Source organism: Strongylocentrotus purpuratus, unplaced genomic scaffold (assembly GCF_000002235.5).
Source record: "Strongylocentrotus purpuratus isolate Spur 01 unplaced genomic scaffold, Spur_5.0 spur5_scaffold_14, whole genome shotgun sequence".
NCBI lineage: Eukaryota > Metazoa > Echinodermata > Echinoidea > Camarodonta > Strongylocentrotidae > Strongylocentrotus > Strongylocentrotus purpuratus.
The window spans coordinates 17,164,471-17,236,309 of NW_022145599.1; the positions used below are offsets into that span (position 1 = coordinate 17,164,471).

At 38.1% G+C, this 71,839-nt stretch overlaps 6 protein-coding genes across 6 annotated transcripts in view; 4 read left to right on the plus strand and 2 right to left on the minus strand.

Moving 5' to 3' along the window:
- The first annotated feature begins 3,039 nt into the window (after positions 1-3,039).
- LOC577210 (tektin-4-like) lies at positions 3,040-7,834 on the plus strand. Its single transcript, NM_214622.2, has 7 exons — positions 3,040-3,194; positions 3,845-4,437; positions 4,751-4,821; positions 5,146-5,289; positions 5,672-5,894; positions 6,489-6,643; positions 7,031-7,834. The coding sequence occupies exons 2-7, from the start codon at positions 3,859-3,861 to the stop codon at positions 7,245-7,247; spliced, it is 1,389 nt and encodes a 462-aa protein (NP_999787.1). The 5' UTR covers positions 3,040-3,194; positions 3,845-3,858; the 3' UTR covers positions 7,248-7,834.
- Positions 7,835-12,184: 4,350 nt separating this feature from the next.
- LOC586459 (NADH dehydrogenase [ubiquinone] 1 beta subcomplex subunit 10) lies at positions 12,185-18,502 on the minus strand. The gene is made up of 4 exons (XM_030984338.1): positions 18,357-18,502; positions 16,283-16,421; positions 15,412-15,551; positions 12,185-13,742 (listed from the first exon to the last, which is right to left on the minus strand). The coding sequence occupies exons 1-4, from the start codon at positions 18,427-18,429 to the stop codon at positions 13,639-13,641; spliced, it is 456 nt and encodes a 151-aa protein (XP_030840198.1). The 5' UTR covers positions 18,430-18,502; the 3' UTR covers positions 12,185-13,638.
- A 166-nt stretch (positions 18,503-18,668) lies between these two features.
- Positions 18,669-26,333, plus strand: LOC586477 (60S ribosomal protein L3). Its single transcript, XM_786257.4, has 9 exons — positions 18,669-18,724; positions 20,642-20,834; positions 21,590-21,758; positions 22,367-22,502; positions 22,875-23,061; positions 23,597-23,859; positions 24,280-24,375; positions 25,138-25,257; positions 26,089-26,333. The coding sequence occupies exons 1-9, from the start codon at positions 18,722-18,724 to the stop codon at positions 26,134-26,136; spliced, it is 1,215 nt and encodes a 404-aa protein (XP_791350.2). The 5' UTR covers positions 18,669-18,721; the 3' UTR covers positions 26,137-26,333.
- A 5,679-nt stretch (positions 26,334-32,012) lies between these two features.
- LOC115923796 (actin, cytoskeletal 3) lies at positions 32,013-35,022 on the plus strand. The gene is made up of 4 exons (XM_030985120.1): positions 32,013-32,042; positions 33,800-34,046; positions 34,375-34,828; positions 34,910-35,022. The coding sequence occupies exons 1-4, from the start codon at positions 32,013-32,015 to the stop codon at positions 34,971-34,973; spliced, it is 795 nt and encodes a 264-aa protein (XP_030840980.1). The 3' UTR covers positions 34,974-35,022.
- Positions 35,023-53,271: 18,249 nt separating this feature from the next.
- On the plus strand, positions 53,272-59,939 carry LOC105440778 (lactadherin-like). Its single transcript, XM_011671308.2, has 7 exons — positions 53,272-53,341; positions 54,116-54,286; positions 55,272-55,594; positions 56,489-56,642; positions 57,979-58,208; positions 58,650-58,799; positions 59,790-59,939. The coding sequence occupies exons 1-7, from the start codon at positions 53,272-53,274 to the stop codon at positions 59,937-59,939; spliced, it is 1,248 nt and encodes a 415-aa protein (XP_011669610.1).
- Positions 59,940-69,773: 9,834 nt separating this feature from the next.
- The window catches only part of LOC752825 (neurocan core protein-like), a 5,404-nt gene continuing 3,338 nt past the window's right edge, over positions 69,774-71,839 (minus strand). Inside the window, exon 3 of the mRNA XM_011671298.2 lies at positions 69,774-70,233. Coding sequence (XP_011669600.2) covers positions 70,058-70,233 — 176 coding nt within the window. The 3' untranslated portion in view covers positions 69,774-70,057. The remainder of the gene's footprint in view (positions 70,234-71,839) is intronic.

Genomic DNA, 71,839 nt, shown 5'->3' on the forward strand with positions numbered 1-71,839 from the left:
TTTTGTTTTTGTTTAAAGGAATGTTATTTATCTAGTAATTCAGCATTCGCAAAATGTTATACAAAGTTTTGCAATTTTATACAAATTTCTTCAATTTTATACAAAGTTCTTCAATTTTATACAACATAATACAGTTTTGTACAAATATACTCCTTATCCGTCAAACCATAGAATGCCGGATGAATTTGTTTTGGTTGATGTCATCATGGAGTTTTTTTTAGGTGATTCGAACACTATACGAGAGCACAATTAAGACGGTGCTACCAACTAGCTTCAATGAAATTCATCACCTTATCGTTCTTTCCTTATACAGCTATCACAATGTAGTTGACAACAAAGATAACCAACTTGTTTTTCGTTGTTTAATTGGTGATATAAATACTCTTAGGGACTAATTATAACTCGTCAGATTGGCAATTTTAAAAAAGCTGTCTATTTTGGTGTATGTGTACTTAGATAACAATCTCTTGGATTTGTAGCTTTAAAGGTACTATGTCCCTTTTGCAGGCCAACAAAATGACAAGGTTAAATTTCAACGGCATTTGAAAGCTAATACTAATTTAGAACTTTCCCTAAAAAAAAGGAGGGGCCTGAAAATGTCTTTAAGTGGGAAAATAACGACTATTAGTTGTCGAATCGACTTAGGAGCTATAGAGCCAGTAAGTAATAGTCTGATTTTGCAGACCATTGTACCGAATGGTCGCACGTTTTATGCTGCGCAAAGATTCAATCGGTTTAATTTTGGCCATTACAAGAAGTTATTGATGTAGAAAAATGCTCGCGTACCCTTTACAGCTCATTATATGTATGTTATTACCAAAGAAGAAAAAGGCCAGTCAGTCACTCAATAGTGTCTTACAGTGAAGTCTAGCAAGTAAACGTGTTTCCTTGCATAATTTGAATATTAGGACACTGCTAACGTTTAAATTTCACAGATAGGACATACATGACATATTCATAATTCCTGCAAAGTTCTACAAAATTTGATGTTGGCTGCAAAAGGGACACATAGTATGTTTATCTTTTTGTAATGAACCGAGATATCTGTAAAAATGTGTAGAATACTTTCTGAATGCCAGATTAAGTAATAATAATAATATTTAATTTTTATATAGCGCTTAATTACGTCACTCTAATATTTACACATTTTCAAAAGATGGTGGACAAGGCCATTGAAAATACATGATGTGATTTATCAAAGGTGTTCGTGATTATGGCACATCAACATCGATGTGCCCCTATCCCTTTCAATACAAAAATATAGTACATGCAATATGCTATGAACCATAATTAGCTCCTGCTATACATCATGCACCTGTGGCCACCTCTGAGTGATAACGCCATCTTCGGCGGCTTATGAAGAACCGGCCATCATGCTTTGCACTTGGGTGTGATGGTCTGAAAATTCATTTGCGAGCGAGGGAAAATTTAAAGATTTGTGAGGTCACAGTGCGAAAAATTACATCTTATTACGAGGGGAAAAACGATGCTGATGGGGTTATAAGCACATTTTCAAAACGGAAGACTGAAAAGACCTTTGATAAGTAACACCGTTATATCATGAATCTAAATGCAAGCGAGCTTCATAATTGGGGGAAATTGCTCTTCTTCGCTTGAAATTAGGGGCGCGTTTAAGAAAAAGGAGAACCTGTTCAAGTAATGTTAATTATCAGAGGTGAAAATGGGGCTTTTCTTACACAGCCCTATACAAAAAGAAGCACTCACTAGGGATGAAAAAGGGCACTTATAAGAATGGGAAATGGGCACGAATCATTGTTAAAAGGTAAATTATCAAAGGTTAAAAAAGGACACTTATCGCACTTGAAAAAGGGGCACTGACCAGATATAAAAAGGGGCACTTATTGAGAATTAAAAAGGGGTGCTGATAATAAAGGAAAATGTGCATTATTTGAAAGAAATGGGGCACCGATCAGATAGTAATAGGGGCAGTTATCGGAGGTGAACGGAGGCTTTCATGAGAACGAAGCACTTAATTATCAGAGATGAAAAGGAGTAATTATGAAAAGGGGAAGGAGCACTTCCTAGAAGAAGGAGTATTTATTAAAAAAAGGAAAAGGGACATTCATCAGAGATTACCAGGAGGGGAATGGGCACTTGTCAAATTAAAACGAGTAGCATATCTCTCAGATTTGAATAGGGCCAGTTATCGGAGGTGAAGGGGGCGCTTAGCTGAAGTGAACAGGCCTTCTTGTAACTGAAAAGGGTCATTGACCAGAGATGAAAAGAGGCATTCATGAGAAGGTGAAGGGGCTCTTTTTATAATAGGGGCACTTATCATTAGGACAAGGGGCACGTATTAGAAAGGAAGAGGGGCACTTGTCAAAGTAAAAGAGGCACTTATCCAAATTGAAAATGGGCACTTCTAGGCCTACCTGAAAAGGAGCCCTTACTAGAGATCTAAATTAAGGGGCACTTAATGATGATGGAAAATGGACACTTATTGCAAAGGAAAATATGGGAAGTTGTCGAAGAAATAGGGGCACGTTTCCAAATAAAAAGGGGCACTTAACAGAGGTGAAAAGGGGAAGGGGCATCGCAAACTCATAGGCGCACTCGTCGAAGTATTACAAAGAGTTTACTATATAAAAAGGCACTTCTAATTACAAAGTTAAAGGGGAACTTTTCTTATGTAAGAAGGGTCTTTTTGGGGGATACTGGGGGTAGAACTCCCCCCCCCTTCAATTGTGAATTTTGATGGAACCGTGCCCCCCCCCCCCCCCCGCCCCCCGCTTATTCAGCGGCTGACTGATGAGGCGTTGCGAAATTTTCGGCCCGATTTAAAAATGTTAACCCCCCCTTGAAAAAATCCTGCGCAAGCAACTGTATCCCTCTATCTAATAAATACCTCTACATGTCTAAATCTTGTGACAAACAATGAACCATCCTACTGAAATTCTCGCCGTGCACGACATCGCGTGCACGAGATTCATCTAGCGAGACAATAAGGCCTGTAACTATGGCGATTCCCATAGTAACGGACAACACGTAATACAGCTGACTCGATCGCGATGTAAACAATGCATGCACACATGTGATTTCCGTGTACACCGCGACTGAAGCGTTCAAGTGACCCGCGGACCCACCATTCACTTCGTACCGCAGCAACTGTTTAGATTTGAGATTTTATTACCGACCAAAACTACTCAACTCTATATTTTTAATACAATCACTGGGTAAGTAAATGAATTATCAATTTTCATTGTAGATAGAGCTTATTTATGATATATAAGTTTGTCAAAACATTTTTTTTTCTTCATCGTCGAGTCAACCCGCTTCTCAATCTAGCACTAGCAGCCAAGCTAAGGCAGCACGCAATTTTACAGTGCGGGGCCAGCGCCAGGCGGTCGGTGGAAAGGGCGTTGGCAGCCTCGATGTTAATGATATTTTTGGTCAAATGTGGACAACAGTGCAGTGCGAATAGTTAGTAGGCCTAGATCTATGGATCAGATCTTGATTTGAGATCTTAAATTTGATTTTGAGTTGTAGACTAGGGTCTAGGTCTAGTTGCATGATTGATACTGTCTGTTGCATGATGCATGATGCTTGTTACAAAATGTTAGCTGTGCTGAAGTAAAAATTGAAATGTTGTTTGACTTTGTCTTTGACTGAGTCCTGAGAAAATTAACAATTCATGAATTCTACTGGGTATATCGTACATGTAGCTTTTTTGGAAGAATCCGAGAATGAATGTTAGACTTCATGTGTCAACTTGATTTTCTATTTGATTAATGAGAATTTTGCCAATTTTCACTTTAAGTCTGTTTGTAGTAAGATTCATACAACAAAGTAACAAGCATGATTTTTTTTCTTTCTTTCCAAACAGCAAACAATTCCATCATGGATGCTGGTGCAACTCTCCTTTCCAGGAGCTATGCTCCAACGATCCCTGTCTATCCAACACAGACCACAGTAGGAACCAAGACAGACCAGGCCCTGTCTCAAGATCTTGCCAAGATGAGTGGCCTAGGTGAAACCGGGGTCTATGGTGTTCCCACTGGGGCACCGGCCGCACAGGGTTTCCGCTCCGGCAAGCACACCACTCAGGAATGGCACGAATCCAACTACAACAAATATTTCCAGAGTTTCACAGACCGCGATAACGCTGAGAGGCTATGCCACGAGTCCAAGCAGCTCTCGAACGAGACCCATGCTCTGACCATGCGCACACAGGCCGACGTCACAAAGAAGCTCGGGGACAGGATGAACGACATCAACTTCTGGAAGTTTGAGCTCAACCGTGAGATTGAGGAGATGATCGAGGAGACAGACCTGCTCTGTGCACAGAAGAAGCGGTTAGAAAATGCGCTGGATGCAACAGAAGTGCCACTGAAGATAGCTAGGGATAATCTGACCTGCAGGTCAAGGAGGCAAGATATTGATCTCGTTGGAGACAGGGTAGAGATGGCTCTTAATAAGGTGAATAAAACATGCTTCAATGATGTAAGAAAATTTAGTATTGTCTGTATGTGAGGCACTCTAGGAAAGTGTGCAAGTGACGCGGACGAGTGATTATTAACTGGTTATACTACAGAGTAGATTTGATTTACCGGTACCAAAATATAACCCTGCTTGCATTTGGTCTTTGGTCTTTTTCTCTCTATCTCTCTCATTTTAATGAGGATATATAATCCTGAATCAACATTTCATTTGTATACACTTATCAAAAGAAAATTACTAAATTACATTTGTAATAAACCAGTTCATTTTTCATTTTCTTTTTCTCTTACAGGAGGTAGATATCATCACAAAAGTTCAAGATCTACTCAAGAGAACATTAGAACAATCTGATAGACAAATCAAGTAAGTACTGTATATCTGACAGTTCAACTATTTCAACTTTACCTCTAACATACATTAGATCTGACGATTCGAATCAAAGAACGTTTGCTTCTGATATTTCGTTTGTTTGCTTCACCAAAAATCTTGAGATGAACCTTGTTACTCTATTGCAAAAGTAATATCACTTTTGGGAACATTCAGTCAATGTGGATATTGATGTTATTAATCCTCTTATGTACTTCATTGTGATACTTTAACTGATATGTCAATTATCTGAAGCAGTGACAGGCTTACAAAATGATTTATTTTTTATTTTAATCATTGTTATTATCTTTTTCTTCCCAGGCTCAACCGTGGTTCAAAGCACAAATTGACCATGGACTGGTCAGATAAACTCTCTGCCTTCAAGATTGATGAGAAATGTACTGGACTTAACAACAATTCAACCGAGATCCAGTACAAGGAAGGATCAGCCAAATTTGAGGCAGTGTAAGTTTTTTGCATTAAACTGGTAGTTCCTACAAGCTTGCAAGCATTACATCATCAAATACAATCAGAGCTAGATGAATATCTAGTGAAAGAGTAATGATGACAGTTCTTGTTTTATCATTGTACTTATAAGTATTAAGTCATTAAGAGTGATAAGAATATAGCATTTAGAAAGCAGAAATATGTTTTTGTCTCATTAACTACACACCTGTATGTGATCCTTGAAACTCTAATCATTACAATAAAAGACTGATTTTTGTAAAAAATCTGCCATATTCGAAGTCAAACTGCATCTGAAAGTAACTTCTAGAATCTACTGCTATATACTGAATATCATGCATGTATTCATCAACATGTTTTTACATATTTTTTATTCCAACAGTCAAACTAACCCACAATCCTGGGCAGAGTTTTCGCATGACAACGTTGTCCGTGCCGAGCACGAGCGTCTTGCTTCCCAGCAGCTCCGCAACCTGATAGACCAGATCCTCACAGATACCTCCAACGACATGAGGGAACAGTGCAACACCGTCAACACAGAGTTTGCTCGCCGCATCGAAGAGATGAATGATGCCAAGACAAAGATGGAAAACCACTTGCTGAAGGTGAATATTCCTTTCTCAATTCAATTCAATTCAATTCAAATTAGGTTTTATTCAATATCTCGTCAAAAATCTAAAAGTGTGGGTTTACATCAAACATACAATATAAAAAAAAAAGCATTCAAAAACATAAAGGAAAAAATAGCAAATGGGAAAAATTAATCAAAAGTAATAAATGTTTACATCAAAGCAGTAACAAACCATTATTCTCGACCCATTTGTTACGGCATTAGGTGGTATTAAACCACGTTTCAAGTCTATGGGAATTTGGTAATATAATGTAGTTGTCAGCAGGTCCTAACCAAAAAAAAATGATAATTGTTAATGCTTAAATTATGATCCTTCATGCCTGTTTATGATTGTTTTACAAATCCTTGGAATTCTTTTAAAATCAATTGAATGTGTGATTGGTGGTGCAACAAGATTGAGTGACTGACGTACTCGGTGCTCTGTCTAATTCAAATTAGCAGTATATATCTCTGTCTTAAAAAATAAAAATTCTTGATATTGCACAGAGCTTTATCGATAGTCACAGAATGAAACTCCAGTGGTGATGATTCATTTGTAATTCTATAATCGATGCTTTCTTGTCAACAGACCGTTGAAGATATCGCTGGCATGGAGAAGAACATCAAGGATCTGACCCAGGCCGTCAAGGACAAAGAGGCCCCAATGAAGGTGGCCCAGACCAGGTTGGACCACAGAACACACAGGCCCAATGTGGAACTCTGCAGGGACCCAGCCCAGTACAGGTATGTCCATGGTGCCAAATGCACATTCATTTAGAAATAATTTGCAAATGATCATTTGTTTGTTACTTTTTCTCTTAGACACCATTAATTTTCTCTTACTGGTATAAATCCACAAGAAAACAGCGATATTATTCATGATGTAACCACAATGGTTAGTAAAAAAAAACTTGTGCGACAGTCAACATCTTCCGATTCAGATATGGGATGTAGCTGTCCTTGGGATTTGCCCAGAATGCGGGTACTTTGCATTGCATGTAGATACTTTTTTAGTAAACAAACAAGGAATTGGACCCTTTAAATTTGGATAAATTAAAACATGAAAATATAAAAAAATTAAATTTTGAAAAAATCTAACCTTGTTTCTCTTTTATTCTCGCTCCATTCCAGGATGGTCCAAGAGGTCGGTGAGATCCAGGACTCCATCGACAAGCTCCAGCAGAAGCTGGCTGAGTCCAAGGCCTCGCTCAAGGACCTGATGGACACCCGCATGGCCCTGGAGAAGGAGATTGCACTCAAGAAGAACAGCATCTTTGTCGACCGCGACAAGTGCCTCAAGTTCCGCACCCGTTACCCATCCACCTCCAAGCTCGTTGGCTATCAGTAAACTGTTCTCTCATGTGCTCGGTTTGTCAGAAATAGTAAAATAATGACTACAAAAGTGAGCATTTTCAGTGCCTCAAGTTCCGCACCTGTTACCCATCCACCTCCAAGCTTTTTTGCTATCAGTAAACTGTTTTCAGTTGTGCTCAGTTTGTCCGAAATTGTTAATACCACGACTACAAAAATGAGCATTTTCAGTATATCCTCATCAGTCCATGAAGGCAACGAAGATGTGTTTTCATAACTTATGGCAACAAGAATCAATGTCAATTGACTATCTGATATGTTATGTTTATTGGAATTTAGTTCAAAGGCAAATAGTGAAATATTAACCTGTATTGAAAACAAAATACAGCATTTATTTTTAAAGATATACCTGAACCTTTTGCTCATTTTTGTAGTTGTTGAAAAACAGCAAGCCCTAAGTTTTATTTATTTATCTAATATCTGAAACAGTATTGGCCATTCAAGCAACAGCTGGATTGAAGGAGTGATAAACAAAGCTACATGAAAGTACCATGTCAGTTGACCCCTTGATAAAATGAGGACTGCTAGGTATTTGGACTTGGTTAGAATGTAGTAATATGCTGGAATGTGCGCTAACTTGCATATCCATGCAGGACATGAGGGAAATTTGTCTTACTAGGATGGATGTTTGTATATCATGTCAACAGCAATTCAGAGATGTGCATGTTTTTTTTAGTATTGACTTGCTTGAGTACTTAATACTGATAGTTTTATTTGTATCAATGAAATATAGTTTTTGTCATTCCAAAGTTTCATTAGGAAACGAATACATCCGTCCTTTGATGCACATAATCTATCTCGTTGTCGATTCATGAACAATATATATTTCTAGTTTCATGGTAATAGCACATTCTTAGCTGCAATTTCTTACTTGCAATAACATCTTCTTTAGGTATATATTCATTAGGTTAAATGTTCCCCTCTCTATTCTATTTTCAAGATTGTTTTCTATATATATTTGTGCCATGTATTATAGTGTGTATATATTTTAAGAGAAGTCCTTCAATTATGCCGATTAATTTGTACCTTCGTGAAATTGTGAATCATGCCTTGACTTGAGTGATCATAATAAAATTATATAAAAATAAAGTAAAATATGATACGGTGAGATAACTCTCAACTTTATTTACTGTATGTTTTCCACATACAATTGGAAGTATTGTAGTTGCATATCCTGTGGTAAGCACTGGCAATGATAATAGAGATACAGAGAGAAGAAAGTATGTGTACATGATTAGATTAGGAAGTACACATTTATGGTTAGTTTTGAGAGAGGCAAAGAAACAGGGAGAGAAGAGTAAGAATGGACATACCTAACAAGTTTGTAAAAAAAAAAGGCACATCAAACCGGTTCTAAAATGTAGCTAATTCTTAAAGGTTGTCCGTATCACAGGATATAAGGTCGGCATAAGCAATGTGTATGAAACGCAAGAAGAGAAATTAATGACAAGTGGGAGAGAGAGAGAGACAGGCAGGGAGGAAGAATGGGTGCACCAGATGGAAAAAAAACACCAAATAGTAAACAAATGATGTGCAGATTTGAAAGGGTCGATTAGAATGATGTGAACAGATGGAACATAAGGGAGCTAATAAAGATTTACAATGATGACATTGCTTCAGATAAACTGATAAGCATTGCATAATTGCCTTACATTTCTCTTGTCTTTCACTTGGTCTCTTCCTAACTCCACATTTTTTTCTTATTTTTCCCCCTTTTACTATTTTGTTTCTTGCTTTCTTCCACAAACTCTATCTATCCTCTTTCCATTTGCATTTTTGTTCCATTAATACTGATGATATAAAACCTCTTCTCTTTCCCTTTCTTACTCTCTCTCTCTCTCTCTCTCTCTTTCCATCATCATCATCACTGTAACATACATGTACTTCACATTTAACAATCGATAATGTAGTATCAATAAAAATGCAGATAATCCTTACGTGCTTGCTTGCTTACGGGCATTAACATGCATGTCACCTCAATAACTGGAGAAATGCATGGAGAGCAGAATTTAAACCAGAACATAAATGACGTAGCACTCATCCGCATCTCTCAACAACAAATATCGTAAATTTTATGTGGTACACTTTTGAACTGGTCAAAAAATAAAAATTGATGCCCTGGAAGGGACATTATTTCATTTAGCTGTACAAGATTAAATAGAAACTAAAAGAAATGTAAATAGAAACTAAAGGAAATGGAATTTTTGATATTTTTGGAATAAATTTGCATAAATTACCATAATTTATTAATGGAGAACAATTTCAAAATTCTGTGTAGAACTTTAGTGTACCAAAGTAAGCTCTACAATATAAAGCAAACCAAATCAAAATCGGTTGAAATATGAAGGAGAAGAAGCATTTTTTGTGATTTTTAAATTATTTTTTGAATAAATTTGCATAAATTACCATAATTAATCAATGGAGCAAAATCTGTGTAGAAGTTTAGTGTACCAAAATTAGCTCTACCAGATAAAAAAGCAAACCAAATCAAAATCTGTCGAGAAATGAAGGAGAAGAAACATTTTTTGTGATTTCGAATAAATTTGCATAAATTAGCATAGAAAATGAATTTCACAATGCTGTGTAGAAGTTTTAAATCCCCCTCCTAGCCCTATCATATGAAACAATCAGAATCAAAATCGGTTGAAAAACGAAGAAGCATTTTGAAAACTGTGGACGGACGGACGGAAGGACGACGGATGCCACGGCATGGCGTAAGCTCATCAGGCACTTCGGGCCGGATGAGCTAAATATGATGTTGGAAATATGAATTTATGGCTTGATCAATGATCTTGATGATCTTGATTTCACTAAAATTAACCTAACTATGCTAGTAAATATTCAACTTTCAACCCCCCCCCCCCCTTAATTGAAATTTGAATTGAATTCTATGTGCAATAGCACAATATAACTCTATTGTAAACATGGTTGGCATAATTGTAATTGCTAAATGATGAAAGCTCAATATTCTTCATGTCTTTTCTCTCTTCTCTATCTCTCTCTCTCTCTCTCGTATCTAAGTGCGTAGAGAAAATTTTGTAATACGCGCTTTATAAGAATTGAACATTATTATTATTATTTTTTATATTTCCCGCTTCGGAGGCTTATTTCCCGATATTTACCACTTTTTACCGGAAATACCGGGAAATATATTTTTCCACTCACTTGTTCATAGGGATTGTCCAATTTTGAACATAATAACAATGGTGGTGAGTATGGTTGCTCTTGTGTGTACTATTTGTGTGTGTGTGTGTGTGTGTGCAAGTGTTTGTTCGTGTGTTTGTATTTGTCTATGTCTGTAATTATGTAATGCTGGAAAAAAAATACAGGAAAAAGATACCAAATATACACCTAATCTAGATATGATGTTCTTCATTAAAGGGAACCAAAACCTTCATACTAAGTTACTTTTATTGTAAAGTTTAAGATATTTGAATAAGATCAGTGAAAAATTGAACAAAATCGGGCAAGGAATAAAGAAGTTAAAGCTTTTTAAAATGACTAGTCACTAGAGGGCGATATTCAATATGATGACATCATTTGTGGACAACTCTCCTTGCCTTTTGTACATCAAATTTCACAAGCCTTTCGTTTTTTCCTATTTATTTGTGTTCTTGATCAAATTTCATAACATGTGAAGTAGAATATCATTTTGCATTCTATTATCTCAATCACAAGAAAGAAGGAAAACATGAAATTTTATGTACAAAAGGCATGGAGAGTTGTCCACAAATGATGTCATCAAATTGAATATCGCCCTCTAGTGACTAGTCATTTCAAAAAGCTTTAACTTCCTTATTCCTTGCCCGATTTCGTTCAAATTTTCACTGAATTTATTCAAATATCTTAAACTTTACAATAAAAGTAAATTGTATGAAGGTTTTGCCTCCCAGTTGCTAATTACCATATTCATGAATACCTATTAATTAGCATATGAACAAAATGCCATTTGTTTGGGTGTGTACAATTTTGTATGCAGTGAGGATTTTATAAATCTGTTTGTGTGTTCCTATTATGAGTATTGTGCTGCTAATTATTTCAGAACAATATTTTCAGTTATGAAGCTAAAAACAAGTGAAATTATTAATAAATAGAGAATTAAAATCATATTTCCCGTTTTTTACATATTTACCGGACGCACATCTTATTTACCGGAAGGTATTTACCGGTAATTACCGCCACTGGTATTTACCGCCCAACCCTGATTGTAAAAGAGATTTTCTGTCTGGAGCCAGAAGGGTGTTGACTCATACACTTTAAAAACAATAGAACACTACTCTCTTGCTCTGAACAGTCGGGTCGCTCTATCCTATTCATATGTGCCAAATTGAATAGAGCGTCTCTTTGAACCTCTGCTTTCAACTCATTCAAAATGTTGTGATACTGCAATGATATCAGTCTTGGCTATTCATTATTCATTAATGGCGTCGGTACCTAACCCTTTCATGACAATCATTCCACACTTTGTGGTTTGACTCAATAAACTTAAGATTCAGAGCCCTAAAAATATGCCAGATGCACCAGTAGAAAGGGCCAAAAATGCTGCACAGACTGCATTCATTTTTGCTCCATGACTACTGCATTTGATGCTAGGAATTTAAAGAACAAAGGAAAATAATCTTTAGAATCCTTAAATTAGCAACACAATGAGAGATTCAAAATAATTTTTTCAATCAAAATTGGACATAATTTTAACTTTACACAACTAAATTGTCGCCATGTATATTGTTTTCAGATACATTTTATGTTAACAATGTAGCAGTTTTAAAAAAAAAAGCATTATTGCTGCCAATTTGAAGAACAATATGTGATCAATTTAGGCCTAAAATAATTCCAGTCTCGAAAGGGTTAAGTACTATGAGTTACATGCACATACTAATGTAGTGTCAAAAATTAAGATAAAACAATTGTATGTTTGATTTACAACATTTTAATGATTTTGACAAACGTCCAGTGGTTTGTTTCTTATAATACAGATTCTCAAACCCTTTCACATAAGGGTGTAAACTACATCAACCAACTGTCCTACTCGTAACTCACCGAACCCCTTGATCTATTTGAATCAATACATTCAGGGCCTTTCAGTTCATAATTTTTTTTTTACCACACAAACTGCAAACTTAATGTCACTTTATGACGTAATACAGTCCAAACAATGGAAAGAAAACTTATTTGTGTGAGTGAAAGTAGTACAGATGTCAGTTAATGTTCCTGATGATAAAGTTTTCTACATACAAATAACATAAGCATTGTGAGTGGTATAAGCATTCAAGCAATCACAGCTTGCATTCGACCGAAAAAGTCAGTCAGTTTGTTTCGTCCGGGAATGTGCTCCCCTGAGACTATGTCTGGCTCTGCCTACAAACATCAATAATGTTTAAAAACTCCTCCATCAGACAGATTCTTTCTAGGCTTGCAGTTGCAAGTGAGTGTAGTTCAACAAGCTTTTAGCTTTATCAGAACTGAAACTTCCACTAGTGTCTTGACTGATGTAGTTAGTGATTATGGCAACACAAATGACTGATGCAACATCATCAATCAATCACCTAATGTAATTGAACCATATTTAAACAAAAATTGCCAGCTACAAAGTTTTAATGTTTGTTTTTTTGAGTGCAAAGTCCATACAATAAAACATGTAATCAACAAATGTGAACATTTCACAAAGCTTGAACATGTTCATACTTTGTTTGTACTAATCATGTTTCATCTTTTACTTTTTTGAATGATTTATTTTGAATTAAAGGAAGAAAGAAATTCTGAGTTTGTTTGGGTTTTAATCATCGAATCTTTCACTCTCTAAAACTTTCTTCATGCTGAACACGACATGAAAATCAAAATAGGAATCCTGAATTCTGTCATGTTTCACTACATGTTGCTTGATAAACGAAATACCATTTCATAAAACAAAATAGCAAGTTTATGTGTACGTAAAAGTCCACTGAATCTGCTGGTATACTATATTATGCAAACTGTACTATGTTGCAGTTGAAGTGTTCATAGACATAATTATCAATCCATCATCAATATATGTAGTTTTGTCCATATATGCCCAGTATCACATCAGAAACCATGAACTTTTTAAGCATTTTTGGTGCTTTGCCCTGTGTTTAAAACCAATATCATATGTCCAATTCACTCAAACAGGTATTTTATACACAGGATATAATGAATTTCAGAGTTTTTAGTGTCTGAAGTGCTTTAAGGCCCTAGAAGTACCTTTTTGCAATGAAACATGTATTTTTTGGGGGGCATCACACTATACCAACATCGCACTTTGAACTGCTGATTGATAGTACATGTAATTACATGTAGAACTCTGGTTATACGACTCACAATACTTCAACATTTAAAAATGAAAATCAGATCTATGCCTTTCCCTGTTCCCTGGCTTTTCTCCTCTCTTCCATGAGCCTGGCCTTCTGTTTCATCATGCATTTCACTGCATTCCCTGTGCCACCTAGCTCACCATCTGTAAAATTGGGAGAGAGGGGGAGGGATTGGGGGAGGGAGGGAGGGAGGGACAGAGAGACGGAGAAAATAATAAATAATAATAATAAAAACAGAGCTTATTAAAGGTACTATGTCCCATTTGCAGGCCAAAAAAATGAAAAGGTTAAATTCCAATGGCATTTGATAATACATATTTAGAACTTCCCTAAAAAAGGTGGGGTTTGAAAATGTCTTCAAGTGGGAAAATAACGACTATTAGTTGTCAAATCGACTTAGGAGCTATAGAGCCAATAAGTAATAGTCTTGATTTGCAGACCATTGTACCGAATGGTCATACATTTTATGCTGCTCAAAGATTCAATCGGTTTAATTTTGGCCATCACAAGAAGTGGGTTATATTGATGCAGACAAATGCTCATGTACCCTTTACAGCTCATTTTATGTATGTTATTACCAAAGAAGAAAAAAAGCCAGTCAGTCACTCAATAGTGTCTGACAGTGAAGTCTAGCAAGTAAACGGGTTTCCTTGCATAATTTGAATATTAGGACACTGCTAACGTTTAAATTTCACAGATAGGACATACATGTACATGACATATTCATAATTCCTGCAAAGTTCTACAGAATTTGAGGTTGGCTGCAACAGGGACATAGTACCTTCAAGCGCTTACCACCGCAGTCTCTAGGCGCTATAACAAACAAAATACAACAATAAACAATCATATATTAAACGAAACAAAAATGAAATGCAAATAAACTTTAAAATTACAATACGGTACATATGAAATATAAATCAATGTAAATAGAGTAAGTTAATCATCAAAAGGAGCGTAGGGGGAGAATGTGGGTAATAGACAAATTATATAAAGTGTAACCCTAGTTAAACTGATATGATTGAAGATTTGATATCAATAACAAAAATAACAAGATGGTATGATGAATTGGAATAAATTAACTCATCTCGCAGGACTAACATCTATAAGAACCTAAATTTGTCATAAATTTACACATGGAGGTGTCGTGGTCTAAATAAAACGTGGACTGTGAATCACATGGTTCACAGTTCAAGTCCCGCTGCAGCACTAATGTCCTTTGGCAAGATATTAATCTATGTTTGCCAATCTTCACCTACATGTAGGTGTAGTAAATGGGTACCCAGCAGTAAGAAATTTCTTGAATGCTTGTGCACCTTATCAAGGTAGCTGTGCTAAAGCCGGGTAATATTTGATTGCAGGGCCCTCATAGAGAACAGTATTAGTACTGATGAGGCTACCCGAATAAACAAGACATATTATTATCATATGAATATCATTACGGTAATTACTTTTTAAATAGTGTGGTGAGAAATATAAAAAAAAGGCTGAAAAAATCCATACTCAAATATAATCATTTAACATTAACACTAAAAAGACAGGGATATTTCAAATATTTCAAAGATTTCGGCCAAATAAGGTATGATTGTTACCAAATTTGTCATGCACTTATTTCATGATGTAACATAGATGATAGATAAATGCATAGTTACATATGTATATGATATCAATACAAATTAACAAATTCTTGTTTTAATTCATGTTAATTAATTATGCAAATTCAATACAAGAAAAAATGTAGAGTTAAAAGCGTGAATGAGGAGGGGAGGACTAGAGTCTTTGCATGGTGGGCATGTATGTGTGGATTGTACTTACATTTTCCCTGATAACCATCAGCAGCTTCTTCATACTCTGCAAGTTGTGCCTTGCACGATTGTTTGGCGTTGGGTCCTTCCATAAGATTGCAGTCAGCAAGAACCTTCTGCAGATGCTTTAAAATCTCCATATCGACCAGCCTATCAAATGGTGAGAAATGATGAGAAAAGGGTATGAAATTGCTCATATCATAACCCATATCAACTATTAAACATACATACATGTATAAATGTAGAAAATGAATGGGAAAATATGCTGCAATTACTCAATTCAATTATCAACCAATCTATGAAAATGGACAAAATGAGCTTCAAAACATGTCCAGCCTCCGTTTGGACCAACTAAACGTATATTGGAGCAAGAAGGGTGTTAGATCTGTGTGAAAGTATATGGCTTAACGCACTTCTGGATCCAAACAGATGTAATATATGGTGAAAACAAGAGAACAAGAGTCTAGTTCTGACAACATCACCCAACCCTTAAAATGAAGATCATGAAAGCGCGAAAAGAGTTCAAATATTAGCCCTTATTGCTTCAATCTATCTTGATTGAATACATAATCTTGACATTTGATTAGCTCTGAAATACAAAATTAAAAATATGACTTTTTGCTAATATCATTAATATTCTATGAAGTAAAGGATAGATAAATTTATAAACAAACCACCATTCATATTTTACAAGAGAGCAAACAAAGGGTATTCACGAAGCACGTCCATCACTTTGGCAGTGGTTATTCTAAAATGCAGAAAGTGGGATTTGTCCATGTTTAAAAGATCTGTGGGTATTTAGGGTGGTCTCTGAACTGGTTTATCAATATCATTAAGTCTTTCAATACTAACTTCCCAAAATCCTATTTTGTGCTACTAACCTGTCCCTCTTGTACTGCATGTTGCCCTCATACATGCATACATAGTCATCAACAGCACACTCCTCAATGGAAGGAACTCGAGGAAATCGCTGGTGGTAATAGTAGTATGGACTTCTCTTGCGTTGGCTATCAACAAAGTCTGTATACATAAAAGTAACAAAAGATAATAGTGTGTCAAAAGACAACAAAAGTATGTAAATACATGTAGATGCATTATAGGTATAAAGCCAGAAGGGCGTTTAAGTGCGCCAATCACCTAATCATGTCTTGCTCTTGATGTAAAGGGGCTCCTCGTCCCTTTCCTGTATTCAAACTGTGAGCTTCAAATGTTACTTCTACTGTTCTACAAATACATATTGTTGTCTAAATAATTATGCCCCCAGTAAACAGTTAATGACTTTGTAATAAACGAGTTGACAACGTGCGTATGCTCCAACAGGCGCGTACACAAGGGGGGGGGTTGGGGTTAAACCACCCCCTCTTCATTTTTGTTTATGTGTATGTTTTAGGGGAAACCCCCCCCCCCCTTTTGATTTTAGATATTAGATTTTTGTCTTTTCTTAAATAAAAAAATGGTAATTGATGACCTAAAAAAGATGACATTTGCCCCCCCCCCCCCCCCAATAGAACGGAATGTTGATCAGTCAAATTTCGGGACAAAAAAAAAAAAAATATGTCCCCCCACGCTTATTCTTATTCAGCGGCTGGCTGAGTCGTTGGGTTCCGTACGCCCCGTTTTATGTTATTCTTTATTTACTTTGGTTGTTCCATTGAGACTGCATCTGGCTCCACTGAAAATGTTTACCCCCCAAAAACACCTTTAAATAATTTCCTTCACCAGTCTTGTGCAAGCGGTCAGCAGGGAAAAAAATTAATATTTATTTTTCGGGGGCTACTTTTCAAGCTTGCCCGCATGAATACAACATTCTTAAACTTGTTTTGCATTGAACTCTATGCAAATTTATGGGTGGTCTTTTCTGATTTTCAGGGGCTCTTTTGGGCATTTCGGGGGCTAATTCGCCCTGAGCCCCCGTGTATTTTTTTCACTGGCGGTAAGGGGTATCGTCTGGGTATGGGGATCCAAGGTTGACAAATGTTAGTTTTATTGAAGAATTTCCCTTACCAGACGGTTATTCCTGCTTATAAAATAGCTCTAGTATTTTAAGCATCGTGATTGGTTGGTCAAAACGTGTCACATGACATGCACATTTTTTTGTGCGGTCTGCACAGAGGGGAAAAAAGGTGCAGCGAAAAGTATCATTGCACGCTCCAGCGCAGTGACGTATAGAGCAATTAAGTAGCAAGGTCTTCTTTTTTAATTTTCTAGAAGTAGAACCGACATAGACCAGCTCTCGTTAGATTCTAACGTTTGATCTAGACTTTCGTTTGTTTTGATTTTCATGTGTCGCTATTTTATCAAACAAATAAAGCACTTGACCCTCTCGTGCGTAATGTAAATGCACTGCAGCAGTGCTGGCTCAGTATCTGCAGATGGTGTGCACTGTGAACTGGCCGCAAGCAGCTTGTGTGTACGGAAGCGGCACCAATTTAATTTTAAAGAAACCAATTATTGCATGCACTGCATTTAGTGTTTACCACTAACGCATGCTGGGTCGTGCGTTTGTAGTGTACTACCATCCAGTATATATTTCAATCTTCATTCTATGAATAGAAGCTGTCAGGGGCTAGGGGAGCCACTCAGCCAGAGCCCTGACGATCGACAGGAAAAGTCCCACTCTCACTCTCATTCTGATTCTCAGTCTCACTCTCCCTCAGACTCAGTCTCAATCTCAAGCTCAGCAGAACCATCTATCTGACTGATGATTGATAGTTGATACAATACGCCATTGAATAAGCTATAAAGATAAACTTCTTAAAAGACAGAATACCACCCTAGGCCAGGCCTAGTGAACAGTAACTATTTAAGTTAACAACACAACAACACTAACTTCACATTAGACTATTTCACATTGTCCCACATGTACAAAATTACGTTAGTCAAGTGCAAACTAAAAATTGTGCACTAGATCTAAATTTGTTTACTAAATCTGAATTAATCATCGAAATATCATACCTCTTACAAAGGTTACAGGTGCGTCGATAGTATAATAAAATGCATTTCCTATGAATTCCTCTAATACACCCATTTTGCTCTAAAAAGGTGTAAAAATAAGGATGGAAAATATAGTAACTTTTGCTCCCGACTTTATACTGGATGATTCAATGAAAGTATTCCTAAGGTCAATTAATTTTATTAATAGTTAAAGTTTACGATACTAATTTTATTTTGAATTTTATTTATTAATATAATAAAATAATTTCAATTACCTTTTTAAGTTCTTTTTAAAATATCAAGCTATTTGATAATTCAGAAATATTTCTTACATTGATCGAGCCTTCTCGATCTCACGTCCTCTTTTTCACACGTCCACAACCAGGATGGTAATGAACTCTAAGTTTGCATAAAAATCGTCTTAAATCTGTCATTTATACGGAACATCTTTCCGATCAGTAGTATCTGAATCGAAGTTAAATAAATTCTCTGCTTTATAAATATAGTGTTACAGTTATACTGGCAATATTTTAGGTATAATTAAGGTGAAATTTGGGGTACGATTTTTTTTTTAAATGTGTGTTGTGTAGTGTAGGCAATGTGAGCCAAAGAAATGTTGGTGCGCTCTACCTGGCCCAACTCTGTCTGCATTGCTTGTCGTGTCATGTGGGAGCGTAATGAGGGGTGATTGTATTTGTGGTTGATATACTATGTTCTTTTGATGCTTAGACTAAGACTCTTGATGTGCCTCTTCTATGCCCGGTCCCATTTTATACCCGTCTGGTGCGCTGGACCGTGAATGAGGATCGTCCGCCAAAATCAATGAGGATATCCTCATTAAAAATGCGTCCCCCTGAAATAAGGATTGTCCGTAATTTCGCAGACGTTTTTGGGTTCCTCATCCGCGCAACGGCGATGCGAAAAACAGATTTTTGCGTAATAAAATTATCGCGGAACCCGATTTTCGCATCGCCTACGCGCGGATCTGATATAAAAATTGTCAGTAAAAATAATGGGAACTCGTCTGTCCGCGTTTACGAAGACGATTCCTCCCGTGTGCCAATGTTCCTTATTCTCTGATCAGCGCCCCTGCTGATGGAGTCGGGCTTAGTCGGTCTAGGGGACAATTGGCCCAGCTGTAAAAACAGTCATTTTTTTGCATGTTTAGGTTTAGGGTTGGGGTAAAATGACCAAAAATGACCGTTTTTGCAGCTGGGCCGAGTTATCCCCTGGTCCGAGTTAGCCCGGACCCCTACTGATAATTGAGAAAGAAGTTGACGCTTGTTCACGACTGACCATCAGTTTGGGTGTTGATCTTAAAATAAGGATCATCAGAATATTTAATGAGGATGTCCTTGTTAAAACGCGGACAAATCATGACCTTAAATTTTTTTGTGGACGAACCTTATATTAATGATCTGCACGTTGGCACCACGTAAAACAGATTCCGCGATTATGCTCCATGATGCATTTCTCATTGATACAGCAGAGATTTTCACGTTATCAGTAGGGGCGCTGGTCCAAGAATGAGGATCGTCCTCATAAACAAGGACAAAATGCGTCCTCAAAAATAAGGGTCGTCAGCATTTTTGAGGACGTTTTTTTTTCATCGGCGCTCTTGGGGTTTCATGTTACAGAACGGGCCACTGGCGATGCCAAAAATGGATTCCCCGGGGGAAAATAACCCTAGTTCACCGTCTACTTTTATGGGTTGTCCATCTTCCCAAGGATTTATTGCTTATAATGTGAAAGTCTCTGTACAATGTCAATGTAAAATGCATCAAGAAAATCATTGCAGAATCCGTTTTTTGCATTGCCAATGCGCCGATCAAAAAAATGCAGACGGTCCTTATTTTTTAGGACGCATCGGTCCGTGTTTAGGGGGACGATCCTCGCCTATGAAGACGATCCTTATTCTCGAACCAGCGCCCTTACTGGTTATAATCAATATATTGTTGGGAAGACGGACAACACGTAGACAGTGAACTGGGGGTGTTTTATTAGGTGGAATCTGTTTTTCGCATTGCCAGCACGCGGATCAGGAACCCTACACCCGCAGAGCGTTGGAAGAATTTTTTTAGGAATGTGTTTGCGTTCATGAGAATATCCTCGTTTATGCCGACAGTCCTCATTCTCGGACCAGCGCCCTTACTGACCATAGTCTGTGGAGATACCTCACTATAACACCAAAAATCATATAAATCTTCCACAATTGCCCGTTTCGTGTCAATTTTCTTGTCTTTTTTGGAGTATTTTTCCAGAAAACGAAGACATTGCTAATTTTGATATTGTTTTGTCACTTACAGTCTCACAGAAAATTCTCAGCTCCCAGGCACGGTTCCTTGGGCTTCCTGCCCCGCAAGCGCAGCAGGCGTCACCGAGGCAAAGCCAAGGCTTTCCCCAAGGATGACAAGAGCAAGCCAGTGCATCTGACCTGCTTCCTTGGATACAAGGCTGGCATGACCCATATTGTGAGGGACGTGGACAGACCCGGTTCAAGTAAGAATGCAATCAAAGTATTACAATTTTTGTTGTCCACAGCAGACATCACCAAGGCAGGGCCAAGGCTTTCTCAACGGCTTTTCCCATGGATGACACAAACATTTTTCAGATGACAGACCTGGTTCAAGCAAGTCTATCACAGTATTTGTGTCCTCAAAAAACAAATATTTAGAACAATCCATGATCCGTTGGGCTTCAGCATGAGAGAAAAAATAATTTTATTTTGAACGATATTAGTTTTTTACCACAATGGGTTATGTTAGTTTTTGGTGGTTACCTTCGTCTCTCTTTTGTACTCCTCACACTTTGTGTGAGTTTAGTGAGGTTCAGAATTCTAGCCTTACATGTATATAATCTGTTCTTGATGGTGCAGAGGTGAACATAAGAAAGTAGTTGAAGACGTGTCCATCATTGAAACTTCTAATAAGAACATTTATTTGAAGAAAAAAGAACACTCGCTCTTAGTTTTAGAGTGATCTGAGAGGACATATGACGATAAAACGTGGGATGTGCTATTACAGCACTCTGACAAATAATGTTGAAATCCCATGCTGCCTTCCTTCTGATGTCCACACATTTCATAGAAATATCGTCCAGTTAAAATAGTGATTCATAAAAGAATACTCAGGAAGTGTTTTGTGTCATAACAGATGTTCGGTGACTGATCATTTTCCTACTCTTGATTACCGTGAAGTTCAGAAGTTTAACAAGCCTGACATGTATATATTATTTGTTTGTTCTTCATTGTGCAGAGGTGAACAAAAAGGAAGTAGTTGAAGCCGTCTCCATCCTTGAAACACCTCCCATGATCATTGTCGGTCTTGTGGGTTACATCGAGACCCCATCCGGTCTCCGTGCCCTCAAGACTGTCTGGGCTGAACATCTCAGTGACGAGTGCAAGCGCCGATTCTACAAAAACTGGTGAGATCACGGAGGGAATTTTTTTCTTATTTGAGGAATCACAATTTTTGGAAAATAATGTTTCAGATTCCTGTAAATCAATGAGAATTTAATTGATCTGAGTTGAAAGTATTGATTCAGTATTACAAAGCTATCACAAAATAACCAGCATGCATTTGAGACTTGGTATCAGTAAATATTGACCAACTTATTCCCTTCATTTGATGAGTTTCTGGAAGAATATCCATATTAAGTACAAGAACAGCTTATAGATAACTTAGTGGAGATTCATTTACCATCATTGTATTTAACGCTAACATGTCAAGCCCCATGACATGGCTCCGCTCTGTGCCTCTTCAATGAGCATTGATGAGCTGTCAAAAAGATCTGCCCATTGATTTCATGAGGCTCCTCTCTTGGCTACCTCATGGAGCTTTGATGAACCTTTGCCCCTCCCTGTTCCCCATGGCTCCGCTCTCTGCACCATCTGGTCGCATTGATGAGCCACTCGGGCCTCCGCTCTTGCCGTACAGGCATGATGAGGCCCGACCTATCGTCCCCCATTTTGAGCCGCCCCCTCTCTTCTTTTCTTCTCTCCTGTGTGTGTGTTTGTGGGTGTCTCTGTACAGGTACCGCTCCAAGAAGAAGGCTTTCACCAAGTCTTCCAAGAAGTGGGCCGATGAGATGGGCAAGAAGGAGATCGAGAAGGACCTAAACATCATGAAGAAATATTGCACCGTCATCCGCGTCATTGCTCACACCCAGGTATGGAATTCCATGGAAGTAAAACAAACGTACCTCCATTTCTATCTGAAGCCTAGGGTCACATCACCTAGTTAATTTTGTCTTTTTAAATGTTCAACAGCTTCAATAAGAACATGTATTTGATAAAACGAAGTGTCACTGTTAGTTTTGGAGTGACCTGAGAGGACATATGACGAGAAAACGTGGGATGTGCTATTGCAGCACTCTGACAAACAATGTTGAAATCCCATGCTGCCTTCCTTCTGATGTCCACACAGAATGTCCATTTAAAATGATCATTCATGAAAGAATATGAGTGTTTTGTGTTGTAACAGATGTTGAGTGACTGATCAAAGTTTTTAAATCAAATCATTTTCCTACTCTTGATTGCAGATGAAACTCATGAACCAGCGCCAGAAGAAGGCTCACGTCATGGAGATCCAGCTCAACGGTGGCAGCATCGGAGACAAGATCGAGTGGGCCAGGGAGCGCCTGGAGAAGAACATTCCAGTCTCTGAGGTCTTCGGACAGGACGAGTTGATCGACATCATCGGTGTCACCAAGGGACATGGGTTCAAGGGTAAGCTTCAAGTTTGTATCCACTTAATTATTTGTGATTAAATCCTGTCTACTCAAATAGAGTGCTTTCATTATTTATATATTTTATTCTTCTTTAGGGACTAAATGGGGGTATGGTCAATATTGAGTAGATGAAATAAATTTAGTAGTTGATTATTGTACAGATTAGAAATCATGTAAGAGATAGAAATAAGGGGACAATTTGTTTAGAATACTTGAAATGCAATGGGCACCGTTACAGTAATCTATTGCTTTTAGTCTTGCGACAGGACATGTGACGATAAAACGTGGGATGTGCTATTGCAGCACTCTGACAAACAATGTTGAAATCCCATGCTGCCTTCCTTCTGATGTCCACAACTTCCAAGACCAGTCAGATTCCTTGCAAATTACTGTCAGTAACTATTAATATTTAGTAATGTGATATAGGGAGGTATGAAGTCCCTTTGGCATTTATATTATGAACTCGCGATAACATGAACTGTTGAAGTTCACAACACAGCAACCTAACCACAAGATCTCTCTTCGCCCTATAGGTGTGACCTCCCGTTGGGGAACCAAGAAGCTGCCCCGTAAGACCCACAAGGGTCTGCGCAAGGTGGCCTGTATCGGAGCCTGGCATCCAGCCCGTGTGGGCTACGGAGTTGCCCGTGCCGGTCAGAAGGGCTACCACCACCGTACCGAGATCAACAAGAAGGTGTACCGCGTCGGCAAGGGCTACCATTTGGACGGTGCCAAGCTGGTGAAGAACAACGGAGGCACGATCCAGGACATCACCGACAAGAGCATCAACCCCATGGTAAGTTTTGCAACCTCTTGAATGTCACTCAGAATCAAAACTGTTTGTTAGATAGAGAGACACAAGACTTGCTTGTTTGTCTTCGTTATTGTGAAAATGTGATTTCAGCCAATATTACAATTTTAAAATAAGAAAAGTGTTAGAACTGGTTGTTAGCCAGAAATAAGTAAACTGTTGTGTAAACTGTATGGAATGAGTGTTTCCTCTGGTAGTGTACTCTTTAGGATTAGCCTTTTATTGATGTCACTCTTGCAGAAAATGACTCTTCCTGTATTTTAGCAGGTTATTCAATGATGCAACCCAGTGAACATGTCGTGTGATTCCTTGTCACACTGAGTGAAGATCAACAAGATGGTGTCATCCTTGTACTAATTTGGTTTTCATTTCTATTCCACATTTCTTCATTTTCCTCAATGACAGGGAGGATTCCCTCACTATGGTGAAGTGAAGAACGACTTCCTGATGATCAAGGGCTGCGTCGTCGGACCCAAGAAGAGGGTGCTTACTCTCCGCAAGGTAAGATTAGTAGTTGATCAATGTACAGATTTGAAATCATGTAAGAGATAGAAATAAGGGTACTCTTTCTTTTTTAATTCTTGAAATGCAATTGGCACTGTTAAAGTAATCCATTGCTTATAGTCTTGTGAGAGGACATATGACGATAAAACGTGGGATGTGCTATTACAGCACTCTGACAAACAATGTTGAAATCCCATGCTGCCTTCCTTCTGATGTCCACAACTTCCAAGAGCAGTCAGATATCTTGCAGATAACCTGTTCAAGCTGACTTAATTTTCATCTGTTATTCTAGTATATTGTAAGCTCAACATACAATGACGAGTTTCTTTTGGTAGTTTAATTCTTGTTATGCGGAATCCCATTGTAAAAGCAAATCAAGTATCAAATCTTGATGAATAACTACACCCTACGGTCGGATCTACAGGGCAATTTCTTTTTTTAAGTCTGGCAGGAGGAGAATTTGTATATTTATGCATTTGTCTTGTTCAGAGGGATAAGCTGTGGATTATGTGGCATTGGCACTCGCCCACAGTAATTCTATCACAGAATAGCAGGAAATATGATTCTGTAAAGATTCTTGCAAAGAGAAGTGTTATGAAGGTATTAAAATCATTTGCCTGGGTGTTTTTATAGAGGCATCTCCGTTTTAAACTGTATATCACTGACTTTAATATTCCAACCACCCCTTTCCTTTCATTGTTCAACTATCCTCTGAAAATATACAAGTGTATTCATTGTATTATATTTTGTTTTGTGCAGTCTCTGCTCGTCCACACCAAGCGTGTTGCTCTGGAGAAGATCACCCTCAAGCTGATCGACACCACCTCCAAGTTTGGACATGGTCGCTTCCAGACCCATGCCGAGAAGAAGGCTTTCATGGTAAATTCTATAATTCAATTTCATGATTTTATTGCCGATAGTTACTCCAAAATGATGAAAATTTGTGATAATTCGGTCATATATACCCAGGGTAGTAGCTACATCAGTTTCGATACTGCTCTCCCTACAATAGTAATTGGAAATATCTATGGGCCACACAGTAACTATGGTGGGGATGCTTGTCATGAAAGTAGCATAAGTATGCTGCAGCAGTCGTAAAATTTACCTCTGTATACGTTATTGGGGCTGAACAAAGTTGTGAAGATAAGAGTGGTAAAGTCCTGAAAAGCAATTTGCATCGTACCTGTTCGAAGTAGTGAGGATGTAAGGAAAATCTATTTTATGTGACACATGACGATAAACCGTGGGATGTGCTTTAAATAGCACTCTGACAATCAATGTTGAAATCCCATGCTGCCTTCCTTCTGATGTCAATAGATGTCCTTAGTTGCATACTGGCACAAAGTGTCTGAAACATTTCGTGATGAATGATATTTTCTGCTTGATTTCGAATATGGCACCTTGCTTGTAGACAGATACAAACAGAAGAAAATTAAAAGCCTGCAGATACTGGGTTGTATTTAGGATCTATAGCTGAATGTGTGACAACGTCCATTTTCAGGGTCATTTGTTAAAAAGCCTTTTCTCGCTCTGCAATAGCATTGTTTAATGTGACCAGACTGAAGATTTAAAAAATGCGCTTGTTTATTATGTCTGCAAAAAATGGTCATAATTATGCCATTAACTAAAAAATTCCATTACCTTGCAATTTGTTTGGTATGTTTGGAAGATTAGACTAAACTTGTCTTTTTTGTCTACTTTTCTTTGTAGGGTCCACTCAAGAAGGACCTACAGGCCGCCGAGGCAGCCTCCACCTAGATGAAGCAAACCATCTCGTGGTCCTCTTCAAAATCTCAGTCACCATTCACACCACACATCAGATGTTCGCCAGCTTGTTTCGGCTCCGCTTTTCATCTTCAATTTCATCTGTGACATCCCTGGTTTATATCATCTGGACCACACCCAAGCATGTAGATCATAATTGAAAATAAATGGATATATGCGTACACAAGTTATGTTATGACTAGCAGATGTGGTTTTCCTTTGTGTCTTGTAGAGCTGTTTGCTGGCATTGTTTTGTTGAGCTGTATGCGGTTGGAGTTAGATGGATTGTGGGAAAAGGGTTTGCAGAATGCAAGAGGCTTCCAGATATGTCTGTTCTTTTGGTGCAAAACCTACCTTCATTCTTTACAGACAGAAGCTGGAGAAAATGTATGTGTGGTCAGTGGAGCCTATTAAAAGGGAATCAATTCTGTGCTACATGTATTTGGTCCAAAGCCAATTTTCACATCCCCACTTGGTCAAACATGAGATGGAAATTGGATAACCCTGGGCCCTGTCTTACAAACGGTTACGATTTATCCAAATCAATCGCAAGTTTGCAATCTCCTATCTTTTATGTACATGGTTGCAATCGATGTCAATCACAAATAAGTTGCGATTAATATCAACTCTTTTGTAAGACGGGGCCTAGGCGTGGGTAAAATTTTGGCGAAGATTTAAACACGGAAACTAAGTGGATTAATAAACAAACGGTATTGGATCAGTCCAAAGCCGGAGAGAGAGGGGGAGCGCGACAGAAACAAGTACATGCGAAAATTGTGTAGAATAATATACTAGGTATTGAATATTGAGTGAGAAATGGGGAACTGCAGTATGAGAAATTGAGTGAATTGGACAAGTTGGTGATAAGAATAAACATGCCTGCATGGAAGATGGGGAAAGTGAAGCACATGTTGGAAGGTTATTGAGTGTATGGTGAAGAATTGATAGTCGAGGGCAATTGAGTGATTCTCATAGGGGAAAAAAATTATAGGGATTCAATCATCACAATGTGAATAGTGAAAGAGGAAAAAGACAGTTTTTGGAATTGTAATGATTTATCTACATGTTCTTATATAGACGTTTTTGCAAAAGAATGAAATAAAGTTGTACTTTAACATCATGGTGTGTATTGCATACATGCCAACTGTTCAGATTAAAGAGGAACATTCCTTTTTTTGGGAGAAGATAATTATCATTTTAATGCAGGTGTTCCTCTTCCTGTACAAATTTGTCTGTAGTATTGAATAGGAGAGTTAGGATTGTTCCTCTTTTTTTTTTAAATAGCATAATTTGTACAGATTTCTGATTTTCAAATGTTGGCATGTATGGTATTGGGAGGGGGGGGGGGGCATTCTGGTATTTTAGGGTAAAGTATACATATCGAAAGAGCTAGCTCCAGACAATAATACGAGGTGATAAATGTCTTGGGGGGGGGGGGGGCGGTGTCCTTGGGTGGTTGACCTATAAATAACTTTTTTTTTGGGGGGGGGGGGGGGGGGGTATTTTTCTGATATGGTTTCACAATCCAGAGACAGAACACTGATATGAAGGCCAGCCCTCTTTCTTTTCTTACTCTAAAATATGTTGTTTTTTTCCCCCTCCATTTTTGAGTAGAGGCTGGTAGCAGTTTTATAAACCCAGCCCCCCCCCCCCCCCCCAAAAAAAAAAAATCTGCCACAGCTTCCAGACTCCGAGAGTGTACTCTGAACAGCAATACTCTCAAACCAGGGAGGTGAGACTTTAACTCACATGCCCTGCTCAAACTAACAAAAAAGTCCATTAAAAATTTATAAAAATACTGATACTCCTCATGCTAGAAAAACTCGATTGAAGATGAAGCCCCTTTTTGCAGCACATTCCTGAAGTAATTAGAGTCTAGATATCTTCTAACTTTCACCCAATGCTGTTGAACTCTAATATTGCCAAACTGTAATTTTGTACCCCCCCCCCCCCCCCCCAAAAAAGAAAGAAGTCTAAAGCTGATCAGGGACGTGATAGAGAAGGACTGGAATCAAGCCGCTCTCCTTTGACCCCATGCTCCAAGCCGCCGAAAAGTTATGCGCTAATCTGCAACTGTTGACCAGGTGGTGAGATAAAAGAGCGCATGAAATTTCAGGAGTTAGAATTCCTACATCAGAAAATGGTATCACTGCAACTGTTCGCTGTCCCTTCCAATGATTTCTCATCCATTGTTGAATGTGTAAAGAGTAGAACAAGCGAACACAAACTTGTGTACTTTCATCCTTTTTTAAACTTGAAAAATACATAAAACACGCGAAAACACGCATTAGCAAACTTAATGGCCCGAATTCACAAAGCAAGGTTTGAGCTCAAACCTCCTTTTGTTCCGCCAAACCTCCTTTTGTTATTTACAAACCTTGTAAATAAAAAAAAAGGAGGTTTGGCGGAACAAAAGGAGGTTTGAGCTCAAACCTTGGTCTGAGCTCAAACCTTGCTTTGTGAATTCGGGCCAATGTTATTGAAGATTGTAAACCATGGATCAAATAACGGGACATTAAAGCATGCACAAATTAGCGCATCATCCTAAAATATTGAGTTTTTGACAGGATGTAATTTTTCTTTTACCAACTCTGGCACACAAAGTAAAGGAAGGACGGAGTTTTAAATTTGAAAATTTGTTTGATGCACTATTCCCAATAAAATCCCTATATAAAGTTTTTGATTTACACTGAAATTTTGTCGGTAATTTAATATTTTGTAATAAATGTAAAACTGGAGCCTGGCTTCCGAAAGTCCCCGCAGTGGAAGCGCGGTTCGGAGCATGGAACTTCAAAGCCAAGTGGAATGTTACACATTCAGTTACACAAACAACATTTCGAGTGACCTGAAGAACGGCGTCAGCCAGTGGCGGATCAAAGGGTGGGGGGGGGGGGCGCCCCCCCTCTCGGCACATAAACGTGTAAAAACGCGTTAATTTTTGCCCTTTTTTTTTTTAGATGCCCCCCCCCCCTGGCGCTCAAGGGGGGGGGGGGGGGGATGTGCAAATTTTCAAATTTTCGAGGGCCAAAAAAATATATATGTATATGCTCACTACCCCCTAACAAATTACATTTCAAGTTCCCTGAAGATCACCGAAAACCTAGACTAGTTTCCAGAAAAATTCGATTGGAGATTAAGCTCCTTTTTGCAGCACATTCCTGAAGAAAGTACAGTCTAGCTATCTTCTAAAACTTTCACCCAATTTTGTTCAACTCTAATTCTCCCAAGCTGTAATATTTTTAGTCCCACGTACCCCCCCCCCCCCCCTAAAAAAAGAAGTCTAAAGCTGATACTCCAAGACTCTCTTACATTTGAACTTGTACTCCCGAATCCACTACTCTCTCTCTCTCTCTCTCTCTCTCTCTCCAACCTCTCTTTCTCCCTCGTGGCTTGCTCTCTATCTGTCTCACCTTCTCTTTCTCTGTCTCTTTCTTCCCGTGCATGTAAATGCGTTGATATCTTTATCAACATTCTCTTGTCTCGCTTTCCTTTTCACCCGTTAATATATTCTCCTAGCTACTTTAGTTTAAAACAAATATACCTGTACTCGATAACTCTGATACTCCCAAACTTCAATCATGACTATAATAAGCATACCTGATACACACGTCATGGCATGCAATGCAAAAATGTACTAATCATTCAGCTCAAAATGTGTTGTAAGTACATGTATTTTATTGCAATTCAAAACTACATCCCAATCGATTTGTCCTGGTGTACGTAGAGCTAGTTCGAACGGCCGGTGTAGAGCATTGATGTTACTGTATACAGTTTGGGTGCTGAAAATACTGCAACTAGACACGGGTGCAAAAGTGCGACGTACTACACATTTTCAAAGTTAAAATTGATATAAAGACTAAAATTATTGATATTAATCATGTTGAAAGTAATATTGGGATCAATATTAATATGAATGCACCACTTGTATGAACGTGGAAAGCCGTAATTACAATCCCCTTCTTCGATTTTCAGTTCCCACTGCTTCACGGAGGAAAATACAGCAGCAAAAAACAGGGCAAGTGACACGATCATCATCGCAAGTTTCATGTTGCCTGACTGTTCTGTAGGTGTATTACAAGTAGTGCTGAGTAGTAACATAGTAGTATTGTAGTAGTAGTAGAAGTAGACTCAGAAATTATGAATCTGGTGCCAACGTTTATATATGCCGTTTGTGTGTGCTGAAACTATACGTGTATGTAAGTTTTTTTTTTTTTTAGGGGGGTTTATAAACATAAAAATACCAAAGGAGGGGTTTAACCCCCAAACACCCCCCCCTCCCCCCCCCCCCCCCCCCCCCCCCCCCCCCCCCCCCCCCCCCCCCCCCCCCCCCCCCCCCCTGCGTACGCGCCTGCCGGGGAGATATATTGCCTAACATGTTCTAACTCAGCGAGGGCTCTCACTCAACTACCTCTCTATTTCTGCACCCTATAAGTGTTATTCGCCGACTATAAACGTTAGGCCAAGTGATGGCGCGATTCTTAGTGAATGCGTGATCCCCACAAACCGCCGATAAGGCCAAACAAAAAAAAATCTCTTGGTTGTCTTCGATTGCTTTTCTGGAGTAGGGGCGGGCGGGCGGATTTTTTTTTTTTTTTTTTTAAACTTCATTTTTCGTGTGTCTTTTTTTTTTATCCCCCCCCCCCTATTTTTTTAATTTTTTTAAAAATAATTTGTTTTCCATGAAGAAAAAAAATCATTGGGATGTCAAGCATTTAAGAAACAAAGTCTATAAAACACTTTGATATGGTAAAAGACTAGTTTAATGTACAATGACTATCAAGACCAACACAGAAAGTATTTTTGGCTTTGAAATACAGCACCTTTTAAATCTCCATTGTACTACTACTTGAGCCCTCTAATCGGCGACCATTGCTCCCTCATGATCCTCTTTATCTTATGTTAACTGAGAGCTGATTTTATGAGATAACCAACTGTCCAGTGACCTTGCAGGGTGGTCTAATCCCTCCTGTAAACTAGTACAGATGGGCATTAAAATGAGTTTAGGAATGCTCAGAACCTGATTTGAATGAAGGGCATTTTGACATAGAAAATAAAAATGGCAAGTTTAAGTTTAAAACAAATATACCTGTACTCGATAACTCGGATACCATGCTGCTCAGAATCTTTGATACTCCCAAACTTCAATCATGACTATAATAAGCATACATGATACACACATCAAGACATGCAATGAAACAGCTCAAAATGTGTAAGTTCTATATTATGTCATGTACTTTATTTGTAATTCAAAACATCCCATTAACTAGTTCGAATGGTGTAGAGCATTGATGTTACTGTACTATACAGCAGGCACGTAGCCAGAGTTTGATGTTAGGGGAGGGGGGTGGGGCACATACATGTAATCGATCGAGGTAAAAAAAAAAGGAATCTAAAAAATATCAACCGATCTTGGAAATTTGGGGAGGGGGGGGGGGAACGAGCTCTGCCCCCTGGATTCCACATAGGGCCCTAAGGCGGGCATCTGGATGCTCATCTGACGACAACTTAATGCCTAAAACCCCTGAGCTCCTGGGGGCTCCGCCCCTGGACCCCACACCAATTAGTGACCTGCCAGTGTCACAAATAAGGTATCAAAATAATGCTCATCTGACGGTAATTGAGGCTCCGCACCTTGAACCCCACCAGGGGCCCTAAGGCGAGCCCTTGGATGCTCATCTGACCGTAATTTATTGCCTAAAACCCCTGAGCTCTGGGGCCTCCGCCCCTGTACCCAAGCCAATAAGTAACCTTCAGGTGTTACAAATAAGGTATCAAAAATTCTCATATGACCGTAATAAAATGCCTATACTCCCCTGAGCTTCTGGGGGCAAAACCCCTTGACCCCCGCAGGGGGTTCGCCCCTAGGCCCCATGCCAATTTACTCAACGCTCTACCTGATCGTAAATACATACCCCCCCCCCCCCCACCTACTTGGAGAAACGTTTAGCGGGGCCTGAATGTAAGAATGGAGTGGTGCGGATTTTTTTTGTCAACCCCCCCTCCCCCCCCGTCCCCAACCGTTTTTGCTCATTTCGTCACTGCCAGTGTCACCATTACGTACCAATATTTGGCTCTCATAATTTCAAATTTGGCCCCCCCCCCCTCCCCCCTAAGAAATCCTGGATACGCGCCTGGTCGGCGAAGCATTTGTATTTTACGGGGCACTTTGGGGGCGGAGCAATTGTTGTTTAAAAAAGGTGTTCCTTTCCCACTTTTATCATAGAGAACAACAGTTTCAGTAAAGTCTAAGGTTGTTAATTTGATCAAAATGTAGAGTACAGCCCTTGACCTTAGGCCTAATTTAGGTCGTAACTGTTACTGTTTGAAAATCTAAAGTAAAATTAGACGGTTTTCACGGTTAGACCAAGTAATTGAGAAAAAAAAGTTTACCAGTCACTCAGACAAGGTCAAGCAATCTTCTAGATCCATTATTAGGGTCTAATGTTAGTATATATAAGGTAGATGCAGGCGCGGATCCAGGGGGGCGCTCCCCCCCCCCCCCTCCGCAAAAGAGAAAGAGAGAGAGAGAGAAGGAAAAGAAGGAAAAGAAGGGAAAGAGAAAGAGGAGAGAAAGGGAAAGAAAGAAAAGGAAGAAGAAAAGAAAAGGGGCACGAAGGAGATCGGGGGGGGGGGCGAAAGGGCCTTGCCTCCCTCCAATCAAAAAAAAATAAGAGAGCAGGAAGGAAATGGAAAGAAAAAAGGAAAAGAGGAGATAAAGGGAAGGAAAATTGAGGAAGAAAAAAAGAAAAGGGGGAACTCAGTTGCAATTTTCCCGCCAACAAGTTACGGATCGGGATGGGGGTGGGGCAAAAGGCCCTTGCCTCCCTTGCCTTGAGATTACAAAGCTTCCACGCTTCGCGCAGGAGATGGCGGAACTGAATTTAGACAAGGATTAAAAGTCGAGAACGGTACAACGAATCATCTTCTTTCTATAATAATAATAATAATAATACTCAGTTTTTATATAGCGCTTATTAGAATCACTAAGCGCTTCCAAACTTGGAGATTATTACCCCAGCTTTAGCTGTGCCGCCATTGCGGCGCTCTAGCATTTCAAAGAATTAATTCCTATGATTTAATGAAACATAAAAATTTCCGGTAGGGAGGGGGAAAAACTGAATTCAGACGAGGATTATTTTCGAGAACGGTACAACGAATCGTCTTGTTTCTCTTATAATTGAGATTACAAAGCTTCCACGCTTCGCGCAGGAGGTGGAGGAACTGAATTTAGACAAGGATTAAAAGTCGAGAACGGTAAAACGAACCGTCTTCTTTCTCTAATAATTTAATGAAACGTCAAAGCTTCGGGGGGGGGGGGAACCGCCCCTCCCTGCACCCCCCCCCCATTACGTCAACGCCAATTCCTAAATTTACAGCCAGGCAAGAAATATGCTTCCTGAGATGCCTACATGTCATGGCCTGCGGAACGGCGGGGATCGGGAGCCTCGATATTTGGCTCGCATAGCTTCAAATTTGGGCCCCCCCCCCCTAAGAAATCCTGGATCCGCGCCTGCAAAACCACGAACATTCAGAGAAAAAAAGTTGAATTTGCCCTCTTTATAATCCCTAGAGTTTATTCTTAATTCAAATAAATATTTGCTTATACATTATATTGCAACCTATCGCATTGATTTATTATCCTTACTTCTTTTGTGAGATCATATTTGAGACCTTCAAATCGCCCACCATGTACGTCGCCATCCAGGCCGTGCTTTCCCTCTTCGCCTCTGGTCGTACCATTGGTATCGTTCTCGACTCTGGCGACGGTGTTTCACACACTGTACCTATTTATGAGGGTTACGCCCTCCCCCACGCCATCATGCGTCTGGACTTGGCTGGACGTGATCTCACCGACTACCTCAGGAAGATCCTTACCGAGCGTGGCTACTCTTTCGCCACTACTGGTAAGACATGATACAATACTAATGATGATAATTAAAATAGTGATAATGATAACATTAGAATACTAAAGTTAACAGATGAATGTCTGACGAAAGGGCAGTCGTCTCGGGGTGGAATTCAAACCTCATACCTCGTTATCTTTAAGCCGCAGACCACAATATCTGCATGTTCATTCTTGTTACTGCTTGTTTAAATGCTTTTGAAAAAGGAATATCGGATTAGATCGATAATAATTTATAACAATACCCCTCTAAGTCCAGGTGGATTTCAACACATTTTACAATTTGTCTGTAATCGATATGTGACTGCATCCATTATTATCTCTTACAGCTGAGCGTGAAATCGTCCGTGACATTAAGGAGAAGCTCGGCTACATAGCTCTGGACTTTGAGGAGGAGATGCAAACTGCTGCCTCATCCTCCTCCCTCGAGAAGAGCTACGAGCTTCCCGACGGACAGGTCATCACCATCGGCAACGAGCGATTTCGTTGCTCAGAGACCTTTTTCCAGCCCTCTTTCATTGGAATGGAATCTGCTGGAATCCATGAGACCTGTTATAACAGCATCATGAAGTGCGGTGTTGACATCCGTGAGGATCTATACGCCAACACCGTTCTCTCCGGAGGCTCCACCATGTTCCAAGGAATCGCAGACAGGATGCAGAAAGAGATTGTCGCCCTTGCCCCACCAACCATGAAGATCAAGATCATCGCTCCTCCAGAGAGGAAATACTCTGTATGGATCGGAGGCTCCATTCTTGCCTCTCTCCCCACCTTCCAACAGATGTGGATCAACAAGCAGGAATACGATGAGTCTGGTCCATCCATCGTCCACAGGAAGTGCTTCTAAACAACCCTCCAACATATGTGGATCAGCAAGCAGGAATACGATGAGTCCGGTCCATCCATCGTCCACAGGAAGTGCTTCTAAACAAGTTGATTTTCTTCTACTTCTAATGAGCAACCCGATTTGTTTTTATTCTGTTTTACTCCATGTTTCCACCTCTTGATAGCCTTTGGTTTCGGATGGCTCCTTGTTATTAGATATTCACCTCTGTCTTTTTCAAAAAGGTTTTACCTTTGTCCTAAATGTACAAACGTTCATTACAAATATATAAGTAAAAATTATATATATATATATATATATATTATATTCAGACTTAGAAAAACTTCTAATGAGCAACATAAGAAACTTTCAGAGCAAGTTTATTTGTGTTTCTGTCTTTTTACTCCATGTTGTCACTTGTTAATATTTTGGGGTTTCAAATTGTTACTCACCTCTGTCTTTGAAAAGGTCATGCATTTGTCTTAAATGTAGAAACGTTCATTACAAATAAATTAGAGATATATATATATATATATATATAAAATCAAACTTAGAAGAACAAAAATATGACTAATCCGTCACGTTCTGTTGAATGGAGAACGCAATAAAAACAGTACTAACTTCACTTTTTGTATTATTTGAATCTTTCTTTTTTGTTGTGTGTTTTGTCGTGAATATTTAGCCTTGGATAAACTAATTGCGGGTATGTAAGCGTTTCTATTCAAGTGTAAACACAGTTCATATATATATTTCAGATTTTTGTATTATGCTAATGAATGTTTTAAATATGGCAATGGTCAAGTACGGGTGCAGGGTTGTAATGGGGGATACAACATCGGAATACATCTGCAGACTAAATATATATATAAAATCATATATATATATATATATATATATATATATATATATATATATATATATATATTTATACACTGTTGGTCATAAAGGTGGAACAATTATTTTTACCCCAATTCATGGAATGATTTTGACAATGGTTTGTTCCTAATAGATCTAGATAATAGTATGCGTTATCTCAGATTTTATCGAATAATAATTTGTGAGTGTTTGTTTGGAGTGATTGCTAAAGCATATGTGTGCTTCTATGCTAATCAACTATAGGGGACCTACGTCCTTCAGTCATAACTGACAATAATGAGGATAAATGTCTCACAAAACATAACACATCGAGACGGTTTTGATCCTGGGGCCTCACAGTAACGAGAAGATTGCTTAGCCACTGAATCATGAATGTACACAGCGGGGGTTAGGGTACGGGGCCGCCCTTCAAATACCAAAAAACAAAGAAAATGCAATAAATTATCAATAAATTATTGCATTTTGCCCCGTTCCCCAACAGCAAAAATCCTCTGTGTGGCCATGCCTTGAATCATAGTGCATTACCCCACAAATGAATTTTACCTGTTGGGGATCGGGGGATTTTGCAATGAATTATTGATGATTCATTGCACTGTCAGTTATGACTTATTGACGTAGCAGAAGCGGATCTAGAGGGGGAAAAAATCCGGGGACCATTTTTTAAAATCTTATCTTTTTTTTTAAACTTGTAATTTTATTTTATTCTATTTCTATGTATTTATTTCATTTATTATTATTATTATTATTATTATTATTTCTTTTTGGGGGGAGGGGGGGGGGGGGGGTTGGGCGAACAAATGTCACAGAGTCCCTTGCCCCCCCCCATCAGCTTTTTGAGGACACGGGCCACCGCCGAAGTGACAAGCTAGGCCAGCGTTGCCGATTCTCACCCCCAAAATCCCCACATTAAAAAAAAAAAAAAAAATTGGGGGATTGTTGAAGTCTTTGGGGATGAAAAATAAATATTTGGGAATGAAATAATATTGAGTTTTATGAAAAACGAATTTGGGGATTTTCTGTCAAAATTTGGCAACTTTGGGGATATTTTAAGTGTCGTTTGGGTGGGGATTTTGTGAAGATTTAACCTGGCAACGCACGCTGAGCTGGGCTGCTCATTTCCTGGATTACTTGTTCAAGTTGCTCACTTTTTTATCAGTCTGGTCTGAGTGTAGTGACAAGCAATATGGAAGCAAACAGGGCAAAGAAGTTGCGGCAATCCAGTCTCGCATCTTTTTTTACTGGAAGGTATGTTTGAATCATGCAAAAAAGTTGGCATACAGGGTAAATTACCATACATGGGGGTGTAATACGGACGTGTTCATGCACTGCTTTTTATGGTCTCCATTGTGTTAATAGATGCCAGGAAAACATCACTTACGGGGTTCAAATAAACACCCCAAAAAAAATCGGCTCGCCGCTTCGCGGCTCGTGGACGATGCTCCGCATCGTCATTATTGGTCAACCCCCCTTAGCAAAAAGCTAGATCCGCCCCTGCGTAGGTCCCCTGATTGATTAGCATAGTAGCACACATATTCTTTAGCAGACACGCAAAGCAAAAACTCCTAAAATTATTATTTAATAAAATCTGAGAATGTATACAATTATCTAGATCTATATTAGGAATAAATCATTGTCAAAATCCTTCCATACATTGTTGGGTAAAAATATTTATTCCACATTTATGACCAACAGTGTATAAATAAAGAAATTTCTATAGCGATATATGCATAAGCATACATAATATTATTTAAACAATTCAGTGCCTTGTGAGTCGAATTCTGAGTAACCTAGAGTATGCCAATTGATTTTCTAAAGATCGTACTTTGGCACCCCGCCCATAACCGGCCGGTGTGGTAGGCGATTTCCCGGAACAAATCGGCGCGCCGATTTGTTCCTCGGAACGAATCTACTGGATCGACTCGTTCGCAGATACGTTCGAAAGCCGCCGTTCTTATCCGACATTGGCCGAACGTTTCTGCTTATATAATCGCGTATATTTTTATTACTTGTGTCGAATAAACATGGTAAAAATAAATTTTAGCTTTATCTTGATACTTTTGTATTTATTGTTGGAATGAAAACCAATATTATTTTTTTTGAAATATTACTTAATAATAAGGTTTATAACCTCGTACGGAATTACCCGCGCGCGGTACGAAAAATAAATAAATAAATAACCTACTGACTAGTATATGCGCATAGAGTACATGTATATCATATGCATGCACGCACGTGCATACTCGGCACGGGGGGGGGGGGGGGTGGGGGGGGGGCAGGCGATAGTTTTCTGATATTAGGCCTACATGTACGTGAAAATGTACGTGAAATTAGTGGTTTCCAAACAAGGGGGCGCAACAGATCTGCCACTGTATGTAGCGGAATGGGGGGGGGGGGGGTATAGACACACTATGCTATGGCTCTGTTTAACACTAACTTTTGTCGGCTAGTACCAAGGGTTGAAAATTCAACAAAATATGTCGGGTTTTTCTTTTATTTCTTTTTTTTTTAATTCTGCCGGACACGTCTTTTACTTGAGGAATTTTCTTTCTCTTCTTTTCTTCTTCTTTTTTTTTTTATTGGTCCTTCTTAATTATCAGCTCGACCACTCATTTCTTTTTGTGTTGACCCCGGCCCCCCCCCCCCACCCCACCCCGCATCTCTTTCATTTAAACTACATGTACATCATTCATGCAGCCAACATGCATAATTAGATTCTGTGATGAAGCCCGGTAATAGGTGGTTGACGTAACACGATATCATATAAAGCAGCATTCAAACCAAATTAGAAGGCCTGATTAGAAAACACCCCGACATCTGCTTTTACAGGCAAACTAAGCCTATGGCAACAACTGCCCTTTTTGCTAGACCCGACCCAGTCCCCGTCGCTTCGCGACGGCGCTGTCTATAGTTACTGTTTGTGGTCAATCATTGGCCGCAATTATCAACATATTTGAACAACGGGAATCTGCATTTCTATACAAAGTTCTCAAATTGGCAATCGTTGGTGTAGCTAATTTGGAGAAGTTTGATTGGTTGCAAAGGCCGACCAGAATAGTTCATTTTGCTTTAGGGGTGTACCATGGCGTGTATTCAATAATACGTGAGCACGCACGCTCTCCGATGAGATTCGGAACGGATCGGCGGCTAAATATCCCGCCGATTGGTTCCACGGAATGAATCGCCTGCACGGAACAAATCGCCTATGACACCGGCTGCCGGGCAATTTCCTTAAAATTAGCCGATGGCCGGTGGGAGACCGGTCGGGTATCGGTCGGTCATCGGTCGGTCACTGCCGGGACGCCGCCCGGAGAAGCTCTCCGATTTCGCCCAGTTTGGACCTAAAATTGACCGGCGAGGCGGCGACCGACGGGAAATCGAAAGGACACCGCCCAGGCATTGCTGGGGCTCTACAGCCTGCTCCGTCGACTTCTCCAAAAAAAAAATCGTCGGGCGATGCCTAAATTCAAGCGGCGACAAAGCAGGCTACTACTCGGTCGGTCGCTGCTCTGATTTGTGACCATAGGTTAACCGGGCACTGCTCTTTAAACGTTCAGTAGGGCCATTGCGCATTTACGAGCAGTGAGTCACTGCTCGTTACTGCTCGTCACTGCTCGTAAATGCGCATTAGTTCTACTGAGCGTTTACAGAGGAGCGAATCTCAAACGACTCATGACTTTAACGAGCCGATTGCCTGTCTGATTAACAAGATATTTATGATTGAATATTGAAATTTCATTTTGCGTTTCCTAACGGTTTTCATAACACTACAGTCTATTTGGGAAAATGAGGGTTCTAGGACACCTACCCCCTGGACATCCACTCCTGGATAACCACACCCAGTCAACTACCCCCTAAGAAAACTAGCCAATAGAACAAACACCCCCTAGGGCAATCACCCTCGAGAACGACTACCCCCGGGAAAACTACCCCGGGACAACTACCCCCGGGACAACTACCCCCAGACAACTACCCCCTACGACAACCATTCTCAAAGACAAATTCCCTCCGAAAAAACTATCCCAGACCTAGGGGGTAGTTGTCCGGGGAGTAGTTGTCCTAGGAAGTAGTTTTCCGGAGGTAATTGTCCTAGGGGTAAGTTTACTGGAGGGAGTTGTCTGGGGGCTAGTTGTCTGGGGGTAATTTCCAATACAAACAGTTTTAATCGAATTCTGATGCCAACGAAATTGTAGAATATCGTTATCTCGTGTATGCACACGATAAAAGTAACATTTGATACAAGCAGATACAAGCCTGTTGCAGAGGGTGCTACACAAAATAATTTTTGTGTGAGATAATCAAAAACTGAGTGTCAAATTTGAAAGAACATAATATTTAAATGACAAAATCACCTTTGTTTGATCAAAATCGGTTCAGAGACGGCTGATATATACTGATTTCTAATATTTGTGTACCACCACAAATATTAGTTATTTGAAAAAAGTTGAAAAAACCGTTGAAAAAAACGAAATAACGCCTTTTACGGCGTATTTCAGCCAATGCCGATGTTAACTTTTTTGTTGGCATTTTCGTGTTGCTTATATTACCCACAATTAACCGGCTCATGTATTGTTTTTTAAATTAAATAATTGATTAACGGTCACCGTGTTTTTTTAAAGTGGAGCTGAATTGGTATTATCGTATTTCACATTATGGGGTCTAAAATTACCTTCATAGCAATTGTAGGTTCTAAAAGGGCACTATAAATGTCATATATAAGAATTAGAGCAATAACCATGCACTTTGAAGGCATTTGCGGTCTGAACACAGAACTCAACTATCCCTTTAATTGGCAAAGTATACTGTGCATTAGCCTGACAATACAATATAGAAATTACGACAAGTAGCGTTCTTTAAACTTAAGTAGTAATAAGAAGATTAGCGTGCAGCAAATAATTTTCCAAATACATACATATTATAATCCAATTCCATTGTCAAAGACAAAATCGTTATCTTTTGTGTGAACATGATAGAAACGCGTTCTAATTTGGCAAAGTACTTGAATAGGGAGAGCGTTCGTACAAATGACATGACGATAATGCATTTTTTTCTTTAATATAGAATATAATGAACCGGTAGATTATTTGATAGCTTTCAATCAGAAAATTAGAAGTGTAGTGCCCCGTAGTTAATCAATTAAGATTATTTTAGATTGACCACTGCATGTTTAAGATAAAGTTGAGTTCTGGCCCTGCGATTTCATTTGAAAGAAACTATGTGAAAGCGTTTGGGAAAAGGCTAATCTTGTGGCACATAAGGTTTGGATTATACAGTATGGTTTTGGAACCATGAACATGATATGAAATTGTCTTGCTAAAAGTTATATGCACTGTACACATAAATGTTAATATGGGACTACATAAACATGTGGCAAGAATATTATGGTCTACATCTTTAAGCTGATTTTAATCATATTTTGAATATAGTGGCATTTGGAGAGCCATTCTTCTCAAGAAAAATGTGCCATGTTTGTTCTAAGATACTCTTCCAAATAAAAATATAAAGGATGAACAAAATCACATTCAAATTATTTTTTACATTTCCAAAAATGCAACCCTTTCTTTAAACTAAAAGCTCTGACAATCTTTTGGAATGCATGTATTATATTTTGGCCGCGTTTCAATGTGATGTCGGTGAATTTGCGTGAACCGATGCCCTGTGCCCCGTTTCTAAAAACTTGATATCAATTAAAAAAAATTACAGTGACTTTTATAAGCTACGGAAATCATTGTACTCATCCGTAAAGACAAAAGTTGATAGTAAGACAACAATTCGTCCTTGTTTTCACGAAGTGACGGTAGTGAGGAAAATCGTAACGCAAAGTGAATGCAATTTTTTTTTCACCTCCGTCACTTCGTGAAAACAGCGACGAATTTGTGTATAAAATTTCCTCAGGGTGGTGTGTGTGTGTGTGTGTGTGTGTGTTTCTATCGGTCAAGACGGCTATCTTGATGGCTCTGACAACGCTGAAGTGCTAACATTCGAGAGCGTCTAGCCACCCCCCCCCCACCATTTCCCCTAGGTCACCGGCGTAGCTCTGGCCTTGCACCCCGAACGAGAAGAGCTCGCTCTTACGCGCTTGCAGTGCGCTTTGCGCACACGTTATCTTCCCAGTCATATCACATTGATACATAGCATTGGCCAACTCAACAGCCAATCAAATCCAATGCAATTAAGATACAGTGCCTTTATGATGCATTGACAAAGTACTTCAAACATCGTTGCTCCTTTATGCTTCACGTCGCGTCACATTAATATATCATTTCAAAACCAGCACCGGTTGAGCTAATGCAATCCATTGTTTTCAAGCAAAAAGAGTTTGACTTCAGAATTTTCGCGATCTGGCCAACAGACGAAGTTGTCTTCTAAAAAATATGGACTTTTCTAGATTTGCACATCGACAGCTTTGACTGCAACGTGTGACGTCATTTTGAGGCACTGCGCATGCGTAATGTCGTCTCAGTCGGCGATCGAGAATGCGTCAAACTTGATTTTCCAAAATCTTGTACGGTACTACAGTAGTATGCCGCGTGCGCGCGCGTGCACGCTTCCTGCATGTATGTATATCGTTGAGTGAATTCTAAAAGATTTCTAATTGTAGTCAACATGGGAAGTTGAGTACGTTGACACGCATGATCAGTCGGCGTTCGTCGTGTTCTCGTCCACTCAATCTAAAAGTCCCTTTTAGCTAGGTCGTTCCACAACTTTGCTCCAACCGGTTGCAGAACATATTCTCTGTCGCTCAGCTAGGAGGCTAATGCAATTCAAATCGAAGTCATATTTATAGTTTATCGAGTTTCATAATGTCTGCTTTTTCTACATATCGTCCGATGAATGGAAAGGTAAGAATCAAGATTTTTTTTATTTTAGTATTGAGAGTCAATATTATTATATACCTTTTGCGGAGGACGACATTTCTCTCAATGTTTGATGATTGTTTAACTGCCCTCTCTGAGGGACTTGGTCATGAGGATTGATGCTTTTTTTTTAGAAGGTTAGGATTAGGGCAATGGCACTATCGGCCCCCTGTATATACATATTACAATTTAGTGTGATTTAACCCTGAATTTTAAAGCAGTATTTTGGGTAAAAAAGAAGAAAACTTTTCTAGTTACATTATTCTTTTGTCTGGACTTTAGAATTACGATATTCAGCTTCAAAGATATATAAACATATTCCATGAAGATAGGTATATTTACTTTTTTTTCTTCCCGTAAGACAACTGAAATGATTAGACATGTGTTGTGTATGTATGTATGTCTTGTTTGGTCACATTACTTATCAATTAATTTGTTAAGTACTTAATTGATTATTTGCTTTTTTATTTGCCCCTTCCCATATATATTTATACTTTTGTTTATGTTTATATTTACCCTGGGTGGCCTTGTCAGTGATATTGACTTTGTTATCCTTCATGGCCCTTAACACATAACCGCATGAATTGTTACATAATGAATATTAAGTAAATGATATTTGAACATTATCATTCATGATTATTGCACAAGTGTAACGTAAGAACAATCATATGAACCAACAATCTTTGGAAATGTTGCAGTAGCATTATTTGTACTAAAATATTCATTTACATACTTTTCCTTGTCAACAGTTTAACCGTGGGCGACCGCATCTCATGTTTCTTTCTATTCTACTGCAAACATCAGGTAATTTTGAATTCATTAGCTCAGTGGCTTACTTCGTTCCAGTGGATCTTCAGGTCGGTTAGGGTCATCAAGTTTTATGATTTTTTGTGAAAACATGTCCTCGTTTATTAAAGAATCAAATACAAAATATTCAAACAACAATATTTACATAATTGACTTACATAAAATGTGAAAACTGAAATACAAACAAAAATACATAGATATAATTGAAAACTTGGAGGAAGTATGGAGAAAAAATAAACAATCAAGGTAAATGCAGCGGCCAACTATCATCAGGGTGACTGCTTGTGGTGATAGCAGCCAGCAAGGGGGGGGGGAGGGGGGGTGTAATTGGAGTAGGTAGGAGAATGGAGCGTCACGAAAGGTTGTATCAAGACAGTGTCAGGTCGAGACGCAAATTTTCGTAGATTTGGTTTTGGTTTTGCAGAAGTTGTCGGGTAAACAGGAACCGACACTTTGACGATAAAAGGAGTGTATTTCACAAATAGTTACACACAAACAGGGCCTGAATATTGAAGAAAGTTCGTGTAAACCCGACACGACATCCTGACCCGACGCTGAAACCCGATGGAACGAAGTCAGCCAGCGCATTGATGTCTCTCTCACACCTTCGCTCATTATATTTATAGGAAATGTCCTTCCTTGTGACCATATTTATGACTCTTCAGTCATTCCAATTCATATATTGGCTTGCAAGTTTCACATTGAATCAAGTTGCAGCGTGTTCAGAATGCATGTGCAAGACTTTTGTTTAAATCCTCAGAATCTTTCCATATTACAAGTGTTTTAATTAAGTTACATTGGTTACTAGCAAGGCATAGAATTGAATTCAAAATAATTTTACTTGTTTATAAAGCATTAAATGGTCGAGCCCCAAATTATGTGTATGCATTATTATCGTTTTAATCACATCCATATGCACTTAACTTGCGAAAAACACAAGGCAGGCTGATTCTAAAGTAACCTCACACAAAAACAAAAGTAACTCTTGGAGATCGCACTTTCAGCTACTTTCAGGCTTTGAGATAACCTACCACTATACATATGACAAGCCTCATATGTTGCTGTCTTAAAAGTTTTCTTTAAACCATAGACGTAATAGAATGGACTATCGACGAAGCAGTTTCTTTGATCCTATGAGTTCCACCGGCAAGGTTTAAATTTCGCGCCGATGCAAAAACCCAGCGGTGGTCCCACCGCAACCCGACAGCTGGATGCGATCACTTGCGCAATCTTTCATAATCGCAACAGCAAGCTCGCGATTTGGGGTTGTTCGCTGCTCCTTCAAATCGTTGAGAACCTAGTGTTAAATAGTATGAGCGCTCTCCGCCATGCGGTCGTAGCGAACATGTTTTCGTCTTTGTGCCTGACGATATTATTGTTATTGTTTTCAGCGTTGTATTTATACTAACAATTATTATTTATTTCGATGTGTGTATTGTTCCATAATACATATTTTTCTCGTACTCATGAGTCATGTGTTTATAAAGTAATTAGAAGGGCAGGATTATAGATGACATAAATAAGGAAGAACTTTATGATTATGATGGGCAGTCCATATATCGACATAGCAGACGACGGAAATGTTGAATATTTTGCAATGGTCAATTCCCAAATTTACGGACACAGATATTTATCCTAATTCCTAGATTCTCAAAAAAAACGTACACATAATTTATAGTAGGCCTACATCAAGATAAAATAAGATAAAATCTGAGGGAAGAAAAAAAAAAGCAGTCACTCTCGGATTAACAAGTCCAAAATATAACTTGAAAAAAACATGCACCCGCCGATCTCTATCAATGGGACTACGTGTGCAATTTGGATTAGACAAAGGCACGGCAATTTAGTGGTCATGATGCGAAGAAGTCACGCATTACCACAGATTTTCTGAGCACTCACGAAAACAACCCCATTCTTCCAATGCCTATAAAAAAAACGCACGCAAACGCAACAAATAACGAATGATTGTATTCGACCAGCGAAGGATTTGTGATCACCACAACGTCGTTGGTTTCACAGAGAAATTAACGGAAACAGGAGAAAAAAAACACTTTTTAAACTGTATTTTGTAAGCTCTTGTGGTGACTTTCCTTGCTTATATGATGAGTTTGCTACACACCAACACAAATTCGTAAAAAATCGAAGAAATCACCGATTTCAACGGCTTTTTTTACAGATTGGCGAGCATGAACAGGACGTAAACCTCATGTTTACATCCGGGGCATTATTGACGTAGTATTTAGCTGCGCATGGGCAGAAGGCTCTCCTGTCACGATTCATTCATGAAATGAGAAGCGCAAATCGTGGGAAGCATTGGTCAGTGCGAAGCGACTTGGCCGATAGAGGTCGGCAAAATCCCGGTGGATCTCATAGGACCAAAGGACCCTTATCGGAGCTTATCAAAACATGCCCGCAGCGTTGCGGTCAGACTTAAAACATAGAAGAAAGTAAGACATAAGAACAGGTGGTAGCTATCATTACTTTTACTACTCTTGCCGTCAAAAGTCCATTTCTATTACGTCTATGTTTAAACACACTTGTTTTCAGGAGCTTTTGAGAAGTTTGTGTAATTGTGTGTTGGTACAGTAGCACTGTTTGGAGTTTTGTTTTCATCATTTATACAGTGCGTCCCAGAAAAAACGAAACCGAGAACTATCGATGTTTTATCATAATTTAACCACAATTATGATTAATAAATGACACATATTTGGAAAGCTAAGATCCTCCTCTTTCATTTGATGCAACTCAGTGATTAAAAGCAATTTGAAGAGAGGAAACCAAAAAGTCATTTGGCAGGCGGTATCTGAATTTCAAGGAGAAAATCACATTTCTAGAAAGTTCAATTTCTGCCCTTTCATATGACACCTCAATCAGGAAAAATGAGCCAGGAATAACAAAGTTCTGTTTGTTTAAAGTAATGCTTGCATTTGCATAATTTGATCAAACGAGTTCGTTTTCACTGGCTACCTGCTGTAGCTTCAAACAGAGTTGACAAAAGACTTAACTCCGTTTCGTTGAAGATGCATCAGGTCTTTCGTCTTCTTTGTGAATGGCTGATCGATCATCATATGAGTTACATCAAATGAAAGAGTAGGATCTAAGCTTTCCAAATATGTGTCATTTATTAATTGTGATTAAGTTATGATAAAACATCGACAATTCTCGGTTTCGTTTTTTCTGGGACGCACTGTATAGTAGCTGCGCTATGAAAGATTAAAGTGTTATATATCACAAACAGATAATCCAAAATGAAGCAAAATCTAACCTATACGCGGTGTGCTAGTTAAGTTATCCACCCTTTTTTATCGGTAAAGGATTGTATTTTGGTAATATCGAGCTGATGAAATACATTTCTCACTCTTCCCCTTCATTTTTTCAGCTATTATCGCATCGCTGGACAGTGGTGACAATCATTGTCCACATGTGACTATTACGTCATGCCCAACAGTCACATTAGGTAATGGTGATGTAGTGAAGTATCTTCCCAAACTCTTACCACCGGATCGAAGTTGGTTGTTGAACTATCTACCAGATACCGATGTGTTTGAAGACCGTAAACATTTCTATTGTGCCGAGCCTGGTAAGAATGACGCTGAGGACAATACCAAATTGATCAATGTTTCCATGAAAATAAATAATCTCACTCTAGTATTTCAATGTATCATGTAGATATGACCATTTTGTTGATTGATGACCGTTATCCTCACATCCTTCATGATTCACTCCATGTTATACTTGTCAACTTAAATCCCTACTGCACTACGTATAGCTACTTGCGCCCTCTATATAACAAACAATGCATAATCGGTGACCATTGGTCCTTCATGATCCTCTTTTTCTTATGTTTACTGAGAGCTGATTTGATAAAATAACCACCTGTCCAGTGACCTTGCAGGGTGGTCTAAATACCTCATGTACACTAGTATTGATGGGCTTTAAAAGATATGTTCGAGCTCTGGTCAAAGTGAAAAACCGCTCGTGAGATTTCCCATTCTTTTTGTATGTGAGCTTGGAAGAATACCACAGTTCTGCAGAAATTTTCCTTGGAAAGTATTGCTCTTCGATTAATTTCTTATTAGGAATATATAAGAAATATGAAGAATGTCTGGGCTTTAGTCTTTCATGGAACGCGTGAAGTCCCGTGTACCCATTTTTGTGAGCAATGCATGTGTCTTGCAGCAAAACTGAATCAATTGCTCTCATTTTGATTATTCTAAACCCCGACAGGTATACACCGATTTCTTCTTTGCACTTAAATTAGGGACACCCCTGGTTCAGTTGAGGGGGTGGCAGGCGTCAACTATTATCAAGAATTCAATGTTGTATTAAAGTTGTTATCTCTTCATTGGTTCCCTTTTCAACAGCGTATAATCTATACAATTGACTTCTGAACCTATCGAGCATTACATTTCGTGGCTCAAGAGTATATCCTCCCTTGTAACGCCCCATTCCATATGTCGTTCTGCTTTACGTTCATGTAGTACTATTCGGCTTAAGGAAATCCGGACTAAAATAAACTGGAAAATATAGGGGGGGGGGGGTAGATCATTTGCATCACTAGCACCTTCATAGTGGTACTAGTAACCCTTTTCTCTTCAAACAGCTAATACCTTCCCAGCTTTTAAAGCCAAAATGAAGACCCACCATAAATTATGTTAACTGTTAACAATTACAATTTCCTTTCTCAGAGTTCAACTTATTGTTAATAAAATTCAAATAATTATGTATATTGATTTAATTTTGCACTTTTTAATTGAAATTATTTTGTGGGCGTCTCGAGCATCTGTAGAGATGGATAATCATGTGCCCTTTATAAATATATTCATTATTGTTATTATTATTATATTGTATCGAATTTAATCACAGTAAAACGTTACCACTATCAACTAGATGCTGCTTTAAGTAAGGCCGTGAAAAGAAGTTCAAACGTGACAACACATGAATTCAAAATTATATAAAAGAAAAAATTATACAAAAGTAACAAAATTAAACAACTACGAAAAAAATAACATTTTTATTATAAAGAACAATATTATGTCAAGCACCAGATGAAAAAAGTAAAGGTGAAATAAAATTAGAAATAACGGATACCATACAGTGTGTGTGCGATTCCCGAATGCTTAACTTGATAACAAAATACAAAGGAATGGGTGTATTTAGAATACTAAGAGAGTCCGTACGAATGCTATTATGTTTTTCTGTTTAACATAGAGTATTTGTATTTGTATAAATGTGTATCATGTACTATACAATCATGTGGCATGAAAATTGTGGTAAACGGCTTTTATAATCATATTTTCAACATGATGGCGTTTGAAGAGTCTGCCTTTTAAGAAATATTTGTCATGCTTGTGTTCTAGGATACTCTCCCTTACCAATATAAAAAGAATGACAAAAAAATCTAATCAGTTTTTATCTTTCCCAAAACACAACCCTTTCTTTAAACGTAAACAGTGATATTCATAACCCGGCAGAAGACAAGTTTCCAATACATTCAATTGAGAAATCGAATTCTGATGTCAAATAAATTGTAGAATATCGTTATCTTCTGTATGCACATGATAAAAGGAATATTTGATAAAAGTCGCAAGGCTTTTGATTGGCAAAGTATACTGTGCACGAGCTTGACAATACAATAATGCAATTGCGGCAAGTGGCGTTCTTTAAACTTAAATAGTAATTAGAAGATTACCCTACAGCAGATGATAATCCAATTCCATTGTCAAAGACAAAGTCGTTATCTTTTGTGTGACCATGATAAAAGAAACTCGTTCTAATTTGGCAAAGTAATAAAATAGGTAGAGAGTTCGTACAAATGCCATGACGATAATGCAATTCTCTCTTTAATATAGAATATATTGAACCTATAGATTATTGAATAGTTTTCAATCATAAAATTTAAAGTGTAGTGCCCCTTAGTTAATTAATTAAGATTATTTTAGATTGACCACTGCATAATTAAGATGAAGTTGAGTTCTGGCCATGCGATTTCATTTTGAAAGAAACTAGTGTACATGGAAGCGGTTGGGAAAGGGTAATCTTTTGGCAGATAAGGTTTGGAGTAAACTGAGTGGTTTTGGAATCATCAAGATGAAATAAAATTGGGTCAGTGTTGCTAAAAGTTATATGCACTGTACACATAAATGTGTATATGGGACTACATAAACATGTGGCATGAATATTATGGTCTACATCTTTTAGCTGTTTATAATCATATTTTGAATATGATTGCATTTGGAGAGCCATTCGTTTCAAGAGAAATTTGTCATGTTTGTTCTAGGATACTCTTCCACATCAACATCAAAAGGATGAACAAAATCACAGTCAAAAATTTTCACATTTCCCAATATACAACCCTTTCTTTAAACGTTAATAGTAATTGGCGTCTGATCAGCTTTTGGTCGTCAAGAGGGTCGTTTGTTTAAAAAAACAAAAACAGGGCAGCGCTTCACGAAACCGTCATATTTAAGTTCGCCGACAACCCCTTGGAATGCGTGTATTACATTTTAGCCGCGTTTCAATGTGATGTCGGTGAATTTACGTGAACCGATGCCCTGTGCCCCGTTTCTAAAAACTTGATATCAATAAAAAAAAATTACAGTGACTTTTATAAGCTACAGAAATCATTGCATGTGGTTCGCTGTGGGATAATTTGTTTTATATACCTCTCTTTAATATGTTGAAGAAATCTAGTCATCTGATTGGTCAAAATTGGAGTCTTGATTTTAGCCATGCCCGCAAAGAAACGAACTATTGCCCGTTACCCTTGTAACGGTCAATAGTTAACGAGAAAGATTCCCGTTGCCTGGGTAATCGGCATTTTGCTGTGATCCCCCATTGGTTTACGCAGATACCATACAGTGTGTGTGCGATTCCCGAATGCTTAACTTGATAACAAAATACAAAGGAATGGGTGTATTTAGAATACTAAGAGAGTCCGTACGAATGCTATTATGTTTTTCTGTTTAACATAGAGTATTTGTATTTGTATAAATGTGTATAATGTACTATACAATCATGTGGCATGAAAATTGTGGTAAACGGCTTTTATAATCATATTTTGAACGTCATGGCGTTTGAAGAGTCTGCCTTTTAAGAAATATTTGTCATGCTTGTGTTCTAGGATACTCTCCCTTACCAATATAAAAAGAATGACAAAAAAATCTAATCAGTTTTTATCTTTCCCAAAACACAACCCTTTCTTTAAACGTAAACAGTGATATTCATAACCCGGCAGAAGACAAGTTTCCAATACATTCAATTGAGAAATCGAATTCTGATGTCAAATAAATTGTAGAATATCGTTATCTTCTGTATGCACATGATAAAAGAAATATTTGATAAAAGTCGCAAGGCTTTTGATTGGCAAAGTATACTGTGCACGAGCTTGACAATACACTAATGCAATTGCGGCAAGTGGCGTTCTTTAAACTTAAATAGTAGATAGATGATTACCCTACAGCAGATAATACATATGATAATCCAATTCCATTTTCAAAGACAAAGTCGTTATCTTTTGTGTGACCATGATAAAAGGAACTCGTTCTAATTTGGCAAAGTACTAAAATAGGGAGAGAGTTCCTACAATGCCGTGACGGTAATGCATTTCTCTCTTTAGTATAGAATATATATTGAATCGGTAGATTATTTGATAGCTTTCAATCAGAAAATTAAAAGTGTAGTGCCCCTTAGTTAATTAATTAAGATTATTTTAGATTGACCACTGCATGTTTAAGATAAAGTTGAGTTCTGGCCATGCGATTTCATTTTGAAAGAAAGTAGTGTACATCCGCAGTTAAATTATTGTGAACAAGTTGTTTAAAAGTTTAAACAACCTCGGATTAACGGGTGACCTGATCTGAGAGTTGTTTAAAATGTTAAGCATCTCGAGTTGTTTAAAGTTTAAACACTTAGTTGATCAACATTTTGAACAACTTGTTTAAAATCACAATTTAAAAAACCGGTGTTGTTTAAAGACGGTTGTTTAAAAAGGAGCTGTTGTTTAGTGGGGGTTGTTTACACCAACTGGGTTTTTTTTAAAGAAAGTTGTTTTAAAAGGAGCTGTTGTTCAGTGGGGGTTGTTTACAACAAAAGGGTTTTATTATGAGGTATAATTTGGGTTTGATACTCTGGAAAAGTGGACCACTTCTTCTGGGTCTCTATATAGGTATATGAAGACTAACAATATGGTAGGGTAATTCTGCAATTAATGAATTAGCGCCAAAACAGTGCCCAGTATAAACTGCATATAGACCTATAGGGATGCATGCAATTTCTAAGGCAAGGAATGTAGCACACGTTATAACCGAGTGTGCGATCAGTGCCGCACTGCATGACGCGACGACATTTGCGTACAGATACTGAACATTTTAACTGTGAACTTACGCTATAAGTTAAAACCTTCAAATTGGTTAATAGAAAAGTGATTTCAATTAAGCCATTGAATCTCCACAGTCAAGCGCGTCGGTAGCTAATTGGTCGGCCATGATGTGAAATAAAACTTTCAGCCAACGCTCACTGTACTGGCACGTGACACATGACGTCATATGTAAACAACACTGTCTAAAAGCTCTCGTATAGTAAACACGGCAGTCATTAAATTGTAAACAGCGAATGTTTAACAAAATTACTTTCGTTTCGAGCAACATTGTTTACAATTTGTTCAACTGTTGTTTAAGATGTACAACTGTAAGTGAACATCACTTTTTAAGCAGCGTTTTTACTGTGTAGTATGTTGAATAAATCTAGTCATCTGATTGGTCGAAATTGTAGTCTTGATTTTAGCCATGCCCGCAAAGAAACGAACTATTGCCCGTTGCCCTTGTAACGGTCAATAGTTAATGAGGAAGATGCCCGTTACCCGGTAATCTTCATTTTGCTGTGATCCCCCATTGGTTTACGCGGATACCACACAGTGTATGTGCGATTCCTGAATGATCGTAACATTCAGGCAACTTTCCAGCGAAGATTAACAGACGTGTATACAATGGCTCAGATTATCTGTGATTGTTTAACTAATCTTTGCTCAAGAAAAGGATAATATATATGTGACACTTGTTATTGATTTAAACAAATTGTGAAACAGTGGCCCCTTCCTAACCGATTAAATTATGTTCCCTTCTCGCATTAATTTCGTCTTGAGCTTGTCTCTCTGATCCATGTCTTTATGGAGGCACTTGTGAGGAGACCAATACAGGATTTAACTGCACCTGCTTAGATGGCTACCGTGGTGACAGGTGCGAATATGGTAAGTGTGAGTTATAAGGGAGAGGGGTCCTGTTGGAAATAAAAGGGAAAATTAAGATATGCATATATCTAAAAAAAAAAATGATATCTCCCTTGTCGCTGTATTCTAATTTATTTCTAAGGTCTTAAGTCTAAATATTGATCTCACAGTTTGCAAGTTCTCTCCTTTTTTGACTTGGTGCGTCAAAGATCACATCAGTCGCTGACTCAGTCCTACGTCAGTCAAAAATGACGTCTCCTTTTCATTTTTTTTAGAAAGGGTTTTCCGTTTTGTGACATTCCAGACCCCAAGGCTTTTATTAATCTTATATTGCGTAACTTATACTTTTCTAAAAACGACCGCGAAGACTTTAGATAATCCAAAGCAAGAACATTTCCCAAACTTTTTTTGTATATCCCACAGATATCATTAGTGGAATACGCCACCGGGCTTTTAATGCATTTCTGTAACCTCAGCTGAGTAAGTGATGAGCAAGGCTTTTGAGATTGTCTTAGATTGATTTCTTTTCAAATATCCAAATTTAATTCCAGATGCATTTATCCACACCTTAAAACTTCTTGGAGGAAACCAACATGAAGGACGAATCGTTTTCACAACTCGCTCCAATCCTACGAAGTACATGCGGATTCACCAAGAACAACGGAACAGAAACTCATCTGACATGATCTGTCGATATCTCGGGTTCGAAGGTATGCCTGTTAGCATTAATACACAGCAAAAGGCAAAGCCGTCGTAAGCTAACCAACAAAATTATAATACTTTGTACAGCTTGCTTGTTTGGATGAATAACCATACACATAACAAAAACATGCCTAATAATTTCGAGATACGGCTGGATTGCTCTACATTCAGAGAAAAATTCGGTTGCTTTGTTCACCTCTCTGAACAATCGCTCATTTGCCGCACGTGCAATTTTGCAAACATCAATAGTCACCAGTTGCGGGAAGGATTGCTTTGTGGAACATTAGTATGACATTGCAAAATTACCCATTTTCCGGTCTTCAATAACTCAATGAAAACCATTTTAACACTGGTATAGATTAATGTTGCACTGTAAACAGTCAATAATCTTGAAGCCTCTGGTATATCTATCCCATGATTAGTACAATGTGGCACAGGGGTTTTAAGTGGTATTATTAGACTAAACATAATGGCTCTGTTCACCCTAGCGGTTCAGATCTTTTAGAATCTTTTTAACAGCCAGACTGCCGTATCCTCTCCTTTTTATTTTATAGGTTTTAGAACTTGAGGATAAACCGCAGAATATCGTTTAGTAAATGTTTATTAAAGGTATCTCTTGGCTTAAATGCCCTGGAATAAATTTTTGCCATAAGTAATGACAAATCATTGCGGATACATGGCCATAATCATGTTCATTGCACTATTTTTCATGAAAAGTTAAACCATATGAACATTTAGAGATGTATATTTATGAATTTCTACTTCATACATGGTTTCATTAGGCGCGTTTGCCACTGTAAGTGGAGGGCAATACGATGCCTCGTCCATAGACGCCGATGCCGAAGCTGCAGCAGTGATATGTCCACCTAATACCACAAGTATTACCGACTGCTGGCATAATGAGACGATGGAGACTGTGAATGAGGAGAACATAGCAGTGGTCTGCTGTCCGGGTGAGTAAGCCTCATAGAGTGGTTGAGTGGTTTAAACACTTGACTTGTAGTGCACAGGCCGTGGGTTCGATCCCCGGCATGGCAGATCTAAAGTCCTAAAGCAATTTTTTTAAAAATCTGCATTGCTTCCCTCCACTCTGGTGATAATTTTGTACCCGGTAGAATGCGAAAGTTATTGTAGTTTGCAGTGCGTTGTAAGCGTGAATACAAGCATGAATCCGATGACCGGGGCAATGATGATACATAAAGCGCTTAGAGACATCGTCGATGACTTGTGCCAAGCGCATCATATCCAGTATGTTCTTGTTACTATCATTCTTACATTAGATATATTTATTTAAAGTTGATTTATTAATGACTCCTCTTTAGCGTTACCAGTGTGGAATAAATTCAATTCAATTTGAAAATAACTTTCTGTTCTACTAACGTGGGGAAGTACTTCTCACAAGGTCACTGAATTTTTAAAAAGATATTTTTGAATGAAATACAGGTAAATGCCAAAATGATTTGTGAGAAAATATCTGTGGAGTGGGCCACGGAAAACAAGAAAGCCAGACATAGTGTTCCGCCATACGCGTATAACTTGCGGTCCATGGAAATACATGGGGAGGGGGATAATAAAAAACAGGAGAACATGATAATCCAAAAGACAAAGAAAAGATAAAAGTGAAAATTAGGGCCGCAGATGAAGTGTTGATGCGCCCTTTTAGAGGTAGCGTATTTTACTGACACTGCTTCAAATTTACGTATTCTGGCATCTCCTGCGCACAATGTCCCCACGTGTCGACATCCTTGCCCCACAATGCATCAACTGCGTGTCGGGTGCGTGATAATGCTTGGATACATGAACAAGAAATGTCTCTATGTAGCCTTGTGCCTTCACCGAAAGATGGCGCTTTGAAAATATATCACAGCAGTGGTAACGATATTAATAAGCCTTCGAGGCTAAAACTTGATGGTATTCTCCTTTATTTGTTATTTTCAGGACTCATGTGTAATCCACTCGGTGATCCACTTGGACTTGAAAGAGGTACTATTCCTGACTCTGCTATCACTTCTTCTGGTTGCCATGATTCGGAATCCATTTGCACTCAGTATGCCCGACTCAACGGCCCATCTGCTTGGGTCCCAAGTCAGGCAAACCCCAAGTGGCTCGACGTCCAGTTTGAATCAAGCTATGTAGTAACCGGCATCGCCACCCAAGGAAGACCAGGGTTTGAGCATTGGACTCGGTCATACACTATCTCATTTAGTACAAGCAGTGGGGATCGGTATAACTATTTCAACGTGTATTCCCGAGAAATTCAGGTACATCTTCGATTATCTTATTGTAAACAATCTCTAGTCGAAAATTAAGTAAAGACCAACCAACCCCGTGGGAATTTATGCATGTTTCATATCAGCTCCCTACATACATTAATCCGACCAGAATGAAATGAATTTGAATCCGTTTTCCAAAGTCTCATTAGATGTAAGGTAAGTAGGTCAAAGGTCATAGAGGTAAATTTATAAAATTAAAAGTTGTTTAGCCTTGCTATCGCAAGATCTTAACATGGTGACTGTATTTCTATAGGAAGATGATCCGAATACATTTGGGTGCTAGTACCGTAGGTCAGGATCATAGCCGTCAGTTGACATTTGATTATAGGCTTTTTGTTTTCAACGTGATATGCCAATAAAAATTCCTTACATTCATTACAATGACTTTAGGGTGGAGATATATAGGAGACGCAGTCGCATTTGTATCGTTACATCATGCCCCTCCATTTCAATCTATACATTTTGGTCAATAATGACTCGGCTTTATTCTCCTAGTTAATTTTTTTCGTGTGAAACACGAATGTATTACTTTTTTGCATGTTGATTATTGAATAGATAAATATCTTATGATCGTGATTAGGCCTATATTCGATACCGAAATAAATCAAATCAAATGCATGGCCCTAAGAAGGCACAGCGTTGATGCTAATGAATCTTTCCTGTGTATTAACGAAATTCTTCTTCCTCTTCTCCTTCTTATTGCTTTTATTATCATCATTATTATTATCAATATTATCCTTTATTGTAATTATTATTATTATCATTACCATTTCCTGGTATATTTTATTAATTGCTTTTATTATTAGTTGTATACAAATCAAATCAAATCAAATAAATGTTTATTAAGACATCTAATACCTGAGATAAATGAAATATTAATAGGTGTTTGGAGGAAATAGCGAACAGTACAAAACCTCGACCCATGTCTTCGTGGTACCAATGTTGGCACGCTCTGTTCGGATCCATCCACATAGCTACTCATATATCGCTCTTCGGCTGGAGCTCTACGGGTATGGACCTCTCAATGAATTCATAGGTAAGGATGTATTTTGTATTTATTTGTATTTATTAACATTTATTTCCTTATCAATAGTACACTATGAAACACAATGTATATACACAGTAGGTTTGCGGGTGCACCATGTGTGAGAGAGACACTCCTGACGACGGATAGTCAACCTGTTCGAAACGTCGAGCCACTCATCTTCTCCAAGCGCTATAGTTCTCCTTAGAACTATATGCTAAGAAAGATAACAAACAGTCCTTTTCAGGACTACACTCCTCCAAGAAAGATTACCGAGTCAGAGTCCTTTTCAGGACTCCTCAAACCTCTCTCTCTCTCACACACATGGTGCACCCGAAAACCTCCTGTGTATCTACATCACAATCCAAGCCGAAACTTACAAGCAACAATGTATACATAAATTATGTAACAATTATTTCAACATAGAGTATACAGTAAATAATTCAGATACGGAAGGAGGCGAGAACCCGGAAAGCATAGCTTGAGTTGGGAACGCCCATAATAAGTTAACACAGTTACCGAGAGAACATTATAAGTTTTAAGTTTCAAAAAGTGTTGATGTTTCAAGTAATTTATTATGCGCCACTGAATCTGAATCTGAAACTGTTCTGTTCCTAGTCCACGTAGTGGGATAGTAGGGACTTTTAGATTGGCCGCTACCCTTTACAGGAGGCAAGCGAAAGGAAATGGAGAAACATTTCCCGAAATATTAATCAAATTACTCGACTTGGCATGTGTGCACACCAATCTGACATATAACATCATAAATAACTGTACTTGAACAAATTCACTTTTTATTTTCGTAAGTCGGAAGTAATCGGAAAAGTGTCAAAATGCAGGTTTTAGGATTTTACAATTTTACTATTTGTTAAAAATTAAAACTGCTATTTAACAATGTAAGCAAATTTCTTGACACAATTAGAATTTTGTATTCATATTTTATCATCTGTGCGATTATTCCCTTGTTAGTTCAAATAAAAAGTGAAATATTAATGATATTTCTTTGGGAGAAAAATCACTACTCAAGCTTTCCAATGATGTTGGCGGCTCCGAACCTCGGACATCAGTGGGAACAGCACACCTGTAGCTTCTATTTTGCAACCTTAGAAATCGGCAGCTGCTTGAAATGATTGGTGCCAGTTGGGACTCCAGCTCTTAAAACTCCTTGGTAGTAGCAGAAGTAGTAGTAATAGTAGGCATAGTAGTAATAATAGTAGCAGTAGTAGTAGTAGTAGTAGTAGTAGTAGTAGTAGTAGGTATAGTAGTAGTAGTTATGATAGTAATAGTATAGTAATAATGATAATTATGATTTGTCATAATTATTTCATCATATGTTTTGATTTGGCAGCGTCTATGAACCGCGGTGTTCAGCTGGGCTGTACCCCTCCTGTCCTCGGAGAGGGGCTTGGTGTCGAAGATGGTCGGATACCGGACAGTAGTCTCACCTCTTCATCCGTATATCAAAGCCAGAACCCCGATGCCATGGCAGCGTATCGCGGAAGGCTGAATGCCATCGGAACAGATGGCGAAACAACTGGGTGGACTGCGGCCCTCGATGATCAGGATAAATGGATTAAGGTGATGTACCACTTTGTGATAAAAAATTTAGTATAGTATAAGTACCCCCTTCAAATTACCTAAATATGACTACAAACACACTTTTCGTAATAGAGAGCAATTTGTACCAGTCACTTGCTCACTGAAATGTACCTTCACCGTAGTCAACATTGTCAAAGTGTGTAAAATGATTTTACTACGCACTTGAATAATGGGCTTCATAGAAAGTTTTCACTTTACATTTGACACAAGTTTAAGAACTTTACTGAAGATCGACCGATCGATCGTACGTTTTACTTTCATGCAATATATTTGTATATAGATATATATACCTACATGTATACAATGACACTTCCTTCACATAAGCGGAAGATAGTTAGATTATCGATCTTTTCCAAAAAAATGTTTCAGAGAATAGACAAATTTTCCTAAACCTACACCTATTTTTTAATTATATCCCAGGTCGACCTAGGAAAGGAATCCGTGGTTACCGGTGTCATAACTCAAGGCGGTGAAAATTACATCCGATGGTATACATCTCTCCAGATTTCCTATTCGGTAGACAACCAAGAATGGACCTATGCACTGGAAAAAGAATGTGGATCGCGCAGAGTGAGTATGTGTAATCATGGAAATGGTGTTTCCTAAAGGATTGGTTTGGTGAATCCAGACTTTCAGAAATGAGCAGGCTATTTTGGTTTCAATACAGGGTTCAGGAGGGCGGTCGTTCTTAGTTTCTGTCTGATCCACCAACAAAATTATGCCCATAGAAATGAGTTAATCGGAATTGAATTTTAAACATAAATTATTTGCTTCTCATAGCTGAAGAAGAAGAAGAAGATTAAATAAGAACATACAATGTCCAACTCTACTTTCAATGTTTAAGCAAAGCAAAACCCTTTTAAAAGAAAAGGAAGAAGAAAGGTGTGCGTCTTTATGTTCATTTTTCCTCAATCTGTATCTATAACAAAACAGATTTTGCACTGGTTCTAAAAACGAAACGGAGGGGGTAAATTGATACCCGAGTATGATGGCACATACCAGTCAGACATAACTTCCGAAAATCGATTGCTGTGGTTCAACTATCTTCAAAACCTATGGAGAATTAGTTATGTTGGGAACTTTCTAAATGGCAGACATATGAAATAAACGTTACAACTGATTTATTCTAAACAAATTATCAATAACAGGTTGACTGAAAGATTTCCTCATGCCTTTTGTACAATCTGCTACGTAATAAACGACGAGGACACTACATTCAATGTGCGTTATTCACTGTTTTCCGAGTATTTTCATGTATTAAGTTTCGTAAATTGTGTCTGAATGTTTACGTCATGGAATCAGACGCATAACAAATATTTTCCAGAAAGCTCGCACTTCTTCTAAAAAAAACATGTTATTCTAGCGTATTCCGTGTTTTCAATATTAAACACTACGGCAATTCTGGACATGAACATTTTGGACTCTTTTCTCTTCTTTTCAAAACGTAATATGCTACACCAGTAGCTATGAAATACTTGCTAGCCACCAGGACTCTTTTGATTTCCATTTAGCTGTTATTCAATCTTAAAAAATGTATCCTCGTTTTTACTTTTTTTGCAGACATATCCAGGGAACCTCGATGGAATTACTCCATCGACGAAACTTTTTCCTAAACCAGTGGTAGCACGTTACATCCGGTTGCATCCTTTTTCAGGGTATTACTTCGGTGGAATGAGATTCGAGATACTCGGGGTGGTGAACTTCGGGTAGCTTAACATGGAGGCGTGATAGCTCAGTCGGTAAAGCAGTGGTCTCGTAATCCGGTGACCCGGGTTCGAAACCAAGTCGCTGCGCTAGTGCCCTTTGGTAAGGTATTAATTCACATTACCAGGGCCCTCGGAGAGAACTTAAAGCCGTCGGTCGTCTGGTTACTTACTTACAAGCATTTATTTATGCTTTCTTAGCAGTCAGGTAAAATATCCACCACCACCTATCTCTTCAATATTCCCGCTTTAGTTTAGGGACGGCCAAGGACATGTCTGATTACATTAGAAATTAAACCATCTCTTGATATGCTCAGTCTTTATGACTCCCAGCCTTGTGAGACGGAACAAGGCTGTATACATGGATTAAGCCATTTAATTGATTGATTGATTGATTGAAATAGTATTTATTCGAAAACCACATGACAGTTCGACCACTAATGTAAGTGGTGTGCACATACATATGCAGAGCAATACAACTTCAAAATACAATCAGATATTATACTTTCATATAAATTTACAAGCATGTTATTTGTATTATTATTATTTTTAATAAATTATTAATTATCGTTATTGTTTTCATTATTATTGTAATTATTTTTGATAATACTAGTGACAGACCTGATGGTAGGTTTGAATTGTACCGAAAAATTCGAGTTACCGGATGTTGCCTGGAAGCAGAATATTAATATATGATGTTAAATATTTCGTATATACACTGTTGGTCATAATGGTGGAATAAACATTTTTATCCCAATTTAAGGAGTGATTTTGACAATGATTTATTCCTAATAGATCTAGATAATAGTATACATTCTCAGATTTTATTGAATAATAATTTGCGAGTGTTTGTTTTGCGTAACTGCTAAAGCATGTGTATGCTACAATGCTTTTCAACTAGGGGACCTACGTCATTAAAGCCATAACTGACAGTAATGAGGATTAATGCCACATAAAAGGGCACTACTATAGCACATCGACACAATTTTGATCCTGGGGGCTCACAGTTACGATCGCTTAGCTACTGAATCATGACTGTACGCAACGGGGGCTAGGGTACGCGGCCGCCCCCACAAATAAAAAAAAAAAGTTGATTAGCATATTATCACACACATGCTCTAGCAGTCACGCAAAACAAACACTCGCAAATTATTATTCAATAAAATCTGAGAATGTATACTATTATTTAGATCTATTAGGAATAAATAATTGTCAAAATAACTCCATAAATTGGGGTAAAAATAATTATTCCACCATTTTGACCAACATTGTATCATTGAAATAATGTTAAATTGTAGTACTTGTCTTAGATTTAAAAAGAGGATTAATCTCGTATGGCTTAGACGGTTCAGTTGTACTTTTAAGATATCAAATATTATAGAGGCAATATTTACACCGTACATCGTGTAAAACTGAAAGTGGTGAAAAGAAACGAAGTGGCATCTAACAATTTGAGAATTAGCTTCATTTTTTAATAATATCTACCATTTCTTGAATATAACTTTGCCTCTAAAATCTCTTAGAAGCTATTTTAAATTTGGGATACTGAATAAAAGGAAAATGGGAACGGTGCATATTTTTGTCTTCACGCTGGAGACGACGTATATTTCATTTCTGTAAATATGCTATGCAATTTCACTTTTCTAATCTCAAATCAGAATGCACACAAGATAAACCACAACATGTAATTTAAAAAGCTTTCCCATAATGGCATCCGGGGACTTGCACTGAAATGGCTCGAAAGCTATTTTAGTGACAGAATGCAGTTTGAGAAATACAAAGAGTCATCCTCAGATAGTAGATAATCAAATGTGGTGTACCACTAGGTTCTGTCTTAGGACCGACTCTGTTGTTAATGTATATAAATGACTTGCTAACTGTGACAAATTATTTCAATTTAAAACTATTTGCAGATGATTCTAATAATTTTCATTCTTTTCCCAAAGGTGTAAATCAAATAGATGAGTTTAAAGTAAATAAAAATTTAAATACGCTACAAAGTTGGTGCACTGCAAATACGCTTACTATCAATGCGTCAAAAACCAATGTCATGTACTTTAGTAGTCGTAGAAGAAAGGTCGTGCTTAGAGGGAGATCGAAAATATATGGGGCAGAATAAAGGGAAGTGGGGGAAGCGACATTTGTTGGTATTACCATTGACAGACATTTAACTTGGAATTCACATATCAAACATGTTAAAGACTGTAACGGAGAAAGGTCGGTATCCTCTTTAAATTACGGCACTTTGTCCCTAAACATATATTGATACTGCTGTATAAAGCTCTAATACAACCACATATTACACAGGGCATCGAGATTTGGGGTAGTACTTTACTTATAAATTACACTTGAATTTGTATATTTTATACTCAAAAGATGGCTTTACGCACTGTAACTTTCAAGCCACATCGTACTCATATACTAATGCACGATTTCATGACCTCCAATTACTGAATGTTTATAAATTTCATAAATTATCTTATTTGTACTTGTGTGTTTGATTTGATAAATAAACGATTACCTCATTCCTTAAAACAATATTGCGGTATGATACAACATGAATATTCCACAAGACAAAAATCGGGTAGACAATTACGTCTTATTTATTCAAAACAGACTAAGGAAAGTTTTCTGTTTAGGTTGTTGGAAGTAATTTTTGGAATATGCTTTCTATACTGATCGAAGAAAGGAGAGTTTAAAAACCTCCTTTCGTAAAAAGCTCACATAACTAGTCTTAGGTGAAAACCACGAATTATAGCTTTATAATTATATAGTTGTATTAACCACCAGACTGGTTGTTTTGATTGTCGATTTTAAATTGGTCGAGTGGATACGTCACCGGACTGACGATCACAGGGTCCGCGGTTCGAGTCCCGCCGCGGCACTCATGTTCTCTGGCAAGACATCGATTTACAATTGCCAGACCCAACCAAGATGATGTTAATGGATACCTTTGCAGGAATTGATTCCTTAAAATGCTAGAGCGCCGTAATGGCAGCCGCGCTAAAGCCAGGGTAATAATCTCCCTCTGCGCTTCAGAATAGTTTACTAGAGGAGGCGCGATAGCTCAGTCGGTAAAGCAGTGGTCTCGTAATCCGGTGACCTGGGTTCGAAACCAAGTCGATGCGCTAGTGCCCTTTGGTAAGGCATTAATCCTCATTACGAGGTCCCTCGCAGAGAACCCAAAGCCGTCGACCGTCTGGTTGCTTACTTACAAGCATTTTTTGCTTTCTTAGCAGTCAGGTAAAATAACCACCACCACCATACATTATTATTATACTATAGATCGAGGCGCATAATAGATTCTGTAGTAGTAGTATTATTGTAATATCATACATAAATCTTCATTATAGGATTTGGTAATCCATCATGTATTCTTCTTTTACTTAATTTTAGGCTGAAAATTAAAGAGTCAGGCTCGACTTGCACATGTGCTATTTCTGACTCTATTTTACCATCGATCAAAAAGTCATTGTAATAGTCATTTATTGTTTTACTCTTGACACCAAATTCACCTATAACTATTTGATTTTTTATAATGTATATCGCTTTAAACATGTATTTTAATTCATGTCATGTTTATATTTAAGTTCTATCGACATTGTCATTGTACATTTATATATCTTTTGTTTCAATGGTTTCAATGGTGGTGAAAAAATAAATTCAATTTAATTCAAATAATATATACATTTCTGTTGTATGTCATTTTTAATTTGTGCCGTTTATTCGACCGGCTAGTATTTCATTGAATAAACAGCCAACTTTTCAATGCACCATTCTGATGTGATGCTGTTAATACTGAGTTATGTCTAATGGTGTAATGACCAGTAGCGTAGCTATTGGGACGGGGGACACGTGCCCCTCTAATTGGAGAAAAAAATATAATAAAAGGGAGAACATTTTAGAAAAGAGAGGAAAGGAAATGTAAAGAGAGGGAAATGATGGGGAAAATAAGGGGATAGGATTTATATTGAAATATGAAAAGACAAGTGGCATCCTGATCACGCAGGTTCTTTGCAGTTTTAATATTGCCAGAAATTGCAATTTTACAATATTCAGATCGAATATCACAAATGTTCAGGACTACAATAAATGTTCCTGTGCCCCTGTGTTGGTAGAATATGAACTATGGATGATTAATTACCAAATACGAGTAAAAGATAGCAAATTGGAGCAAGAGACTGAGAGAGAGAGAGAGAGAGAGAGAGAGAGAGAGAGAGAGAGAGAGAGAGAGGAGAGAGAGAAATGGGGTGGAGAGTGAGAGAGTTCAATGTTCCTGATTACGCTTTTCAGCAAGTGTGTTTTCTTATATACATTGAGTCTGTCTACCGCATGATACAAAGTTAACATTCGTTTTGAATTGAAGCAAAATGAAGAAGAAAAAAACTTTGATGCACCAAAAAATATATTATACTCCTTTTCTATTTTTTTTCTCTTTGGAAATACTACAAAGAAAAATCACCATAAGTTAGAAATAAAGGAAAACAATTGGGGGATAGAGCATTTGCATCAGCAGCTCCTTCTTTGTGGAATAAGTTACCTCTCTCTATTCAGACGGCCAACACTCTTTCTTCTTTCAAAACTGGGCTTAAAACTCACCTGATGCTCAATGCATATTGTTAAACTTATGTTGAATATTAATTTAAATTATTTGTATGCGCCTTGAGCATCTCTAGAGATGGATATGTTACGCTTCATAAATATTGTTATTATTATTATTATTATCATTTGTTCGCAGGCTGGAAATCAGGCTACTCCATCTGTGACTCTCTACATCAATACGGCACTCTCATTCTGCACGAGTCCTCCTTTCTCGAAAAATACAATTACAGAAAGATCGTTTCAGTTTCTAGGTCCTTCCATTAGTTCTGCTTTGAAAGACGCGCAACCGTGGGTCATTAACAACCAATTTACCAACTAACAAGGATTGATTTTGAGATGGAAAAATATTGAAGGGTTCGTTTTTATGACGAAAGTGTGATTTTAGCCCAGAAGGATGCCTCATGAAAGGAGACCGAGTGTCCAACACAGCGCAGCACGTTTGCCATTGACATAATTCAATTTGAGACGTTGTTTGGCAGGGCGTTATTGAGTTAAAGTTGTCTTGGGTTATGTTTAAATGTGTCTCTATCGTCTATCGGCAACGCGGGGTATGACATCACACTCATAGCTTCATAACGATCACGTGATAAGCAAACAGTGTCTATTTTTATCAAACACGCTCAGCGTAAAGACATATCATCATCAAATGAGCCTTTATTGTCAATGTCCCCTTTGAAACTGATTTTTCTCGAAAAAAAAAATGCAAGTTTCTATTTCTCATGGGATATAATGTTTTCGAAGAATAAAATATTTCCGATGAGAAAATTGTTAAATGCTTCTCTGGTGTATTTATATGGGCACACACTAGGAAACGTTTAGGATACGTATTGACAGAGTAAACACAAAATGTGCTTACGTCAATGAAGCATGAAACAGTTTTATGCTAAGTCATGCCTTTGGTATAGCGAAGAAACGGTTTAAGAAAAAACAGCTTGCATGTAACTACCCCACAAAAATATATATCATGAATGTCTATTTGACCATCTATTTTCTGATTTAATCACGAGAACTCGATCCCCAGTTTTAAATTTGCTTGAAACAGTATCGCTTTCAGGTGGAGGGTTGGGGGGGGGGGGGGGCAGTTGCCTGCGGTTGAGTGTCGTGATAACACACGATAGAAAAAAGGGGGATTTCATCTCCGGAACGCAGAAATTCATATTATCCGATTTCCCACCTATACAAACTATACATTTATTATAAAGTTATTTTAATGGGCATAGCCATATTAAAGATAAACTTGAGTACTGGTAATGTGATTGCATTGTGAAAGAAAAGGTGTGGAATGGATCAGAAAAGTTGATCATATAGCATGCAAGTAATGGTGTGTAATGGTGTGTAATGCAAGGTTCTGGAGTCATCAAAATCATCATAAATTTGGCAGAGTCTTGGTAAAGTTACAATCACTTACACAGAAAGATGCATATGGGACAACACACATGGTGTCGGGGCTAGTACTACCCTGATTTCCTTATCTTTCTATGCTCATTACTCAGCCAGTATACATTTTCTTCCAAAATTGTTTGGCACATGACATTTATTTGTAGTCTTGAACATTCAGTGTAAGTTTTGCTAGTTTCTGTGAGAATTCATTTTCTTTTTTTTACCAGAACTCAAGTTTATCTTTAAGACCTTCTACCCGGCATGGTATTATACGAATGGTCTAAGATGTAAAAGGGGTAATAACATATGTATATGGGATAATAACACGATTCCAAAGACTTTCGAAAAAATCAAACTAGTGAAAGGCAATTTCATTGGTGCCAGGTAAAAATGTTAGGGGTAAAAATGTCAGAGGTAATAATGTCAATGGTAAAAATGTCAGAGGTAAAAATGTCAGAGGAAAACATCTCAATATTAAAGTAAGACTCTCATACACATACTCTGCTCATCGGCACTCTTGCTTTGCTTCTGGATGCACTGCAGTTAAAAGATAGAAACTTATTCAAACAACTTGAGTTAAGGAGTTATTGATAGATAAATCTTCGTGATATCCTTCAATGTGATAGCGAGTAAACAAGTTAGATTAATCTTTCATGATTGAATATCTATAAGAGGGGCTTAGTTGGTTTCAATACTTGTTATGTCTTGTCAGTTGAATGGAAGGAGTTTTAATGCAGTGGCGGAAGGATGGGATGTATTGTGAAATGCTAGCCAAGCGTATTCCGACACAGGGGAAGCTGTTAGTAGTAAAAACAACTTTAAGTGTAGGCAGAATCAAACATTATTATAAAACTACGAAGGTAATGGAATCGTAATCCCGCAAAGAAAATATTTATTTTAAATAACTAACAGAGAATTCCCATTGTATTGGTATTTAACAGGAGTATGGAAAGGGTAAAGCTGTCTAGACGTGTCTACCATTTTATGTTATGCAGGAATATATCCTTGGACGTCAATGTGTAGCAATGGATTTAAGTAAAAGTTCACGCCCCATGGCTCCATGGAAGACCAGCAGCAACAATATAGTTGCAGCTAAAAATTGGGCTACCAGCCATATTTTATTCTTACTCTCTGTTTGAATAATGTGTATGTTTTTTTTTATCTGAGTTTATTATACGGAAAAATAAAACCCAATGTGAAAGCAAGAACCATATTTATCTTCATACCGCGGTATAAATAAGAAAACAATCAAATTATCAATATTATACCAGATGAGGTATTTTGATGGAAGCGCATATCTTAACGGATTTGCAACTATGTATTTTAAAATGTTACTGCTATACTATTTTATGCTTCAAACACATTGATAATAATTGTTTTACAGTTTTAAGTGAGAAAGTTGTGTTAACATCAATTACGACCAAATCTGTGATTAACTTTATCAATAATCAGTTATTGCTATTACATTATTATTTCGTAGAAAGTTAAAAAGTTATGTCATCATTCAATTACCGAAAATCAGCAAATAACTTTGTCAATAATCATTTCTTGTCATCATTTCATTCTTTTGTAGTATGCACACATATATCATACATCAACGCATGACCATTCATCGTTTTTAGAAACAAATATATATTCACTTTAAGTTGACCCAGTGGCCGTATTAAGGTTTGTCAAGAGTTGTCCATTATTGTGCCCCCCCCCCCCCCTCTCTCTCTCTCTCTCTCTTACGGAACCTCCGATCCGCCACTTGCTTTGACTAACCAATTCATACGAAATACTGTGACATGTGAAGGTTAACAAGAGCAAAGGCTCCACCGTTTTAATTGCGACTATATCTGCCACCCAAATGTACAATCAGAGAACGATAGAGGGCGGAATCCAATTAGGTTGTTGAACCAGCTGAATTGACTTGCATCTTAATCGTCACCCTTCCTCTGTATGCTAACGACCGGCAGAGATTGAAGGGTATTGCGTATTGCGTATCTGAATCCGTGAAAAGAACCTGGAGCGGTTGACAAACATTGAGCTACCATGGGATATTATAGCCGAGAGGTGGATTACGGATCAGTTAGGCTGATTGCGAGTCGATGGTAATCGTATAATCCTTCTCCGCTTTGATTGATCTAATCGCTAACGCAAGATTTATTCTAGGAATTAAACCCAGCAAATCCCTGGAATCCTATTTGCGAACCTCCTCTTTGCTTTGAACTTGTACTGCAAGATACCTAAAGTAGGCCATCGGGTATTAAAACATCCCTCCCCTTACCAGGTACTGTATTTCACACATCCCTTGCCCGAAGCGTTAGCTCTACTTTAAAATCGTTAATAACGTGCTTGTCATTAAATGCAGGCTCTGGTGTAATTAGAAAAAACGACACCGTCAAATATTTTGTTTTATAGTAACTTGTAATTTACTTCTTCAACTGAAGAAGAAGCACTAGAACGAAGTTAAATATGGACATAATTAATATACATTTGTTTGCGGATGAAATTGAATCTTCCTAACTTCATAATATAGGTTTTCCCGCCCAATTTCATCAGAGTTGCATCCGATTTAACGAAGCGATCATTCAATTTCGAGCGAATTTGAATGATTACCGAGATCAACATTCAAAAAGCTAATTAGTTCATTCAATTTAATTGTATAAGCATGCGATTTCATGATTTTCTCACATAAACGTGTAAAAAGCGCGTTCAAATTAAAAAAGCAAGTTAATGCATTCAAATTCGCACCTGCACCGCCGTGATGAACGTTAAGGTATTCAAATTCACGAAAAGGCAATCATAGCATTTGGGAAGTCTTTTTTGTTTAATGTATATGTTCTTTGCAATCTGCATCTTTTTGAATAAATTATGCAAACTTTATGTACCTTGAAATGGGACCTTTGGCTTATATTGAAATAGCTCATTCCTCTGACAAACCGTATTCGAAGCAAGAGCTCGTATAACTCCACTTTCATATTATACGCATACATTCATTTATACATGACTATATGGCGGTGGCTCAAGGAGCGTACATGAATTTCTCGAATACGGACAGAGCTACCTCAGCTAGGTATATAAAATATGATTAAAATAAACATTATGAAACTTTAAAAATGAAAATGAAAAAGGGTAAATATGATGTGACAATATTGCGGTAAGAATTACATAGAACTACAGAACTTGTTTATGTTAATTTAATTCGAACTTTCAAAGTTCGAAGGTGTGTGCCTATAAATGAAATTGAAAGTGGTATTAAGGACGAAATTGAACGTCTATCCAGCTGGCGCGAAATTGAATGAAAACTTCGCGTCATTAAATTGAATGGATTTCTCTCTAAATTGAATGAAATAAAATTCAAAAGGAATGATAAAAAACGAAATTGAAAGCTCAAAGAATGAAAATGAACCATGAGAGCAGAGAGTTGACGAAAATCGTTCGAACTTGAACGCTTATTCATAAAATTCGAATGCAACTCTGATGAAATTGGGCGGGAAAACCTATATTTTTACTCTTCGTCCAACTTAAGTTCGTACCACGTCCGTTTCACGTACACAAAAACACACTGTAGTGAGCACATTTTTTTTTTTTTTTTTGATTCTCAAAAAAAAAATTCAATTTGCACCCCCCCTTGAGCGCCAGGGGGAGGGGGGGGCCCAACCCCCCAAAAAGGTAAAAATCACGTGATTTTACATGATTTTTTTCTCAAGGAGGGGGGCCCGGGCCCCCCGGGCCCCCCCCCCCCCCTGGATCCGCCACTGGTGTAACCAAACCTCTCTGTTCTGCAAACTACAACAACTGAAGAAGTACATATCTTATGTTTGTTTAGCTTTCACTAATCATTCAATTCCTTTAATGTTAAGCAATAAACTTAAAGTACGATGCGTTTTGATTGAATTATTTGGAAATCACATTTATTTTCTAATTAGATAAAGAACGAGAAGAAAAGCAATCATTAGGATTCAAAGTCAAATTCTTCATACTCGTAAGACCAGACTCAAAAAGAATCCCCACCGGAATTGAAGCATGGCAGTTGTCACTCTGTATTTACAAGTCTGTTGAAGCCAGAAGGGAAGTTATATCTTTTACACAAAGTTAACGTCCTTCGGGCTCCCGACAAACGAATTCTTTTTCGGCATAGATGGCGCTCTGCTCCATCTATGCAGGTCCAGGAATTGCAGAGGGCTGAACCAAGTCCGGATTTCGGGCTAGCTCACAGGCGAACGGGAGACCGTTGACTCGATCCATCGGTCGTCTGCAATCACCAGCGTCCCACCGTCCCTGGCTTCTTCCAGAACCAGACACGTAAGCGCAGACACCGTCGATGCTGTCAACTATAGATGACGATAGAAATGATCGAAGAGAGAGAGGAGGAGGGGGTAGAGCAAGAGAGAGAGAGAGAGAGAGAGAACAAGAGAGGGAGAGCAAGAGAGAGATAGAAATAATGATTTTCTGTATCGGATTTTTTTGGAATACATTCATTTTACATGTTTGTTGTGTATCAACAGGGGCTTCTGGCAAAATCCAATTTTTACTGAATTATCTCAAATAATCTAATATATTAATGAGTAGATAAATAAATGAAAAGATGAATATGTATTATAATAAACACATAAATAATAAACACATAAATAAATACAAAAATATAAATGAATAAATCAAGATAGAGAGAGAGAGAGAGAGAGAGATTGTGAGATTAAAGGCAGAAAAAAGAAGGCATTGTTGTCCATATAAGGGGAGATGGAGAGTGACCATGAGAGTTAGAGAGAGAGAGAGAGAGAGAAGTGGGGTGGAGGACCGAGATACAGACAGGCAGACAAACGGACAGACGGCGAACGAGTTGGAACGTGCATGCATGTAGGCCTAAGTGATTTAGTGTGCATATACTCCTGAGCCAAACCATGGCCTAACTATCTCACTACTATACTACCACTACCATCTAGGTATATACATATATATATATATATTTATATACCTCACTCAAGTAATCCAGCAATCTGATTGGTCGAAATTGCATTCATAAACTTTAACTGTTCCCGAAAATTCCCGGTAACCATGGTTAAAAAACAGTTCAAAATCCCAATAACCATGGTTATTGGGAAAATAGGTCAGTCTCCATGGTTACCCCATAGGTTTACATGTTAAAAAATGGTCTGAGCGATCGAGTATACCGTACGTGTGCGAAGAATTGGTCGGTAATTTCAATACAATTGAATCTCGATCGATCTTACCGACAATTTTATCTTGCATTGTTGACATGAAGACGAACATAAACTTCTAAAAACAACATCTGCCAATAGATCTTGATCTAAGTTCGTGCCAATATGCATTGCAAAAGTAAAAGAAGGGCCCGTTTAATGGAGCAGCGGCGAAGCATCGACCACGCGAAGCCGTTTTCAATTCATGGTGACAGAGCGCGCTGGCGCTGACTTCAGTAACAATACCTTTGGTACGCAAGAGTTCGAAACCCATCTTCGACAAAAAAAAAAAATTCTTTTTTTTTTTTTCTTTTTTTTTCGGCATATGAAAGTATTAATGACTGCTTTAATATTCGAGAAATAGTTGTTTTTATACGCTCTCGGGAAGGTTACAATTGGGCTATTCCCCTCGGCACGCCTCGGGTAATAGCACAATTCTAACCTTCCCTTGAGCGTATAAAAACAACTATTTCTCTCAAAGCAGTCATCAATACTATAATATATATATATATATAAACAACTGTTATTAGTATGTTTAATAAATCTAGTCATTTGATTGGTCGAAATAATAGTCGTGACTTTAACCATGCCCGCAAAGAAACGAACTATGCCCGTTGCCCCGGGTAACGGGGATAGTTAAATTCTGCTGAGATCCCCATCGCTTTACATGTAAAAAGTTTCTTTGTGCGAGCGCGGATATCTTACAGTGCAGCTTTCCAGCGAAGATTAACAGACTGTGTCT

What these genes read in the sequence shown, in the direction of transcription:
- LOC577210 (NM_214622.2), top strand. Translation starts at nt 3,859, where the DNA reads ATGGATGCTGGTGCAACTCTCCTTTCCAGGAGCTATGCTCCAACGATC. An exon ending in TGGAAAACCACTTGCTGAAG is followed by an intron (nt 5,895 to 6,488) that starts GTGAATATTCCT and finishes TCTTGTCAACAG; the next exon opens with ACCGTTGAAGATATCGCTGG. An exon ending in AGGGACCCAGCCCAGTACAG is followed by an intron (nt 6,644 to 7,030) that starts GTATGTCCATGG and finishes GCTCCATTCCAG; the next exon opens with GATGGTCCAAGAGGTCGGTG.
- LOC586459 (XM_030984338.1), bottom strand. Translation starts at nt 18,429, where the DNA reads ATGGGTGTATTAGAGGAATTCATAGGAAATGCATTTTATTATACTATC. An exon ending in ACCTGTAACCTTTGTAAGAG is followed by an intron (nt 16,422 to 18,356) that starts GTATGATATTTC and finishes TTATGTATACAG; the next exon opens with ACTTTGTTGATAGCCAACGC. An exon ending in TGATGGTTATCAGGGAAAAT is followed by an intron (nt 13,743 to 15,411) that starts GTAAGTACAATC and finishes CCAATTTTACAG; the next exon opens with ATGGTGAGCTAGGTGGCACA.
- LOC586477 (XM_786257.4), top strand. An exon ending in CGCCGATTCTACAAAAACTG is followed by an intron (nt 21,759 to 22,366) that starts GTGAGATCACGG and finishes GTCTCTGTACAG; the next exon opens with GTACCGCTCCAAGAAGAAGG. An exon ending in GGGTGCTTACTCTCCGCAAG is followed by an intron (nt 24,376 to 25,137) that starts GTAAGATTAGTA and finishes TGTTTTGTGCAG; the next exon opens with TCTCTGCTCGTCCACACCAA.
- LOC115923796 (XM_030985120.1), top strand. Translation starts at nt 32,013, where the DNA reads ATGCCAATTTACTCAACGCTCTACCTGATC. An exon ending in ACTCAACGCTCTACCTGATC is followed by an intron (nt 32,043 to 33,799) that starts GTAAATACATAC and finishes TTCTTTTGTGAG; the next exon opens with ATCATATTTGAGACCTTCAA. An exon ending in CTCCCCACCTTCCAACAGAT is followed by an intron (nt 34,829 to 34,909) that starts GTGGATCAACAA and finishes CCTCCAACATAT; the next exon opens with GTGGATCAGCAAGCAGGAAT.
- LOC105440778 (XM_011671308.2), top strand. Translation starts at nt 53,272, where the DNA reads ATGCGGATTCACCAAGAACAACGGAACAGAAACTCATCTGACATGATC. An exon ending in TGTATTCCCGAGAAATTCAG is followed by an intron (nt 55,595 to 56,488) that starts GTACATCTTCGA and finishes AAATATTAATAG; the next exon opens with GTGTTTGGAGGAAATAGCGA. An exon ending in AAGAATGTGGATCGCGCAGA is followed by an intron (nt 58,800 to 59,789) that starts GTGAGTATGTGT and finishes CTTTTTTTGCAG; the next exon opens with ACATATCCAGGGAACCTCGA.